The sequence below is a fragment of the Giraffa tippelskirchi genome, chromosome 12 (assembly GCF_054371585.1).
Source record: "Giraffa tippelskirchi isolate mGirTip1 chromosome 12, T2T-mGirTip1v1.2.pri, whole genome shotgun sequence".
Classification (NCBI taxonomy): Eukaryota; Metazoa; Chordata; class Mammalia; order Artiodactyla; family Giraffidae; genus Giraffa; species Giraffa tippelskirchi.
In genome coordinates, this window is record NC_137286.1 from 73,315,242 (window position 1) to 73,387,330 (window position 72,089).

The 72,089-nt window shown below is 36.7% G+C and overlaps 1 protein-coding gene across 1 annotated transcript; it reads left to right on the forward strand.

Moving 5' to 3' along the window:
- Positions 1–48,433: 48,433 nt before the first annotated feature.
- PCDH20 (protocadherin 20) lies at positions 48,434–54,534 on the forward strand. Its single transcript, XM_081550316.1, has 3 exons — positions 48,434–48,499; positions 49,509–52,529; positions 54,329–54,534. Exons 1-2 carry the CDS (start codon positions 48,449–48,451, stop codon positions 52,230–52,232), a joined length of 2,775 nt encoding a protein of 924 aa, XP_081406442.1. The 5' UTR covers positions 48,434–48,448; the 3' UTR covers positions 52,233–52,529; positions 54,329–54,534.
- Positions 54,535–72,089: the final 17,555 nt, after the last annotated feature.

Sequence of the window (72,089 nt, forward strand, 5' to 3'; positions counted from 1 at the left end):
GCTACCAATTCATGTATATTTATTCACAGATATACAGATATTATTATAGGAATTAACCTTGTTGTAAACTCTATGGCAATGGTTATGTATAAATTTAATACAATAGATGTTTAACAGGATGATCAATGAATCAGGAGACAAGTATATATTTCTTCAATAAAGTAAATCTATATTAACCTAAAGTTTCATAACAAAAGAATGGTCTTCCTTTAAGTAAATTATAGTATTATTCTTAGTAATTATAAGGAAAAAAGATCCCAAATTTTAATGGCATTTGATGTATGTCTTTCATAGCATGTGGTTTCTTAATGAAATAATGATTATACCAGTGTAATATGTCAATAATTTTACTTATTTTTAATATATATATTTTTTATTTTATTCATTTATTCCTTTTTTGGCTGCACTGGGTCTTCATTGCTGTGCATAGTCTTCCTCTAGTTTGTCAAGCAGGGGGGACTCTCTAGTGGGGTTCATGGGCTTCTCATTGTGGTGGCTTCGGTTTTTGCAGAGTGTGGGGTCAAGGGCATGTAGGTTTCAGTAACTGCAAGTTGTGGACTCAGTATTTGCGTATGTGGGCCCCAGAGAATGCAGGTTCAGAAGCTTCTGAGCAGGGGTTTAGTTGCTCCTCAGCATGTAGAATCCTCCCAGACCAGAGATCGAACTTGTGTCTCCTGAATTGGCAGGCAGATTCTTAACCTCTGGAACACAATAGAAGTACTTTTACTTGTTAATTTTTTTTAGCACTTCTTAATATTTTATTACTTTTTAATCCCTCCTCATTTTAAATGCCTTTTCTTTTTTAAATTAATTTATTTATTTTAATTGGAGGCTAATTACTTTACAATATTGTGGGGGTTTTTGCCATACATTCACATGAATCAGCCATGGGTGTACATTTGTTCCCCATCCTGAACCCCCCTCCCACCTCCCTCCCCATCCCATCCCTCAGAGTCATCTCAGTGCGCCAGCCCTGAGCACACTGTCTCATGCATGGAACCTGGACTGGCGATCTGTTTCACATATGATAATATACTTGTTTCAATGCTATTTTCTCAAATTATCCCACTCTCACCTTCCTTTCCTTCTACTGTATTGGTGTTTTTTCTTTCTGACTTACTTCACTCTGTATAATAGGCTCCAGTTTCATCCACCTCATTAGAACTAATTCAAAGGCATTCTTTTTAACGGCTGAGTAATATTCCATTGTGTATCTGTACCACAGCTTTCTTATCCATTCGTCTGCTGATGGGTATATAGGTTGCTTCCATGTCCTGGCTATTATAAGTTCAGTTCAGTTCAGTTCAGTTCAGTCGCTCAGTCGTGTCCGACTCTTTGCGACTCCATGAATCGCAGCACGCCAGGCCTCTCTGTCCATCACCAACTCCCGGAGTCCACCCAAACCCATGTCCATCGAGTCGGTGATGCCATCCAACCATCTCATCCTCTGTCGTCCTCTTCTCCTCCCGCCCCCAATCCTACCATCATTAGGGTCTTCTCCAATGAGTCAACCCTTCGCTTGAGGTGTCCAAAGTATTGGAGTTTCAGCTTCAACATCAGACCTTCAAATGAACACCCAGGATTGATCTCTTTAAGGATGGATTGATTGGATCTCCTTGCAGTCCAAGGGACTCTCAAGAGTCTTCTCCAACACCACAGTTCAAAAGCATCAATTCTTCGGCGCTCAGCTTTCTTCACTGTCCAACTCTCACATCCATACATGACCACTGGAAAAACCATAGCCTTGACTAGACGTACTTTTGTTGGCAAAGTAATGTCTCTGCTTTTAAATATGCTATCTAGGTTGGCCATAACCTTCCTTCCAAGGAGTAAGGCTATTATAAACAATGCTGCAATGAACATTGGGGTACATGTGTCTCTTTCAATTCCGCTTTCCCCAGTGTGTATGCCCAGCAGTGGGATTGCTGGGTCATATGGCAGTTCTATTTCCAGTTTTTTGAGGAATCTCCACACTGTTCTCCATAGTGGCTGTACTAGTTTGCATTTCCACCAACAGTGTAAGAGGGTTCCCTTTTCTCCACACCCTCTCCAGCATTTATTGTTTGTAGAATTTTGGATAGCAGCCATTCGGATTGGCATGAGATGGTACCTAATTGTGGTTTTGATTTGCATTTCTCTGATAATGAGTGATGTTGAGCATCTTTTTGTGTGTTTGTTAGTCATCTGTATGTCTTCTTTGGAGAAATGTTTGTTTAGTTCTTAAAGCAGTGCTAAGGGGCAGGTTCATAGCAATACAGATTTACCTCAAAAAACAAGAAACAAGTAAAATAAATAACCTAACTCTACACCTAAAGTAACTAGAAAAAGAAGAAATGAAGAACTCCAGGGTTAATAGGAACAAAATCTTAAAAATTAGGGCAGAAATAAATGAAAAAGAAACAAGAGAGACCATAGCAAAAATCAACAAAGCTAAAAGCTGGGTCTTTAAGAAGATAAATAAAATTGACAAACATTAGCCAGGCTCATCAGGAAACAAAGGGAGAAGAATCAAATCAACAAAATTAGAAATGAAAATGAAGAAATCACAACAGACAACACAGAAATACAAAGGAGCATAAGAGACTACTACCAGCAACTATATGCCAATAAAATGGACAACTTGGAAGAAACGGGCAAATTCTTAGAAAAGTATAACTTTCCAAAACTGAACCAGGAAGAAATAGAAAATCTTAACAGACCCATCACAAGCATGGAAATCAAAACTGTAATCAGAAATCTTCCAGCAAACAAAAGCCCAGGACCAGATGGCTTCACAGCTGAATTCTACCAAAAATTTAGAGAAGAGCTAGCACCTATCCTACTCAAACTCTTCTAGAAAATTGCAGAAGAAGGTAAACTTCCAAACTCATTCTATGAGGCCACCATCACCCTAATACCAAAACCTGACAAAGATGCCACAAAAAAAGAAACTACAGGCCAATATCACTGATGAACATAGATGCAAAATTCCTTAACAAAATTCTAGCAAATAGAATCCAACAACATATTAAAAAGATCATACATCATGACCAAGTGGGCATTATCCCAGGGATGCAAGGATTCTTCAATATCCAGAAATCAATCAATGTAATACACCACGTTAACAAATTGAAAGATAAAAACTATATGATTATCTCAATAGATGCAGAGAAAGCCTTTGACAAAATTCAACATCTATTTCTGATAAAAACCCTCCAAAAATCAGGCATAGAATGAACATACCTCAATATAATAAAAACTATATGTGACAAACCCACAGCAAACAATACCCTCAATGGTGAAAAATTGATAGCATTTCCCCTAAAATCAGGAACAAGACAAGGGTGCCCACTCTCACCACTACTATTCAACATAGTTTTGAAAGTTTAGGCCACAACAATCAGAGAAGAAAAAGAAATAAAAGGAATCCAGATTGGAAAAGAAGAAGTAAAACTCTCACTGTTTGCAGATGACATCATCCTCTACATAGAAAACGCTAAAGAGTCCACCAGAAAATTACTAGAGCTAATCAATGACTATAGTAAAGTTGCAGGATATAAAATTAACACACAGAAATCCCTTGCATTCCTATACACTAACAATGAGAAAGCAGAAAGAGAAATTAAGGAAACAATTCTATTCACCATTGCAACGAAAAGAATAAAATACTTAGGAATATATCTACCTAAAGAAACAAAAGACCTATAATTAGAAAACTATAAAACACTGATGAAAGAAATCAAAGAGGACACAAATAAAGGAAAAATATACCATGTTCATGGATAGGAAGAATCAATATAGTGAAAATTAATATACTCCCCAAAGCAATCTACAGATTCAGTGCAATCCCTATCAAGCTACCAATGGTATTTTTCACAGAACTAGAACAAATAATTTCACAATTTGTATGGAAAGACAAAAAACCTCGAATAGCCAAAGCAACCTTGAGAAAGAAGAATGAAGCTGGAGGAATCAACCTGCCTGACTTCTGGCTATACTACAAAACTATGGTCATCAAGAAGGTATGGTACTGGCACAAAGACAGAAACATAGATCAATGGAACAAAATAGAAAGCCCAGAGATAAGTCCACGCACCTATGGACACCTTAACTTTGACAAAGGAGGCAAGAATATGCAATGGAGAAAAGACAATCTCTTTAACAAGTGGTGCTGGGAAAACTGGACAACTACTTGTAAAAGAGTGAAACTAGAGGACTTTCTAACACCATACACAAAAATAAACTCAAAATGGATTAAAGATCTAAACATAAGACCAGAAGGTGTAAAACTCCTAGAGGGAAACATAGGCAAAATCCTCTCCAACATAAATCACAGCAGGATCCTCTATGACCCACCTCCCAGAGTAATGGAAATAAAAGCAAAAATAAACAAATGGGACCTAATTAAACTTAAAAGTTTTTGCACAATGAAGGAAACTATAAGCAAGGTGAAAAGACAGCTTTCAGAATGGGGGAAGTAATAGCAAATGAAGCAACTGACAAAGAATTAATCTCAAAAATATAGAAACAACTCCTGGAGCTCAATCCCAGAAAAATAAGCAACCCAACAAAAAAATGGGCCAAAGAACTAAGTATATTTCTTAAAGGATTAAGGGTAAGAGTTAACATAGCAAAAATATAGCTAACAAAATATGAGGATGGAAACTGAAAGAGAATTGTCTGTAGTGTGTTCAAGTTTTCTTATGTTTCAAAAAAAAAGTCAGTTAACAGTGGTATATGTTCTTTATTTAAAATTATGGTGTTATCTACCACCACTAAAAGCTAAACATGCTTACCTCTAAGAAGTGGTAAAAGTATGAGGAGGGAATGGGGCAAGAGACTTTTACTCCTCATTTTCCATCCCAAAGAGTGATCTGTTTTTCACCAGACATGTGCCCAAGATTGAAATTGCAAGGTTATATGACAGCTCTATGTTTTAGTTTTTTAAGGAACCTTCATTCTGTTCTCCATAGGGGTTGTACAAATTTACATTCCAGATCAGGAGGGTCCCCTTGTTTTCACACCCTCTCTAGCATTTATTGTTTGTGGATTTTTTTATGATAGCCACTGTGATTGGTATGAGATGACATCTCATTGTAGTTTTGATTTGCATTCTATAATAATTAGGGATGTTGAACATATTTCATGTGCATCTTGGCTATCTGTATATATTCTTTGGAGAAATCTTAATGTTAATTTAAACAAAATTTCAAATTGACGCCTCAGTGAATTAATATGCATCTTCAAATCATTAGTTGTAGAAGGGAGAAAAATAAAGAAAATAACCTCCAATTTCACTGTTTAGTCAATCGTTGATTATTAATCTAGTGTGTAGTATCCAATGGGTCTCATCCTATAGTATTTCAGAATAATTATTTGTGAAATACTGGCAGTTCTAACATACAAGCAGGTTGTACTATAAAGTTCATTTGTAAGTCACAGAATATAAAGGTCAGAAAAGATCTTAGAGAACATTTTAGTTCCATTAGAGCCTCATTATTTGTAGAGGACCATTATTTGCATAAATCCTTCTGGAACACCCTTATCACTGACAGATGGTCATTCATCCTATGATAAAAACGTCAAGTCCAGTAATTGAAAGGCAGCTCATTTTGCTTTTAGACAGATTATTTATTAAATTTTACTTCTGTTAAACTGTTTCCCTATACTCATGCATTCCTGCTACAAGAATTTATTTAATGCCAGATATGTAAGATACATCAAAATCACAGAATTTACTGTATAATAGAAAAGACATAGAATAACCAAGAAATAACACAAATGTAAATTAAGATGAGTGCAGAGAAAAATAAAAAACAAGAAGTCACTGTTAATTCTTGGCTGGGAAGCAATCTAGGATCTCACAAAAAAACACATTGAGAAAATACTATTGCAAAAACTGAGATAGTGGGGGAGTTAAACAGAGGTTGGGGTGGGGATGGGATTAGGGGTGGAGGATGTCCAGAGTAGGTAAGGGAAGGAAAGATTGCTTCTTTTCAGACATCAGAGTGAGGAAAATGGGGAGTGTACATCCTGAATAGGATGGAGATTTTTGTATTTAAGAAACTGAAAAGAGGGACAAGGCTGTATATTGTCACCCTGCTTATTTGACTTATATGCCAACTACATCATATGAAATGCCAGGCTGGATGAAGCCCAAGCTGGAATCAAGATTGCTGAGACAAATATCAATAACCTCAGATATGCAGATGGCACCACTCTAATGGCAGAAAGTGAAGAGGAACTAAAGGGCCTCTGGATGAAAGTAAAAGAGAAGAACAAAGAGCTGGCTTAAAACTCAACATTCAAAAGATGAGGATCATGGCATCTGGTCCCATCACTTCATGACAAATAGATGGGGAAACAATGAAACAGTGACAGACTTTATTTTCTTGAGATCCAAAATCACTGCACATGGTGACTGTAGTCACAAAATTAAAAGACACTTACTCCTTGGAAGAAAAGCTATGAGAAATCTAGAAAGCATATTAAAAAGCAGAGACATTACTTTGCCAACAAAAATCCATCTAGTCAAAGCTATGGTTTTTCCAGTAGTCATGTATGGATGTGAGAGTTTGACCATAAAGAAATCCAGAAAGATTGTACTGAAGAATTTATTTTCAGGGCAGCAATGGAGAAACAGATATAGAGAATAGACTTATGGACATGGGGAGAGGGGAGAAGAGGGTGAGATGTATAGAGAAAGTAACATGGAAACTTACATTACCGTATTACCACTAGACAGCCAGTGAGAATTTGCTGTATGTCTCAGGGAACTCAAACTGGGGCTCTGTATCAACCTAGAAAGGTAGGATAGGGAGGGAGATGGGAGGGAGGTTCAAGAGGAAGGGGACATATGTATACCTATGGCTGATTCATGTTGAGGTTTGACAGGTGGTCAGACTCTTTACGACTCTTTGGACTGTAGCCCACCTGGCTCCTTTGTTCATGGGATATTCCAGGCAAGAATACTGGAGTGGATTGTCATTTCCTTCTCCAGGGGAACTTCCAGACCCAGGGATTGAACCCAGGTCTCCTGTGCTGTGGGCAATCTCCTGCATTTCAGGCGGATTCTTTACCGACTGAGCCACCAGGGAACTTGAGGTTTGACAGAAAGCAACAAAATTCTGTAAAGCCATTACCCTTTGATTAAAAAATAAATACATTAAAAAATAAAAGAAAGAAAGAAAACTGAGTGACAAAGAATTGTTGCTTTTGAATTGTGGTGTTGAAGAAGACTGTTGAGAGTCCCTTGGACTGCAAGGAGACCAGATCATTCAATCCCAAAGGAAATCAGTTCTGAATATTCACAGGAAGGACTGATGTTGAAGCTGAAACTCCAATACTTTGGCCACTTGATGTGAAAAACTGACTCAGAAAAGACCCTGATGAGAAAGATTGAACGCAGGAGAAGGGGACGACAGAGGATCAGATGGTTGGATGGCATCACCGAAGGGGTTTATAAAAACAAAATTGTAATATACATCCTGTGCAAACTAGATGCAAAATACAATACAAAAATGCAAAACCAATTTGACTATTACTAGAACTTCTTTCCTGACTTTTAAGCATCTAAAGCATTTTAATTGATTATTGGAAGTTTTTCAAAAGAAATGATGTACCACTGATGACCATCACTCCCCAACACTTTCCCCACAACTATGGCAATTTTCTGCCAAACTGTTGTTGTAGTTTAGGAATGGTTTCCAGAAGACTGTCATTTCAAGCTCTCTTACTATGGCTGTTCTGGTATGTTATACAGCCATTGTGTGAGATTTGCCCCAGTTTCAGGTTACATTTCTGAGTGCACTAAAATTTCTGAGGCAGAGACAGAGGAGAACAGAGGTTCACAAAGACAATTTATTTGGGGGTGAAAATGCCAACAGGTGGCTTTTTTAAAGAGCACGCATGATTAGAAAAACTTCCTCCTGGAGTCTGGTAATAGGCTGATTTTAAATCCCAGTTTATGGTTCTGTAGACAGGTTTGCCTTACTCTGTAACTTCTTAGATTTGTTAGATAGATGTTGTAATAGGTTGGTTTAGGGAGGTTTAGGGAGGTTAATCTAGTATATTTTACTCCAAAAAAAATCATATCAAATTATTATTTTTTTAAATTTAGGTTTCATTTGGATTTGACTTCCCTTATATATTTAAGCATGACTGAGCACACTTTACAAAATTGACAAAAGGCTAATAACAAAAAAATAGAAATTCCTGATTTTTCCAGTCTAAAAACCATTTCCCACAAGCAAAAAATTTTAATTTTTCAAATTCTTTGAGTATTAACTCCGATTTTTAAAAATGATCTACTATGCTACTTTTCCTCAGATTGTTGATTTTGTGAATTATCTGTTGATATTTAATGATGCTAGATGACTATTTAGACTTCCAAGAGTCACTCTCTCTTTACTCATAAATACATATATGAGGACTTTTAATTACCATTTTTATTGTACTGAGATACTGTTGCCAAATAATATGCTTTCTATGATTTGAATAATCTGAAAATTGTTGAGATGATTTATGGACTATCACACATTTAATGTTTGTAATTGTGTTCAGTATGCTTAAAATAAAATGCATTCTATAATTGTTGGGTAAAATACTCTATGCAAGCCATTAGGTAAAGTCATTTAAACATTTCTTAGATTTTCTATCCATATTGAGTTTTGGGGTTTTTTGTTTGTTTGTTTGTTTTTTTTTTTTGCTAATTGCTAGTAGATGTGATTTACTTAAATAGAAGTATTTTGTATGTTACTCTCTTGGTCATGTCCAAGTCTTTTGCAACCCCGTGGACTACAGCCTACCAGGCTCCTTTGTCCGTGGAATTATTCAAGCAAGACTACTAGAGTGGGTAGTTGGTCCCTTCTCCAGGGGATCTTCCCAAACCAGAGATCAAATCTGTGCCTCCTCCATTGAAGGTGGATTCTTTACTGTCTGAGCCACCAGGGAAGAGGTAAAATAGTCCTTAAAAATATCTGTGAAAATGCAAAAGATCTTAATTTAGTTAAAACAATCTTAAGCAATAAGGACAAAACTAGAGATATTTTATTTCTTGAATTCAAACTATATTACAAAGCTATAGTAATCAAAATGTTATGGCATTGGCATTAAAAACAGGTACACAGATCAATGCGATAGAACAAAGATCCTAGAAATAAACTCATACAAATACATCAACTAATTTTCAACAGCAGCATTAAGAGTAGACAATAGAGTTAAAGATAGACTCTTCAATAAACAGTACTGGGAAAAACTGGATAGCTACATTCGAAAGAATTTGGATCTTTATCTCAACAATATACATAACAATTAACTCAAAGTAGATTAAAGATTAAATGTAAGACCTGAAACTAAAACTCTTGGAAAAAAACATAAGGAAAAACTTCTTGGCAATGAGTTTTGGATATGCATAACCAAACCAAAAGTACAGGCAAAAAAAAAAAAAAAAGCAAGTGGAACTATATCAAACTAAAAATCTTCTGCACAGAAAAATAAATAATCAACATAATAATCAACATAATAAAAACATCTTGCAGAAATGGAAAAAAAAATGTTCACTAACCACATATTCTGTAAGGTGCCAAAATTCAAACTATATAAATAACTCTTGTAACTCAATAGCAGAAAACAAACAAACAACAAAATTTAAAATGAATTAAGGACCTAAGTAAACAATTTAAATGATTTATTGGGCATAGTATTCTTGATTATGTACATTTCTTAAAATCAAAGTTCTCATTCTATTGTCTTCTGTAAAAATATATTACAGAACATAGTAATAGATATATAATAAAACATTCCATAGCATCTTTTATGTCTAATTTCTTATTCTGTATTTCCATATTTTCTCTCTGTATTCTTCAATAATTCTGCTCAATAAATCTCATTTAGTTGTATATAATCTACAGTTTTTAATTTCAGATTTTGTATTTTCCATTTTTAGAATTTCTATTTGGTTGTTTTCCAAATTGGTATTTTATTTTTAATAGTTTCTTGCTGTCTATAAATATTTTCAGAAGTTTTCCCATCTATTTAGATGTCTGATTATTTTATAGCCTATATTTGATAATTTCATTATCTCATGTTTTTGTACTATTGTATCTTTTATTTATTTTTTACTGGTTTTCATTCATTATGCCTCATTTTCTTTTACATATGGTTATTTTAATCTGTAGCTTAGACAATGTATAAAAATTAGTTTTTGGTATAATTTGTAGACTATAGCAGAACTTTTCCCAGAGAGGAATTTCAATCTTCATTTGGAATCTTTTGGACACTATATATCCTGGAGATACTGAGTCCATTTATATTATGTTAGGTTCCATGGACAATTCAGGTAACAGAAGACAACTATAATTATTGGTGAAGTTCTGATAAACCCAGTTATTTTTAACATGAAGCCAATCAATATCCCAGTTTAAAGTGGGAAATGTAAGACTATATCTTATGCAAAATCTGAGTTTTACTTCTTCCTTCCCTCTTGATGCTGCCAAAAATACAGCTCAGTTTCAGAGCTGTTTGCAGTATATTGTTAAGTGCTCAGGGTATAGGGAGCTTATGGTGTTAAGTTTAAATGTCTTTGTTCTTACCTTTTCCTAGAATTTGGATGGATTTATACTGATATTTGTTAGCACTTCTATAGTTTTTTCTGAATTTTTAAAAAGATAATGACTATATAGCTTATGATTTTTATACAAAGAGAAATGCAAAACACTGATGTCATGTAACTTCTGTTTGTTTTTGTTTTTCTTCTATCATATATTTTGTCAGTTTGTGTTGATGAAAATATATTGCTGCTTATTATCTAAAGTGAAATACAAGAATATCCTAATGTCAAGAAATGATGACAAAATTCACCAATTTTCTCATTTTTACACACAAAAAAGTCAAATTAGCCGGAATCAACAGTCACTATTAACTCAGTTCTAAAAGTAAACTAGTTCACAACTTGACTGCTAATATGAGAGAGACTGAATAGAAAATTGTGCCTAACCCTGTTATAGAGCAAATTCATATTTGCAAAAATAATTGTTAATATCCGTAAGTTTATAATCCTCTCCTCAAAGTAAATAATTGTTTTCCCTAGAAAAAAATGTAATACAAAGTATGGAAAACAAGATAACTTCACTGTTTTACCAAATAGGCATACTCAGATGGCCCTGAGTCTTGTCTCCTCTTCCCCTCCATTTCACCTACTGCCTAGGCAATCCCCTATAGTTTCAGATATTTAAAAGTACATTGTTATTCAGTGAGTTGGCAGTTAAAGGGAGATCAAAATATATACCTTAATTCTCACTTTTCAAAAATTCATATTTGCTAGTTAGGCAAAATTTGAGTTGTGAAGTCAACCTTTCATTTAAGTTTTGAACTTGCTACTGGTAAAACTATGTTTCTCATAATACAGAAATATTTCATTTTTATTTTAGAAGATTCATCCTGAATAGGAAATTTGCATACTTTACTTTGTCATAAAATAATTTTTTTATAGGACTTAACCTCTGAAACTTTTTCTTGCAGTATTATATACCCATTAGATATTTTCATGTCACAAAATTATAAATTTCTTTATATTCATTCTCATTTTTAATCACTGTTAAAAATGCAATCAAATCTCTCCCCATGCTATAATTTTCAGAAACAAAAGCCAATCACTCTTATAGTATAACTGAGACTTGCTTGTATTGTTATAGGGAGGAAATGCAAAACAGCAGTTTTAGATGTATAAAGGAAATACATTTACAATTTTCCAAATGAGTAAAGGATGTCACCCTAGTGCTCAATACTGGCACATCTACTTTTTCCCTTTTGTAATGAAAATAAACTCCAATACATTTAACGTGGCCAGTTCAATTCAGTTCAGTTGCTCAGTCGTGTCTGACTCTTTGTGACCCCATGAATCGCAGCACGCCAGGCTTCCCTGTCCATCACCAACTCCCGGAGTTTACCCAAACCCTTGTCCATCGAGTTAGTGATGTCATCCAAGCATCTCATCCTCTGTCGTCCCCTTCTCCCCCTGCCCCTAATCCTCCCCAGCATCAGGGTCTTTACCAATGAGTCAACTCTTCTCATGAGGTGGCCAAAGTATTGGAGTTTCAGCTTCAACATCAGTCCTTCCAATGAACACCCAGGACTGATCTCCTTTAGGATGGACTGCTTGGATCTCTGTGCAGTCCAAGGAACCCTCAAGAGTCTTTTGCAACACCACAGTTCAAAAGCATCAATTCTTCGGTGCTCAGCTTTCTTCACCTCCAACATCCATACATGACCACTGGAAAAACCACAGCCTTGACTAAACGAAACTTTGTTGGCAAAGTAATCTCTCTGCTTTTAAATATGCTTTCTAGGTTGGTCATAACCTTCCTTCCGAGGAGTAAGCGTCTTTTAATTTCATGGCTGCAATCACCATCAGCAGTGATTTGGAGCCCAAAAAAATAAAGTCTGACACTGTTTCTGCTGTTTCCCCATCTATTTCCCATGAAGTGATGGGACCAGATGCCCTGATCTTAGTTTTCATGAACGTTGAGCTTTAAGCCAATTTTTTGACTCTCCTCTTTCACTTTCATCAAGATACTCTTCAGTTCTTCCTCACTTTCTGCCATAAGGGTGGTGTCATCTGCATAGCTGAGGTTATTGATATTTCTCCCCGCAATCTTGATACCAGCTTGTGTTTCTTCCAGCCCAGCGTTTCTCATGATGTACTCGGCATATAAGTTAAATAAGCAGGATGACAATATACAGTCTTGACGTACTCCTTTTCCTATTTGGAACCAGTCTGTTGCTCCATGTCCAGTTCTAACTGTTGTTTCCTGACCTACATACAGGTTTCTCAAGAGACAGGTCAGATGGTCTGGTATTCCCATCTCTTTCAGAATTTTCCACAGTTTATTGTGATCCACACAGTCAAAGGCTTTGGCATAGTCAATAAAGCAGAAATAGATGTTTTCCTGGAACTCTCTTGCTTTTTTGATGATCCAGCGGATGTTGGCAATTTGATCTCTGGTTCCTCTGCCTTTTCTAAAACCAGCTTAAACACCAGGAAGTTCACGGTTCACGTATTGCTGAAGCCTGGCTTGGAGAATTTTAAGTATTACTTTACTAACATGTGAGATGAGTGCAATTATGCAGTAGTTTGAGCATTCTTTGGCATTGCTTTTCTTTGGGATTTGAATGAAAACTGACATTTTCCAGTCCTGTGGCCACTGCTGAGTTTTCCAGATTTGCTGGCATATTGAGTGCAGCACTTTCACAGCATTATCTTTCAGGATTTGAAATAGCTCAACTGGAATTCTATCACCTCCACTAGCTTTGTTTGTAGTGATGCTTTCTACGGCCCACTTGGCTTCACATTCCAGGATGTCTGGCTCTAGGTGAGTGATCACACCATCGTGATTATCTGGGTCGTGAAGATCTTTTTTGTACAGGTCTTCTGTGTATTCTTGCCACCTCTTCTTAATATCTTCTTCTTCTGTTAGGTCCATACCATTTCTGTCCTTTATCGAGCCCATCTTTGCATGAAATATTTCTTTGGTATCTCTAATTTTATACATTTAAAGTGTTAATGCAATAAATATTTCCAGAGAACAGTAAGCCATATTCAGCATAACAGTGTTTCGAACAATTCATATTATTTATGAGACAAAAATAAGAATTAAAATATCCTTAAGAGCAAAATGTACACATGAATTAAAAACACAGCTTCACAAATAAAATGATTAGAATGACAGAACATGACATGCTAGTATGTTACTCTAAATGACTCCAATATTTTTACAAATGGATATAAAAATTATATTAACATGCATGACAGAATTTACCGTCTTCATCATTTCTAAATGTTCAGTTCAGTAGTGTTACACACGGTCACACTGTTGTATAACCAATCCCTAGAACATTTTCATTTTGCAGAAATTCTATTTTCATTAAATAACTACCTATATCTCTCTCCTAGGTAAAATACATACAGATGAATAAAATGTTTAAAATAAGACACATTGACATTGGTTCTTACCACTCAGGATCTTTTTCTCCCTTCTTTTGTCTCAGCAGAACCTAATTTTAAATCAAGTAGTGTCTCCATTACCAATCCCAGGATGAATACAAACCCATAATAAAATCCACGTTCCCAGTGATTGTTTTAGGAACCCAGACTTCAGTCGATCAACATATAATTTTCTCTTGTTAATTATTTTTGCTATTTAAGAGTAAGCATTCATGCTGAGTTACTAAACAGAGTCTAAGGAAGAACTTATAATCTATAGTTGAGAAATCAGTTTTTTCTCTCTCTAATTAAACTCAAAGAAAGAAACAGACTGTCTTAATTGCTACTGGAAATCACATAATAAGAGACTAAGATAGACTTAATGTTTTTCTCAGTGTGACTAAACTTTAGACAGGCTTCTACTTGACTCATGGCCCCTGACTTCCCTTTTCTTAGAACATTTACTTCAGAATTTTTTTAATTGAAAATCTCTTCTCTGTCCTTTTGAAATGTAAATCTTTTTAAAAGATACTTGCTAATTTTATAAACCAGGTTTGTCATTTTCAAGGGTTTATGAGGCCATCTTTTTGAAATGTAATTATTCAGGATGCTGGATACCCACTTTTTGATTTCTGAGGTAGAGTAGAAGCCTAATTTCTAGGGTCATCTTGCTCCAATTGTAAAACTATCGATACTTCCTGCCATGGAAATATGAGAAAGTTCAGTTTCATTTAGGTACAGACAATTACCAGTTAACAAACTCAGAAGGTCTATGATACACTTCATTCTATCTCTTAAAAATCCTTCTTTTTTCGTCATAGTTGAGTTCAGACTGAGTTCTGATCTCTCTCTCCTCTATCACAATAGGTTCAAATAAAATCTTCTTACTTATTTAAGAGTGCCTACTGTAAATTTTGCTTTGATATAGTTTTGTGATCTGTTAGCCTGGGAACAAAGGTGTTGGTGTAGGGTAGAAAGCAAAGGCAAGAAAATAAAAAAAAAAGAATGAAACCAGAGCCCTGATGATACCATGTCTCTACTCTACCTTATTTGTAGGTTTCCTGTTATATGAGATAATAAATGTCATAAAAGTTGAAATCAGCTTGATTGAGGATTTTGTTATAGACACAGATTTATTCATGATAATCTTATATTTCAACATCATATAATAGATACTAAATTACTGTTGACCCATAATATATAATAAATGAAATTAGAAGTTGAAGTAATTCTTATTTTTACTTATTAAAGTTTGATGGGCTAAAGATTCAAGCTGTGAAAATTATATGGAAAATACTATATCAAAGTTTTGATATTTTTCCAGTAAGGATAGCATATATGAACTTTTGTGTATCCAAAATGGAAAGATCTAATTAATAAAATTTAAATATACTGATTTTATTGTGCTCAATATTTAAGGTAGTGTCCAAAGCCTGTTATCATGGAACAAATATTAATTAATTGAATAATCATTGCTATGCTGAATCCACCTACACTAATACAAGATAATTTTGCTTAAACCAAAATAATTGCTGAAAAAGAAAGTGTATTTTTAAAAGAAATTATATCTCAGCCTTTCAACGAGCATCAGCACCATTTTCCATGTATTAAATGAATGTCTTACTTGTCTACTTGCAAAAAGAAAAACTTACAAATTAGAAGTCACAGTAGAATCCAGATTCATTCACTGCTATTTTTTTCTTTCAGTGAAAAGGTATCAGACATACAGAATCACATAGGCAAATACAGGAAATGGCCTAGTGCCATGCAAAAGACTTATGCAAAACTATCAGCTTTAGGAGATCATTAGTAAATTGTTAAATTACTACATCTACTACTGCAAGAAAGTCAGCAAGAAACTTGGCAATGAAAAAACAGAAAACATACATACCTCTGCTTTTGTTGCCAACACGCAGCCCATTGCGTAGCGATTGGATGACCCAGGAAAATATCAGAACAGAGAATCCTTGCCTACCCCTTTCTCTCAGGTTTTGTGCTCCTCTGCATGTAACAGAATCTTCTTGAGAAAATCCAACTTTTGGAGGAAAAAAAGCCAATCTTAGCTATTGAGTGATATCACAGAGTCAACATGCACTTATTTTCACAAGGTTTAAATATTCATGAATCTCCAATAGCTGCAGGCAATGGGAAACTAAGCTGGCCAGGACAGACATGCTGTCCCTGTGTTAATGTGATAAGAAATAATATGAAAGACTTATGGTATTAAGCATTCTAACTGTATCATATTAGCAGTGTATCATAGACCTTACTTTTTTCGAGTACTGTACAGAAATCATTATTAAGACTTTCTTCCAAAGAAATATTGGAAAAAGAGCTAATGTGATAAAAGGTCTAAAATGCACTGTGATTTCAACTTTTTCTTTAAAGAAAAAAAAAAGTGTATCTTTAAATCTCTTCCCCAAATCAAAATGTCTGAAAATGTTTGGTTTGTACTACCCTCTGGAAATAATAAAATATTTTTCTTAGGAAACTTTTATTACTCCATATTCTTACTATCTTTTGCCAGAAATGGGAAAGTTGGTATTTGACATTTATCTGTGTGTGTATGTATATAACTTCATAAGTGTGAAGGCCTGTGTGGGGTGTGAGTGTATGGATATGTGTGTCCAGGCTTATAAAACGGGTGGAATTAGAATAGTATTAGAACTGAAAAGGGTCTATGAAGATATAAGATATTAACCTTCAAGTTTCCAAATGACTTGTGAAGAAATCTAGATGTCAGTATATGTATTGTAGAATTCTTATTCTTTGTCTTAGAAAAGTGGACAAATTTTAAAATAAAAAAATTATTAGTAAATCAATATTTAATAACCACATCATACTTATGTAAAATGACTTGTCCATAAAATTGTTTGTCTACCGTGTTTCAGCAATTATGATTTCTATTTACTTATTACATCTTGAAAGAATATAAATTATGCTTAATGAGAATTTGAAGGTGAAATTTTATATACACCTTTCATATTTAAAAAGACAGTATAATTTACTTATGTAATGGCCACTCTAGCAAATACATAGAAGTTAATATTCTTCATAGAGCCCAGCCTTGCTCTGTGTGATGACCTGGAAGGGTTGGGATGGGGAGAGGTGAGGGAAGATGAAGAAGGAGGGGATATGTGCATAATTATGGCTGATTCACATTGTTGCACAGCAGAAACTGATACGACATTGTAAAGCAATTTTCCTCAAATTAAGAAAAAAAAAAGAAATTGGTGTTCTCCACTGTTTTGTGTGTATCTTAGCTAAATCGAAAACATGCTTTGGCATCACTTATGATTTCATCTTCAATGTCAATCTTAGAATGTTGCTAGTAGTAAAACAGGTTTTTAAGTGAAAATTAATTAATGATTGATCATTGAAAACTGACATAGATGGTATAGTCTCCTGGAACTGAAGACTAAATCCAGTTTAATTTTTCACCAGTTTGCCTCGATATGTTATACACATAGATTGCAAGATGTTTAGTAAATTTCTAAATTAAATACTTCTAGGTTATATAGTTGATTTTTAAAGGTGAAATATTGTATTTTAAAGGGTGACTGTTAAGATAGTTTAGATACTTTTTTCTGCTTTTTTTTTTTTAAAGAGAATCTTAGGTTTGTACATCATTAAAACATTAAAATAGATTATATGCTCATATTCAGTGCTTTGCATTTATTAAGTATATTTTGTCAATATTGTATACAATGCATATCTTCATTATTTAATACTTGAAAATATTTTCTATGCTATTTGTACCTGAATCAAGTTCCCAATTAAGTAGTGAATAATGGATAGAACAAGAACAGTGAAAAGGAAATAGCCTCTCTGGCTGATTTGGAAGAAAGGTAGAAAGAGAGAAAATCAGGAAGAAAGAAAATAATATAAAAAAGGAAAGTAAAAAGGAAAAATAGGGAAAAGGAAGGAAAAAGGAAGAAAGAGAAAGAAAAAAAAAAGGCATGGAAATTGGAAGTTCTGATCCTTGTAATAAACATAGGAATTTGGAGGAGACATAAATATTCAGTTCATAACAAACACTGAGTGATTTGCTCAAAGTCAAACTGCTAGTTGGTGACAGAAGGAGAAGACCCTGACTTAGATATTCTGAAAACTGGTCTAATGTCACTTCCACTGCAGGATGACCCATAATTCCTGCTTTTCAAAGGGGTTAAAAAGAAAAGAAAGAAACAAATCATCAGGCTGCTGCTGCTGCTGCTGCTGCTAAGTCGCTTCAGTCGTGTCCGACTCTTACCGACCCCATAGACTGTAGCCTATCAGGCTTCTCCGTCCATGGGATTTTCCAGGCAAGAGTACTGGAGTGGAGTGGAGTGCCATTGCCTTCTCCGAAATCATCAGGGGAACCACTCAAATCCAATTTTTCTCAGGAATATGATTCAGCTTTATTCTATCAGTTTTTCTGTAAGGCATTGTCCCATAAATATTTCTCTAAAGCATTGCTCCTCAAATATTTCCATCTTCAGTTTCTCTAAGTATTCCATAAAAGTTTCCTTCTTTAATTTCCATCACACTATTCAACCACGTCCCCAGTATACTTCTTTTCACTGTCAAACATTTAGAAAATTATGCTCCATTAATGTTCTCCACAACTATATTGCTGAGTCTGGTTTTATTCTTCACACTCTTTGGAAGTTTCAGAGTATAAACACATATTCAGTTCAGCTCAGTTCAGTTGATCAGTAGTGTCCGAATCTTTGCGACCACATGAATTGCAGCACCCCAGGCCTCCCTGTCCATCACCAACTCCCAGAGTTTACCCAAACCCATGTCCATTGAGTTGGTGATGACATCCAACCATCTCATCCTCTGTCGTCCCCTTCTCCTCCTGCCCCCAATCTTTCCCAGCATCAGGGTCTTTTCCAATGAGTCAACACTTCCCATGAGGTGGCCAAAGTATTGGAGTTTCAGCTTCAACATCAGTCCTTCCAATGAACACCCAGGACTGATCTCCTTTAGGATGGACTGCTTGGATCTCCTTGCAGTCCAAGAGACTCTCAAGAGTCTTCTCCAACACCACAGTTCAAAAGCATCAATTCTTCGGTGCTCAGCTTCACCGTCCAACTCTCACATCCATACATGACCACTGGAAAAACCATAGCCTTGACTAGACGGACCTGTGTTGGCAAAGTAATCTCTCTGCTTTTAAATATGCTATCTAGGTTGGTCATAACCTTCCTTCCGAGGAGTAAGCGTCTTTTAATTTCATGGCTGCAATCATCATCAGCAGTGATTTTGGAGCCCCCCAAAATAAAGTCTGACACTGTTTCCACTGTTTCCCCATCTATTTCCCATGAAGTGATGGGACCAGATGCCCTGATCTTAGTTTTCTGAACGTTGAGCTTTAAGCCAACTTTTTCACTCTCCTTTTTGAATTTCATCAAGAGGCTCTTTAGTTTTTCTTCACTTTCTGCCATAAGGGTGGTGTCACCTGCATAGCTGAGGTTACTGATATTTCTCCTGGCAATCTTGATACTAGCTTGTGTTTCTTCCAGCCCAGAGTTTCTCATGATGTACTCAGCATATAAGTTAAATAAGCAGGATGACACTATACAGCCTTGACGTACTCCTTTTCCTATTTGGAACCAGTCTGTTGTTCCATGTCCAGTTCTAACTCTTGCTTCCTGACTTGCATACAGGTTTCTCAAGAGACAGGTCAGATGGTCTGGTATTCCCATCTCTTTAAGAAGTTTCCAGAGTTTATTGTGATCCACACAGTCAAAGGCTTTGGCACAGTCAATAAAGCAGAAATAGATGTTTTTCTGGACCTCTCTTGCTTTTTTGATGATTGAGCGATGTTGGCAATTTGATCTCTGGTTCCTCTGCCTTTTCTAAAACCAGCTGGAACATCTGGAAGTTCATGGTTCATGTGTTGCTGAAGCCTGGCTTGGAGAATTTTGAATATTACTTTACTAGCATGTGAGATGAGTGCAATTGTGCGGTGGTTTGAGCATTCTTTGGCATTGCTTTTCTTTGGGATTTGAATGAAAACTGACATTTTCCAGTCCTGTGGCCACTGCTGAGTTTTCCAGATTTGCTGGCATATTGAGTGCAGCACTTTTACAGCATTATCTTTCAGGATTTGAAATAGCTCAACTGGAATTCCATCACCTCCACTAGCTTTGTTTGTAGTGATGCTTTCTAAGGCCACTTGACTTCACATTCCAGGATGTCTGGCTCTAGGTGAGTGATCACACCATCATGATTATCTGGGCCGTGAAGATCTATTTTATACAGTTCTTCTGTGTATTCTTGCCACCTCTTCTTAATATCTTCTGCTTCTGTTAGGTCCATACTGTTTCTGTCCTTTATTGAGCCCATCTTTGCATGAAATGTTCCTTTGGTATCTCTAATTTTCTTGAAGAGATCTCTAGTCTTTCCCATTCTGTTATTTTTCTTTATTTCTTTGCACTGATCACTGAAGAAGGCTTTCTTATCTCTCCTTGCTATTCTTTGGAACTTTGCATTCAGATGGGAATATAGTTCCTTTTCTCCTTTGCTTTTTGCTTCTCTTCTTTTGCCAGCTATTTCTAAGGCCTCCTCAGACAGCCATTTTGCTTTTTTGCATTTCTTTTCCATGGGGAAGGTCTTGATCCATGTCTCCTGTACAATGTCACGAACCTCTGTCTATAGTTCATCAGGCACTCTGTCTATCAGGTCTAGTCCCTTAAATCTATTTCTCACTTCCACTGTCTAATCATAATGGATTTGATTTATGTCATACCTGAATGGTCTAGCGATTTTCCCTACTTTCTTCAATTTAAGTTGGAATTTGGCAATAAGGAGTTCATGATCTGAGCCACAGTCTGCTCCTGGTCTTGTTTTTGCTGCCCGTATAGAGCTTCTCCATCTTTGACTGTAAAGAACATAATCAATCTGATTTCGGTGTTGACCATCTGGTGATGTCCATGTGTAGAGTCTTCTCTTGTGTTGTTGGAAAAGGGTGTTTGCTATGACCAGTGCGTTCTCTTTGCAAAACTCTATTAGCCTTTGGCCTGCTTCATTCTGTACTCCAAGGCCAAATTTGCCTGTTACGCCAGGTGTTTCCTTACTTCCTACTTTTGCATTCCAGTCCCCTATAATGAAAAGGACATCTTTTTTGGGTGTTGGTTCTGAAAGGTCTTGTAGGTCGTCATAGAACCGTTCAAGTTCAACTTCTTCAGCGTTACTGGTCGGGGCATAGACTTGGATTACCGTGATATTGAATGGTTTGCCTTGGAAACGAATAGAGATCATTCTGTCATTTTTGAGATTGCATCCAAGTACTGCATTTCAGACTCTTTTGTTGACCATGATGGCTACTCCATTTCTTCTAAGGGATTCTTGCCCACAGTAGTAGATACAATGGTCATCTGAGTTAAATTCACCCATTCCAGTCCATCTTAGTTCGCTGATTCCTAGAATGTCGATGTTTACTCTTGCCATCTCCTGTTTGACCACCTCCAATTTGCCTTGATTCATGGATCTAACATTCCAGGTTGCTATGCAATATTGCTCTTTACAGCATCGGGCTTTGCTTCTATCACCAGTCCCATTCATAGCTGGGTATTGTTTTTGCTTTGGCTCCATCCCATCATTCTTTCTGGAGTTATTTCTCCTCTGATCTCCAGTAGCATATTGGGCTGCCGACCCGGGGAGTTCATCTTTCTCTGTCCTATCTTTTTGTCTTTTCATACTGTTCATGGGGTTCTCAAGGCAAGAATACTGAAGTACAATCACACATTAGGGATGGCAAATAATATTCCTATTTGAAGTTATACATCATCCAAGTGACAGGAGATTTTATGAATATTACTTAATTTATCTGCGTAAGGTGATTTAAGGATTATTTACATTTTAGAGGAGAAAACTCATTGATCTACGACATAACTCATTCATTATTGTTCAAAGTTTAACTATACAAATCATCGCTGCCTATCACAGTCACCTTATAAATTCCTTCAAAACCTTCTTACTTTCAAGTTACATTAAATATTTTTCTAAGAACTTATTGATTTAGTTGATTTTTCATTCTAACACACCAAATTTTCTCTAAGTGCTACATCTAATAATCTCTTTTTAAATTTTGATTCTGATTAATTTCCACCAGATTATTTTCTGCCTTTGGGCATTATCAACTCTCCATCTATTCTGGTACAGAGTAGAATTTAAGAGTGTGATTTGCAGTCAGAGAAAGCAGAGTTTGAACCTTATCTCTAACACTAGATATGTGCAGCATTAAGTAAATTCAACTATTTGCTGTTTCATTTATTTCATTTGTAAAATTAGCAATATAACATAACATTTCATGAGCCTGTTGGTGGGGGGCGAGGGGGAGATGTCATTGTGATGTGAAAGAAAGGACGTAAGAACTTAGTAAATACTTTACTAAAGTTACCCTTCATTTCCACTGAAATGTCTGCTCCCTTTGTCTTATCTTTCTGGCTTTAAAGCTATACCTCTCTGATTTCTTTTTCTCAGTCTCTTATGGTTGTCCTTTAGCTATTAGAATCCAGATTCCTGCTTTTGACTCCTCTTATCCCTTTGACTACTATCCCTAGATGACTTTAAAATGCCCATGGTTTCACTTGCCATGGCTAAGTTGATTTTTAAAAATTTTTTAATTAATTTATTTTTTATTGAAAGATAATTGCTTTATAGAATTTTGCTGTTTTCTGTCAAACCTCGACATAAATCAGCCATAGGTATACATATATTCCCTCCCTTTTGAACCTCCCTCGCATCTCCCTCCCCATCCCACCCCTCTAAGTTGATACAGAGCCCCTGTTTGAGTTTCCTGAGCAATACTCCAAATTCCCATTGGCTATCTATTTTACATATGGTAATGTAAGTGTCCATATTACTCTTTCCATTTATCTCACCTTCTCCTCCCCTCTCCTCATGTCCATAAGTCTATACATTTCTAATTCTCACCTCTGTCCAGAAATTAGCCTGTATGTCTAAATACTCTTATAATGATTTCTCAAATAAGGAATATTAAATACGGTTTCAACAGATAACTTGTCACTTTCCCCCCAAAAAATATGCCCCCAGTTGTCAAAAATAGAAATCATGGTCATGCAGAAATTTTCTCAATTCCTTTCCAATCGCCATTGTTATGTATTAAATGGAAGACTCAACTCATCTTAGTTTTCTTTTCTACTATTAATCCATCCCTATCATTCTACCTCATGGCCTCAAAATATCACCCTAGTGAGCAATTTGTCTTTTCTGAAGTGTTTTGCTTTACTGTTCCTGGGCATCTGTAAACATTCTGTTTGTGCTACATTTTTTTTTCTGTCTAATAAATTCCTTTGTAATATTCTTAACTTTTAAATTCTCTTTTTTATTTTCCTCCATAAATTCTCTAGGATTTAAAGGATTTCTTTTATGTGCTTCTATTACCACTTTGCAAGTGACTTTCACATGGCATGGCATTATAATCATTTTGTTATTCATTTGCTTTCAGAAAAGAAGCTGCATATTATTCATTTTTATATACAAGTAGATTTCAAAAATCTTTAATACCAAGAAATTGAATATTAATTTATCCCCCAGTTTTTTTTTTCATTTGCGAAGAAAATAATTCACTCTCATTCAAAATTTCTTATAATATAGTCTTCAGGGGAAAAAATGGCAAAACATTGAGAGTCACTTTATGAAAGTACATATTTGCTATAACTACTTGTTAATGCCTACGTTATATAATGCTTGATACAAAAGCAATACATCACCTTAAAAATTCTGAATAAAAGCGGTAAATTAACTCACACTCAACTTAAGAGCTAGACAAAGCAACTATTCATGAATCTCTATTCCTCCCCTATGCCATTCGCTGCCCTTCTCTCAGATATAACTGTTAGTCTGAATTATATGTTCACAATTCCTTTTTTTTTCTAAACTCTATGGCTCTTTTACATACATTAGTACCTTTAAACGGCGCTAAGTTTCGTTCTCAAGTAGAGGGGTCAACTGATCTAGTGCCAGCAGACCAGCAGTATATGAGAATCCCTACGTGTTCACACACACTTGGTTTTATTAGACTTGCTAATTTTCACCAATTTATCAAGTATAAACATGCCTCAATAAATAAAGTCTTGATTTTAATTTATCTGATTGCTAATGAGCTTTATTCTATTTCTTTTTTCTTCCTTTGATTAAACCAAGAACCAATACATCCTGCCTGTTGCTTCTTACCATCCAATGTGACGTCTCAACAAAGGATTAGGGTTTTGATACAGTGTGATGAGATTAGTTTGGCCAAATAATTTCAAAGGCTATGAAAATTTAAGAATCAATTGTCCTTTAATTAGTGCAATATAAGGAAAAAGGAGTAGATTTGTAAGACAAAGTGATTCTGTTTTTAACTGTTGTCCACTTAAATCATAAAAGGTGTTGTGTAGACTCAGAATTAAAATTTCTGAGATTCAGAATTTTAATGTAAGTAATGAAAGTTAGAGTCTACCTGATTCAACGTATTTTTAAATAAATTATAAAATTGCAGCACATAAGAAAATCAAATGACCTGATAAAGGTCAAAGTCATGGTTAGAGATAATCAGAGCTAAAATATATCTTTTTCCTTTTAAGGATTCTATGCCCTCCTGTAGGATCTATGTCAGTCCAAACTGAGAATAGTTTATGACAGTCTCAGATGAAGAAGAATATAAATTTGTGAGCAGGTAAAGTTCAATTTGAAAAGAAAAGTTTAGTATGATGGAAGTTCAACATTCTAGATCTATTTTGTTTATTTTTCAATAAAACATTGTAAAAATTGTTATTTATTTATTTAGGTTGTGCTGGGTCTTCATTGCTTTGTGCAGGCTTTCTCTAGTTGTGGGCAGTAGGGGTTACTCTTCGTTGTGGTGCAAGGACTTACTGTGGTGGCTTCTTTTGTTGCGGAGCACAGGCTCTAACTAAGCACATGGGCTTCAATAGTTGCGGTACGCTGGCTCAGTATTTGTGGTACATGGGTTTAGTTGGTCTGCCACTTGTGGAATCTTTCTGGACCAGAGATTGAACTCTTGTCCTGTGCATTAGCAGGTGGATTCCTAGGACTGCACCACCAGGGAAGTACTAGATCTCTTTTAACTATTGTTACATATTCATTGCAGACTGATAAACTTATAAAGTCTTCTTATTGTAGAGCATAACTTTGCAACAATAATAATAATTTCTCTGGAGTAATACAGCAGATATTAGAATAAATATTAAGAAAAAGTAGAACTCTAGAGCTGCTGTTGAAAATTGCCTTGTTATAGTTATAATACAGTTTTTCATTAAAAAGCCATGTTATACAACTGGTTCACATCATAATCTCAAAGGTCCCACAAGAAGGAAGTATTTCTTCGAGATGACTAAAATGGCATTGTAACATATGGAATAAGAATGTGAGAAGCCAATCAAGCCTTCTAAAGTCACAGCTAAATTCATCATAATATCAAATTAATCAATGCACAATTCATTATGTATCTCTGTAAGTTCACTTGTTCTTTGTTTCAAAACTTCTGTTGTTTATTCTGTGAAATTCAAGGCTTTTGTGGTAAGCATCTTCATGTTTAATTGTAAACTGATCAGAATATTCAAAATTAAAAATTTATCAGAACTATAGTTCAATGAAAAGTAAAAGATAAATATGTAGCATTACAAGATAACAGATAACAGTAAATAGACTTAATTAGTCCTACTTAGACATTAGTTAGATATTTAGTAGCGTGACCTTTGCTTCTCTAAGCCTAGTTTCCTCATATATGGAATAAGAGTTTTATAACATTAATTGGATTCTAAGGAATCTTACTAGGCTAAACATGTATAAATCTAATAGGTAATGCTAACTTTACAAATTGTACAAGCAAATCAAATCGAGTTTACCTCAATTAATTCTATTTTATATTCTTAATTGGTTTTATTTAACTCTTTTTTTTTATTTTATAAATTTATTTATTTTAGTTGGGGGCTAATTACTTTACAATATTGTAATAGTTTTTGCCATACATTGACATGAATCAGCCATGGGTTTACATGTGTTCCCCTTCCTGGACCCCCCACCCACCTCCCTCCCCATCCCATCCCTCTGGGTCATCCCATTGCCCCGGCCCTGAGCCCTTGTCTCATGCATCGAACATGGAATGGTGTTCTGTTTCACATATGATAATATACATGTTTCAATGCTATTCTCCCAGAACGTCCCACCCTCACCTTCTCCCTCAGAGTCCATAAAATTGTTCCATGCATCTGTGTCTCATATTCTGTCTCGCATATAGGGTTATCGTTACCATCTTTCAAATTCCATATATATGCATTAGTATACTGTATTGTTGTTTTTCTTTCTGGCTTACTTCACTCTGTATAATGGGCTCCAGTTTCATCCATCTCAGTAGAACCGATTCAAATGTCAATGTTATTTAACTCTTAATATATGACACTACATTGTTACTAATGACCTCAATAATTTTTTCTCACAGTGTAATAACGTAATTGATTATAATGAGTTAAAACCTAATGCAAATCAAAAGAAAGACACTAATCTAGAGGCACACAAAAAACAGAAGCTTCAATATCCTAATTTATTTCACTGTTGCATATGATTTTTTATAACAGGTCCATACAAATTTGTAACCTTATGAATGTCTAAAATCCCTTTGGCAGTAAAATGTTTTTCTTTTTCCCAGTAAGCACGGTTTGAAATAAGTCTAATACACCAGAAAGCATTTATATCCACTCACAGAAGAAATCCAGCATCTTCAGACTTTATGCTCCTCATCTTATTTGTTATTGAGCAGACAATAACACGAAAATCTGAAATCCAATGTACATTTTAGTTTTTTTTGTTTTCTCTGACTGGACTAATGGTATATATAGGAAAAGCAAACTTTATAGCTTGTGGATTATTTACATTTATATTTTGCATAGTGTATGTAAATTATAATATAGAAAATCTGAAATCCACTTGCTACTTACTTAGAACACAAGACAAAAAATTGGTTCATGCTTAGAGTGACTCAAGCACTTTTATTTAATAGGCCAACAAAAAAAAATGTCTATAGCTCTAGATTATAGGTAGAATGACCTGAATATTTTGTCCTCCCTCTTGACTATAACCTCATAAAATAACTGATATAGTGTGACACTTAAGAATTTGAAGAGAATGAGCAATTGAGATGTACTCTTTTAAAAAGTCAGGTAAACTAAACAGACACTGGAATAGTCAGTTATTGATGTCAGTTGTAAATATCATATATATTTATATCTTAATTATGTATATATGATATATACATGCTATTTCCTGAAACATAGCGAATATATTTTCAGGAAATAGTATGTTATTGAGCACATTCCTCATGGATGTGTATTAGATGAGAGCAAAGTTGTAATTTTTCAATAAGTCATTTTTTAATAGTTTTGAATCCAATCGATATTTGGAATAAGTAATTCAAAGATCAATTAATAAGATTATAATTTAATTTAGAATGAGAAATAAGATTATCTTATTAAATACTAACAATAATATAGTTGTTAGTATGATCGCAAAGAGTCGGACACGACTGAGCGACTGAACTGAACTGAACTGATGATTGACTTTGGAGCCAGCTTGTCTAGATTTGAATTTCAGTTCCACTCAGTTCAGTTCAGCCGCTCAGTTGTGTCCAATTCTTTGCAACCCCATGGACTGCAGCACGCCAGGCCTCCCTGTCCATCACAAACTCCCGGAGTTTACTCAAACTCATGTCCATTGAATTGGTGATGCCATCCAACCATCTCATCCTCTGTCGTCCCCTTCTCCTCCCACCTTCAATCTTTCCCAACATCAGGGTCTTTTCAAATGAATCAGTTCTTCGCATCAGTTCCACTACTTACTAGCTATTTGACCTTGGACAAGCTACTTAAACTTTGTGCTGAAATTATTCTGTGCTCAAACCTGACTCCTCTTTCCTTCTTTTCTTTTTTTCCCAATATTCGCCTGTTTTATTCAGCATAGAATCAGGAAAAGGGACAGTTGCTCATCTAATCCCCGTATGCAAGGGATCATTTAATATGTCTTCACAAGAGCAGCCCTCTCAATACTCCATATTGGTTTTTAAAATATGTCTTCTTCTTCTTCTTTTTTTTTAAATTAGTTTACTTATCTATGTTTTAACTGGAAAGAAATGTGATGAGTTTTGGCCAATGAAGTATTTCCAGAAAAGATGTCTGTACAGTTGGGCCAAGATCGGTATGAGTGGTCCATATTTTATTCTTCCCATTATAGTGGCCCTGAAAGCTAAGAGATGGGGCAGAGAAATCACAAACTGTGCAATCTTCATCAAACTGGTGCCATAAGTGAGAGTATATGGAGACCAACAATGAACCTGTGATTATATTACAGCAAGAAAAATAAAATAAACCTTGGTTGTGTTAAGCTGAGAGTTGGAATTTATTACTGCAGATGACCTTGCCTAATATGGCTTGTATACTCACTGTGTCTCAGTTTTCTCATCTATAATTGTGATAATAACAGTATCTATTTTTATGGTAGCTAGCAAGACTTTATTGAAGTAAGAGATCAATACAGTTTTAATTCCTATTAAAACTAGCAGCATAAACATCTCCTCACTTAATAGATTTTAAATTATAGAACATTCTACCTATTATAAAGCCCAGATTTAACTAGAAGTGAGTTATATCTGCAATGTCTACCACCACAAATTTAAAAAAAAAAAAAAAGCAAGGTCTCAAATTCTGATCTAATATTAAAATATCAATATTTCTACTAATGGGAAACAATGGAAACAGTGATAGACCTTATTTTCTTGGGTTCAAAAATCACTGCAGATGGTGACTGCAGCCGTGAAATTAAAAGACGCTTGCTCCTTGGAAGAAAAGCCATGACCAACCTAGACAGCAGATTAAAAAGCAGAGACATTACTTTCCCAACAAAAGACCGTCTAGTCAAAGCTGTGGTTTTTCCAGGAGTCATGTGTAGATGTGAGAGCTGGACCATAAAGAAAGCTGAGTGATGAAGAATTGACGCTTTTGAACTGTGGTGTTGGAGAAGACTCTTGAGGTTCCCTTGGACTTCAAGGAGATCCAACCAGTCCATCCTAAAGGAGATCAGTCCTGAATATTCATTGGAAGTACTGATGCTGAAGCTGAAGCTTCAATATTTTGGCCACATGATTCAAGGAACTGACTTATTGGAAAAGACCCTGATGCTGGGAAAGATTGAAGGTGGGAGGAAAAGGGGACGACAGAGAATGAGATGGTTGGGTGGCATCACCCGCTCGATGGACATGAGTTTGAGCAAGTGCCAGGAATAGGTGATGGACAGGGAAACCTGTGTGCTGCAATCTATGGGGTCGCAAAAAGTCAGACACGACTGAGTGACTGAACTGAACTGTTTTCTACTAAAATATGCAATATTTTTGTCATATGAAACATTTGCATGTGGACAAATATTCCAGCTGCTGACTTACTAATAACACCATTCACCTTTAGAAACAACAATTTTTTCTCCTATTATACAAAATAAAATACTAGCAAGGTAAGAAAAAGAAGTGGGGGACGGTAGAGAGAAACAATAGTGAAAAATACAAAATATTACTGCCTGATTCTCCTGTAATGCTCTGATTTATAGCTTTATCTATCAAGCTCTAGAACTGAAAACTACATGAATTTATTTTTGACCCTAGGAGTGAAATAAAAATTTTCTTTTTGCTTCAGAAATTTAAGCTGTTTACAGACATTCTTTTTACTTAATCCATATGACATCAGAGAAAGGTATTGTTTCCTGTATTTTGCAGCTAAGAAAAATATATCATAGACCACAGGAAAAATATAAGAAAGTCACTCCTTACCCAAAGATATTTTCTTTCTGTGGGGAAAGCAATTCTAAGATCTTCATTTCCATTCAGTTTCTTATTTATTGCTCTCTCTCATGGTTTAGAGTAGAGCCAAAAATGAAAAGAACTATTACTGAGAGCATAAAGAAGAAAACATTTTCCCTGGAGGAGCAAAGTATTTTTATATTATTTTTATTTTGCTGAACTCTACTGAAGAGTGTAATGACCAAGAAAAGAACCAAGTGGATTAGAAGCTTTTGCAAGACCAACAGTCTCTAGATCCTAGATGTCTCTTCCATCCAGCAGAGACAAAACTGAGAACATAAAATTTTCAATATATTTACTTTGGAGAAAAAAAGAGTATCATATTTCTTCAATAAAGTTAATCACATTGCATTTTAATTTTGGTTAATAAATATTAATTGCTTTGTTTATGCTCAATTAAGATAATTATATAATACATATTATAGTCAAAAAGCATTTATGTTAATACACATTATTATATCCATTTAAAAAAAATAAATGCAGACTTGAAAAATACCACATAAGTAGACAGAGTCTCCTCTACCTAGAAATTTATTATCTATGTTGCTATTGAAACTTAAAGATATTTTAGCACATTTTAAAATTAACTAAAATCAAAGATATTAATGCTTTTAGTCACTTAATAATTATTAATTGTACTTTTACTATCTTCCCAGTCTGTGCTAACTATTATCCATAAAAAGCTTGCTATCTAGTTGGAGAAATGCAAGTCAAGATAGAGCAAAACGTTAAGAAACCTACTTAACATTTGACAGACAAATCAGTTCTCCTACCACTTATGAATAGTGAACTTTATAAAGCAATAAGAAAAACTATGAATTGCCTCCCCAAAATAAAAAAAAAGAAAAAACACTTGAAAGAAATTTTCCATTTTCCAAGACTATTACTCGTCCAATAAAAACAATGATAAATGTTACTTGGGCCTATTGTATTGGAAATAAATAAACAACATAATCTACTAATGATGTCAAAGTAAAGAAATGAGTGCCCTCATATATTGCAAATACTACTGTGAATTACTAAAATCATTCTTGGCATATATTTATTAATCTTCTTCTTCTTCATTGACTGTACTAAACCTTTGACTATGTAGACCACAGCAATCTGTGGAAAATTCTTAAAGAGATGAGAATACAAGACTACCTTACTTGCCTTCTGAAAAATCTGTATGCAGGTCAAGAAGCAACAGTTATAACTGGACATGGAACAATGGACTGGCTCAAAATTGGGAAAGAAGATGTCAAGGCTGTATATTGTCACCCTGCTTATCTAAATTAGATGCAGAGTACATCATGTGGAATGCTGGGATGGATGAAGCACAGGGGAATCAAGATTGCTGAGAGAAGTATCAGTATCCTCAGATATTCAAATGACACCATCCTTATGGCAGAAAACAAAGAGGAATTAAAGAACCTCTTGATGAAAATGAAAGAGGAGAGTGAAAAAGCTGGCTTAAAACTCAACATTCAAAAAACTAAGATCATGGCATGCGGTCCCATCACTTCATGGCAAAAAGATGGAGAAACAATGGAAACAGTGACAGACTTGATTTTCTTGGGCTCCAAAATCACTGCAGATGGTGACTCAGCCAGGAAATTAAAGGACCCTTGCTCCTTGGAAGAAAAGCAGTGACAAACCTAGACAACAAATGAAAAAGCCAAGACATTACTTTGCCTACAAAGGTCTGTATAGCCAAAGCTATGGTTTTTCCAGTAGTCATGTACTGATGTGAGTGCTGGACAATAAAAAAAGACTGAGAGCTGAATAAATGATGCGTTGAATTGTGGTGCTGGAGAAGACTCTTGGGAATCCCTTGGATAGCAAAGAGATCATTAGATCAAACCAGTCAATCCTAAAGGGAATCAACCCTGAATATTCATTGGAAGGGCTGATGCTGAAGCTGAAACTCCAATACTTTGGCCACCTGGTGTGAAGAACTGACTCATTGGGAAAGACCCTGATGCAGGGAAAGATTGAAGGTAGGAGGAGAAGGAGTCTACAGAGGATGAGATGGTTGGATGGCATCACTGACTCCATAGACATGAGTTTGAGCAAATTCTAGGAAATGGTGAAGGACAGGGAAGCGTGGCTTGCTGCAGTCCATGAGGTTGCAGAGTCAGACACGACTAAGCTACTGAACAAAACAACATTATACTTGCATTTAGACTGATATATTTCATGGGCTTCCCTGGTGCTTCAGTGGTAAAGAATCCACCTGCAATGCAGAAGATGCTGGTTTGATTCCTGGGTCAGGATGATCCCCTGGAGAATGAAATGGCAACTCCCTCCAATATTCTTGCCTGGGAAATCCCATGGACAGAGGAGCCTGACTGGCTACAGTCCATGGAGTTGCAAAATGTCAGACATAACTTAATGACTAAATAACAGCATATTATATTCCATACTAGGAAATATTAAATTTTTACATCCCATTTTTTAAAAGATGTTTTTTTAAATGTGGAACATTTTTAAAGCCTCTGTTGAATTTGTTACAATATTGCTTCTGTTTCATGTTTTGACTTTTTGGCCATGAGGCATGTGGGATGTTAGTTCCACAACCAGGGATTGAGCAGTATGAAAAGGCCAGAGGAGAAGGGGAGGAGAGAGGATGAGGCAGTTGGATGGCCTCACTGACTCGATGGACATGAGTTTGAATGAGTTCTGGGAGTTGGTGATGGACAGGTTTGCTTGGTGTGCTTCACCCCATGGGGTCACAAAGTGTCCGGCACGACTGAGCTGAACCCCTGCATTGGAAGTGTGGAATCTTAACCACTGGACCACCAGGGATGTCTCCTAAACCCCATTTTAAATACATATTCAATGCTTAATAACTTCTACTAAATAATCGTGAAAGTTTACAAAGATGTGGATAAAGGAAGCTTCACCGAAAACATGTATATATGAAACATTGAAATACTTAAAATGTTTATATCAACCAGAAAAAAATTGTGTGAGTGAATTCTGTCCTGTCCAAAAATTACACAGGAAATGAAATTATACAATATACTCATAAAGCATTATAAAATATAAATAAAATGATTTGAAAATTCTAATAGCAATCTGCACTTCCAGGTCAAGAAGCAACTGTTCGAACTGGACATGGAACAGCATGCGGTTCCAAATTGGAAAAGGAGAATGTCAAGGCTGTATATTGTCACCCTGTTTATTTTACTTATATGCAGGGTACATCATGTGAAATGCAGGGCTGGATGAAGCACAAGCTGGAATAAAGATTGCCAGGAGAAATATCAATAACCTCAGATATGCAGATGACACCATCCTTATGGCAAAAAGTGAAGAGGAATTAAAGAACCTCTTGATGAAAGTGAAAGAAGAGAGTGAAAAACACAGCTTAGAACTCAACTTTCCAAAAACTAAGATCATGGCATCTGGTCCATCACTTCATGACAAATAGATGGGGAAACAATGGAAACAGTGACAGACTTGATTTTCTTGGGCTCCAAAGTCACTGCAGATGAGTACTGCAGCCATGAAATTAAAAGATGCTTGCTCCTTGGAAAAAAAGCTATGATCAACCAAGACAGCATATTTAAAAGCAGAGACATTATGTTGTCAACAAAGGTCCATTAGTCAAAGCTATGGTTTTTCCAGTAGTTAGGTATGGATGTGAGAATTGGACTATAAAGAAAGCTGAGCAAAGAAAAATTGATGCTTTTGAACTGTGGTGTTGGATAAGACTCTTGAGAGTCCCTTCGACTGCAAGGAGATCCAACCAGTCCATCCTAAAGGAAATCAATCCTGAATATTCATTGGAAGGACTGATGCTGAAGCTGAAGCTCCAATACTTTGGCCACCTGATGCAAAGAACTGACTCATTTGAAAAGACCTGGATTCTGAGAAAGATTGAAAGCAGGAGGAGAAGGGAATGACAGATGATGAGATGGTTGGATAGCATCACTGACTTGATGGACATGAGTTTGAGCGAGCTCTGGGAGTTGATGATGGACAGGGAAGCCTGTCGTGCTGCAGTCCATGGGGTTGCAAGGAGTCGGACACAACTGAGTGACTGAACTGAACTGAACTGAATTCAGTAAAACCAATAGGAATAAAAGTTGATATAGATAAAAATGCCAAAAAGATGGAATAAATTAACCCACATACACTGGACTGTGAAGTATAAGCATGTTGTGAAAAACTTAGTAGACAATATAGGAATTTTTAATTAAAGAAAAATGTATTTCCAAAAAGCAATAATTATGCAGTATGCTGGAAATAAAAACAGCTATGGGGTTTAATTTGAGTGCAAGTAAATGATGAGAAGGAGAAAGAAAAAGAGAATTAAAAAGAAAATACTAATATTATTACATTTTTCGAGCTAGCATTTATTGAACCTTACTTTGTGCCAAGATCGTCCTAGAAATTATTTAAATGCACTCTCTAATTTACATCCTTAACACTAGTAGGTTTGTTGTTGTTTAGTCCAACTCTTTTGTGATGCATTGGACTATAACCTACCACGTTCCTCTGTCCATTAGATTTCCCACACAAGAATACTGGAGTGGGTTGCCATTTCCTTCTCCTGGGGATCTTCTTGACCCAGGGATTGAACCCATGTCTCTGGCATTTGCAGGCAGCTTCCTTACCACTGAGCCAGCCACTTAGTAGATAAGTACCCTTAATTCTGTTTTACAAGATAAATTAAAAGAGAGTTCTAGAAGCACTCTGACTCATTTTGTATCTCAGCAAGTTACTGAGCCTTTTTGTCTCATATTAAAATAACGAGAGTGCAATATTTAGTTCATATGATTATTATGAAGAGTAAATGATTTAAAATGGGCACTGTCCTTGTGACAGTGCCTGGCAAATGGTAAGTAACAAAAAATTGAAAGCATTTTTATTAATGGAAATATTGAGTCTTCAAATTTCTAATAAAACTCAAGGTAGTACCATTAGTAACTTGTAGAATGGGAAATTGAAGCCAGATCTTGAGCAACACCAAGTTGCTTAGTCATGTCCGACTCTTTGCAGCCCCATGGACTGCAGCACTCCACACTTCCCTGTCCTTCACTATCTCCCAAGTTTGCTCAAACTCATGTCATTAAATCAATGATGCCATCCAACCATCTCATCTTCTATCACCCCATTCTCCTCCTGCCTTCAATCTTTCCTAGCATCAGAGTCTTTTCCAGTGAATCATCTCTTCACATCAGGTGGAGGCCAAAGTATTGGAACTTCAGTTTCAGCATCTGTCCTTCCAATGAAAATCCATGCTTAGTTTCCTTTAGGATTGACTAGCTTGATCTTCTCGTTGTTCAAGGGACTCTCAAGAGCCTTCTCCAGGACCACAGTTTGAAAGCATTAGTTCTTCAGTGCTCACCTTCTTTATGGTCCAACTCTTATATCCATACATGACTACTAGAAATACCATAGCTTTGACTATACAGACCTTTGTCAGCAAAGTGATGTCTTTGCTTTGTAATGCACTGTCTATGTTTGTCATAACTTTTCTTAAAGGAGCAAGGGTCTTTTAATCTCCTGGCTTCAGTTATCATCTGCAGTGATTTTGGAGCCCAAAAAAAAATAGAGTCTGTCACTGTTTCCATTTTTTCCTGTCTCACCACAATGACAAGGCTAATAGACAAAATGTCCTATTGTTCATACAAACAAGCTACAGTACATTCAGGGAAATAGTGTCTGGATTAAGGTAATAAATGAAAGTCTCAGCAGTTAGGAAAAACACCTTCTTCCCTGATTTAATACACTATCAGAGCAGAAGTTTGAAAGTGCTCTTTGCTGAAGAGAACGGTTCCTGGTCATCAGTGTTCTCCATACCCTGAGAAAGATATCTGTGCTTTTAAAGAAAACAAGTGTTCATCAGTCAGAGACACATGGAAGACAAACAGCTGTGGGTATTGCATTTCCATGGACAGGACTGTCCTAGGCTCAAGCTGTTGTGCATAAACATGATTAATTTTGTAATTTTATTCTCACAGTTCTTCTTTTGCCTCCCACTTAGATTTGTCTTGAGAAAAGAATTCACTGACCATGCTACAGTATATAAAAGTCTTTGCAACAGTTATATTTTTATAACTCATTGATTTTATGTAACAGTCTTGCAAATATGGTTACTTTAAGTTGGACTTACCTTTCATTATCTAAACCACAGTATTTTAAGAGTGAAAGAGGGCACTATCAATGCCCTGAGGCAATAGGCTAAAACAGACTGTTTGGGGGGAAACTGGGACATGAAGTCAGATTAGTCAATTTGAGTTAATCTTGATATTTTATGATATGATATACTGGTTGGATGGCATCACTGACTTGATGAACATGACTTCGAGTAAACTCCAGGAGTAAGTGATGGACAGGGAAACCTGGCGTGCTGCAGTCTATCGGATCACAAAGAGTCAGACACGACTGAGCAACTGAACTGATATTTTAAAATACTCTCTCTCTTCTTCTTTCCCAACTTAGATTTTTCAGCCTGTATGACTATATAGCCTAGCACAGTCAGGAAAACAGTGCTTGAATTAAGGTAATGTGTGAAATGCTTTAAATTACAGTTATATGCTCTTGGGTCACATAATGCTTTAAGCTGTAATTTTCCCATTTTTAAATTGGAAATTATTATTCCTATCTGATAGTGTTGTTGTGAGAGTCATATTGAACATATACATACATGTGTATGTATGTATGTACATAACCATATATGTGTGTGCGTATACATACAAGCACAGTTATATATGTATATGTCTTAGTCCTGTGAAGGCTCAAAAGCTAGTAGCTGTTATTATTATGTCACCACTCTAATCAACTCTCAGAGGACTCTTGAAAGGTAGGTACCTGATTTTTCAAGCAATAGTGTTCTGTAATGCTATGTGATTTCTTCAAACTTTTACCTCTGCTCTAATCCAGGAGTAGTTAGCCCTCTATGTGTTAAAATGATGAAAACAAAGCTCTGCACCTCAGTTCTGCCTTTCTCCAAAAGATGGCAACAGTAGTTATTGGCTTCATAATGTACATGGACTGCCTTTTATTTGTGAATATAAGTATGGATATTTCTGTTTTATGCTAGAAGCATTGTCATATGTTAGATTTCTTGATCTAAAACAGACCATTTTTAAAAAAGAGTAAGTATTCATAGAAGGGAATTTTCCCCCAGGAGAAAGGCATACTCAGGTCCAGGTAAATTCTCCTTATGTGGTTGTTCATTTGCTCAGTCATGTCTGACTCTTTGCAATCCCATAGATTGCCACACACCAGGCTTTCCTGTCCTTCACTATCTCCCAGAGTTTGCTCAAACCCATGTTCATTGAGTCAATTATACCATCCAGCCATCTCATCCTCTGTTGACCACTTCTCCTCCTGCCTTCAATCTTTCCCAGCATTAGGGTCTTTCCAATGAGTCAGCTGTTCCCATCAGAGGGCCAAAGTATTGGAGCTTTAGCAACAGTCCTTCCAATGAATATTCAGGACTGACATCCTTTAGGATTGACTGGCTTGATCTCCTTGCTGTCCAAAGGACTCTCAAGAGTCTTCTCCAGGACCACAGGTTGAAAGCATCAATTCTTTAGTGCTCAGCCTTCTTTATGGTCCACCTCTCACATCTGTACATGACTACTGGAATAACTGTAGTTTGGGCTATATGGGCCTTTGTTGGCAAAGTGATGTTTCTGCTTTTTAATCTGCTGTCTAGGTTTATCATAGCTTTTCTTCCAAGGAGCAATTGTCTTTTAATTTCATGGCTGCAGTCTCTGTCCATAGTGATTTTGGAGCACAAGAAAATAAAGTTTGTCACTGTTTACATTTATTTCCCCATTTATGAAGTGATAGGACTAGATGCCATGATCTTCCTCTTTTGAATGCTGAGTTGTTTTTTTGTTTTTTTTTTTATGGAAGGATAATTGCTTTTACAGAATTTTGTTGTTTTCTGTCAAACCTCAACATGAATCAGTCATAGGTATACATATATTCCCTCCCTTTAGAACTTACTTCCCATCTCCCTCCTCATCCCACCCCTTTATGTTGATACAGAGCCCCTGTTTGAGTTTCCTTAGCTGTACAGCAAATTCCCATTGGCTATTTTACATAGGGTAATGCAAGTTTTCATGTTACTCTTTCCATATATCTCACCCTCTCCTCCTCTCTCCCTATGTCCATAAGTCTATTATCTATGTCTGTTTCTCCATTGCTGCCCTGTAAATAAATTCTTCAGTACCATTTTTCGAGATTCCGTACATATGCATTAGAATACAATACTTATCTTTCTCTTTCTGACTTACTTCTCTCTGTATAATAGGTTCTAGGCTCATCCATCTTACTAGAACTGACTCAAATGCATTCCTTTTTATGGCTGAGTAATATTCCATTGTGTATATGTACCACAACTTCTTTATCCACTCATCTGTCGATGGACATCTAGATTGCTTCCATGTTCTAGCTATTGCAAATAGTGCTGCAATGAACAATGGGATACATGTGTCTTTTTCAGTTTTGGTTTCCTCAGGGTATATGTCTAGGAGTGCGATTGCTGGGTCATATGGTTTTAAGCCAACTTTTTCACTCTCTTCTCTCACCTTCATCAAGAGACTCTTCAGTTCCTCTTCACTTTCTGCCATTAGGGTGGTATCATCTGCATATCTGAGGTTATTGATATTTCTCTCTACAATCTTGATCCCACCTTGTGCTTCATTCAGCCTGGGATTTGGCATGATGTAATCTGCATATAAGTTAAATAAGCAGGGTGACAACAAACAGCCTTGACATACTCCTTTCCCAATTTGGAACCAGTCTGTTGTTCCATGTTCGGTTCTAACTGTTCCTTCTTGACTTGCATACAGGTTTCTCAGGAGGCAGGTAAGGTGATCTGGTATTCCCATCTCTTTAAGAATTTTCTACAGATTGTTGTGATCCACACAGTGAAAGTATTTAGCATAGTCGATGAAGCAGAACTTCTCCTAATGGCAGAAAATGTCTGTGTTTGTAGAACAGGGCTAATAGAAATGAGTGAAAGAATCATAAGGAAGGGGCTCCCCAGTGAGTGACTGGAAGGAAACAAAAGACCTTTGGAGGAAACTGGATTAAAAAATGAGAAGACAAAATTCAGCAAAGATAAAATAAGTTAGTGATAAAAGGTAGAAAATACATTTCAGTTTCAGGCTTCCCAGATGGCACAGTGGTCAAGAATCCACCTGTCAATATAGGATACAAAGGAGAAGCAAATGGAGTCCCTGTGTTGGGAAGAAGTTCTGGGGTAGGAAACGTCAATCCACTTCAGTGTTTTTGCCTGGAAGACTCCATGAACAGAGGAGCCTGGCAGGCTACAGTCCATGGGGTTGGTTGTGGCTGAGCACTCATGCACATTTCAGTCTCACAGAATTAGGGAAAGTGGAAAATGAATGTGTAAAGTCAGGAAAAGTAGACCATAATCATGTAACAGCAACACAAAATACAACTCTAGTTCCTTCTATGTTGTTTCTGCCATCATTCTGTGTCTGGTAATTTGTAAGGAATATATTGTTTACTTCCCAAAACCTATTGGAGGCGAAATATAAAGGTGGTTCAAGATTTGTGATATTTTTTATATTAATGGTATATGATAAGTGAAAACCTGTCTTTTTGCAAAAACTGTCACTGCTGCTTCGATTATGGTACTAAGGAGGTTACCTGTAGCCTGTGCTGTAACACAGTGATGTTGATTCAAAGGACCCATATCTAGTCTAGAAGAGCTTCTTTTAGTTATTACATACATATTTGTCGATGGCACCTGGAATCAATCTTGATCCAGAAATCCCACAGAAATGCTAAAATATTCACACTCACAGGTATCAAGGGTACCTGAGATTTCTTAGCTTTGTGACTAGTGGATGTTGTGTGGAAGACGTCTTTTAAGATCATTACTGAATAGTCTAACAAGCTCTAGCAGGACTTTAGTAGACTCAGGGCTTTTGAAAAAGAGGTTTTGGAATATGGAAGTAGCACTAACTGTGTTTTAATGCTTTTTTTTCCCCCAATAAAGAATATCATATATATGCACATTTATAATGAGGAAAATTGCTTCTACAGAGAATATATGTCATGCTTATGATGCATTTAGAGAATTCTTAATCCTTTTATTTAGAGGCTTCCCAGGTGGTGCAGTGGTAAAGAATCTGCTTGCCAGTGCACAGGATGCAGGAGACCTGGGTTCGATCCCTGAATGGGGAAGTTCCCCTGGAGAAGGAAATGGCAACCCACTCCAGTATGCTTGCCTAGAGAACCCCATGGATAGAGAACCTGGTGGGCTACAGTCGATGGGGTTGTAAAGAGTCAGCCACGACTGAAGCAACTGAGTATGAGTATAATAAAAAATGCTTCTCAAGTGAATTTCTCAATTTCTAGCATTCCTTCTTATTCTGTCTATATAAGTGTTAAATTGCTCAAAGTCTAAATTATGGGTAATAAAAATATTATTCCAGTCATTTTTAACTTATTTGCATTTCTTTGAGTTATTTTAAATCCTAAAAGATCATATAAATATTTAAAATAAAGTTGGTAATGCAATTTTGTCACTAAAAGCCAGTTACTGTTAGTGATGTTCTACTTAAATCTAATTAATGAAGAAGTTATTTATCCATAAAGAGGAGCAATCCACAAAAAAACTATAATTATTATTATTGATTCTAAATAAAGTTGATACCCACTTGATCAGGTTTAAATATTATTTATGATTAAAAATTGGTGGGCCTTTAAGATGTTTATGTATATATATTTTTTTCTCAAGAAGCATACTACTTTCTATAAATAAATATTTTGCTGCCATATAATTCCAAACCATTAATGAAAGTTTATTTACAAAATCTTTCTTTTCTTGATACTCTAAATAAGGAAATAAAAGTTTTGTTATTTCATAAGTTGGACTTATATACATTTTTATTGAAGTTCATAATTGCACAATTTTTTCACAAGTTTGTTATTTTCAGAGTGATTCTATTGCTGTCAAATTCTGCTCATTGTTTATAACACTCACATATTCAATATTCAACATATGTGCTTACCTTAGTGAATATTAGATTAATATCAACACACAGAAAGAAGATTTATGAAATTAAAATAAAGCACCAAACTTTTCTTATTTAATTCTAACTTGGTCTAATTCCTGGCTTTGTGACCTCAAGCAACCTAATACCCTCTGAGAATTTCAGATTTCTTATCTTAAAAATGGAATTATTAACTTTCAGTTTTCTTGTGAAGACTAATGTTCACCATTCACCTGTAAAGCTTAGGTGCTCAATGATTGGTACCTGTTAGCAGTAAATGAAATTGAGGTAGCAACTGTACCTTCTTCCTACAAAGATACCCAGGAGGAAGCCAGTGGTCGTGGGGATACTACTATGAACATGTTGACTTTTTACATCATTGACAGAGACTTTGATTAACCCTACACCACTAATTCAGTGTATGCCAAGATCAGAATAGTCATGCAGTTTTTAGCAATCCCACCTTAAATGCAAAGACTTAGATAAAAAAGAGATTTTGGAAAGCCAGGCAAAAGATCTGTCAATCTGTGTAAAATATTACACTAGGACAAGTTTTCATCAAGCTTTTCCCAATGTAACACTTCAGTCTGTGAGAGTGAAGAAAAGGTACCTGAAGGATATAGGGCACAGGATCAGTGTCCTAAAATGAAATTTCACACGATTTCTCTCCTTCAATAGATTTGTTTTGTCCCTGACCTAATTTCTATGCTAATTTATAGTGTTTAAAATTGCTTCATTCTCCACAAAACCCATACGTCTCCCTTCTTTCAACTCTCCCAGGGGCTGACTCTAGGGAGCAAGGCTGGATGATACATATACATCACCAATAAACTGCATTTGGTTAACTGTTCATTATTCAGCAACTGCTGATCCACTTTGTGGATTTTCCATGCCCTTCATTTAGTCCTCTCCTCAATCCTGCTACCTTTCTTTTGATGATTTCACTGCTCATTATCACCTCTACCAGAAGTGAGAAGGAAGAATGTGAAATTTAAATGAATCGAAAATGACTTTGAAATTTATTTTGAGGATACGGAGAGAAAGTTGAAAATGTGAGCTAAAATTAGGCCTGGAGTTTTCTGATGACTTCATCCAGCTATACTTATCCCTTTTAAAGTGCTGCTAATGGAGTTCTGGAAATAAAAAGACAGTTCATTTCTATCACATTCCTTCCCCTTGGAATACAGGAAAAAAGAAGAGATATGTGAAACCTATTTATACAAAGTTTTCTAAAACAAAAAGGAAAGTACTATTCAGAATAGACCAATGCTTAACAAAAGTCACATTTATAAGTTGCACAGCACAGTGGTAAATGTCTTAGAATACAATTTTATATTACAGTAAATTAGCTTATGTGCACCCTTTTCATACAAATAATGCAAGATAAATACATTTATTTCTTAACTACCCAGTTTTCTTAGCAGAAGAACCAATGTGCTTACTTTATTATTATTATTTAGTCGGTAAGTCCACGTCTGACTCTTGTGACTCCGTTGACTGTAACCCACTGGGCTCCTCTGTCCATGGAATTCTCCAGGCAAGAACACTGCCATTCTTGGAGTGGGTAGCCATTTCCTTCTCTAGGGAATCTTCCCGACCCAGGAATCGAACCTGGGTCTCCTGCACTGCTGCTGCTGCTGCTAAGTCGTTTCAGTCGTGTCCGACTCTGTGTGACCCCATAGATGGCAGCCCACCGGGCTCCGCCGTCGTTGGGATTCTCCAGGCAAGAATACTGGAGTGAGTTGCCATTTCCTTCTCCAATGCATGAAAGTGAAAAGTGAAAGTGAAGTCGCTCAGTGGTGTCAGACTCTTTGCGACCCCAAGGACTGCAGCCTACCAGGCTCCTCCGTCGACGGGATTTTCCAGGCAAGAGTACTGGAGTGGGTTACCTTCTCAGCTCCTGCACTGCAAGCAGATTCTTTACCGACTGAGCTACGAGAGAAGCTATTCTTGTTTATTGAAAAAGTTTGTAAATTTGTAAAATTAATAACATATAAAACAAAGTAACCAGTACTTATGGCAATGTTTAACAGCAGGGTTTGGGAAATAATAGTAAAACAAAAATGCTCATTTAATAAGCTATCCTCTGATATTGGGGAGATAATCTTGAGGCCAAAATCTATTACTATTTTAAGAAATAGTGTTTTGAGGATTCTCATTAGGTAGGGACCATCTCTCTTGCTCTCAACCAATATATAAAATGAGGGCTAACTAGGAGATTCATAAAGTTATTCAGACCCTCTCAAGTATACACATACTTTCAAGTATACACATACACATCATTAAAAAAAAAGAAAACATTCATGATATATGTTGTTTACAAGTTGTGAGAATATCTAAGCTAGCTAAACACTGAGAAGTTCGTGTCTGTGTGTATATGTGTGTGTGTGTGTGTGTGTGTGTGCACTCAGTCGTGTCTGACTGTTTGAAACCCCATGACAGGCTGCAGCCCATCAGACTCCTCTGTCCTTGGAGTTTTTCCAGCCAAGAGTACTGGAGTGGGTTGCCATTTCCAACTCCAGGGATCTTCCCAACCCAGGGACTGAACCTATATCTCTTGCATCTCCTGCATTGGCTGGTAGATTCTTTATTCTTTACCAAACACCACCTGGGAAGCACATGTATGTGTTTAGGAACCAATATTTGACTAAAGAGGTTTTTACTTCAAAAAAGTCTCAAATAGCAGATCTATGCCTATAATAATGTTTTTCTCATTGTTGGTGAGTGATAAATGCTTGTTGACTCAGTCCCAAAGATCGAACCCATGTCTCCTGCGTTAGCAGGAAGATGCTTTACTACTGAGCTACCACGCAAGAATGCTGGAGTGGGTGAGCATACCCTTCTCTAAGGGATCTTCCAGACCTGGAGATTGAACCCAGGTCTTCCGTATTGCAGAGAGATTCTTTACCATATATTTACAATGATTATATAATATATTTACATATTATTAAATGTCCCATATATAATATAATATTCACATTTATTCTATATCTACATAAACATTATACCTATATACAACATATTTTAAGACATCTAAAGTGACTGCTAAAATCATATATTAACAAGCAAAAAATAAAATAATCCTTTTTTTTTCCTTTTTTATTGAAGTATAGTTGATTTACAATGTGTTAGTTTCTGATATATATATATATATATATATATATACATATATATATGTATTCTTTTGCATATTTTTTCCATATTGATTTATTACAGGAGATTGGATATAGTTCCCTGTCCTATACAATAGGACCTTGTTGTTTATACATTCTCTACATAATAGCTTGCATCTGCTAGTCCCAAACTCCCAATCCAACCCTTCCTAGAACTCCCTACTCCTTGGGAACCCCAAGTCTGTTCTCTATGTCTGTGAGTCCGTTTCTGTTTGGTAAGTGAGTTCATTTCTGTTGCATTTTAGATTCCACATATAAGTGATATCATTTGGTATCTGTCTTTCTGGGTTACTTTACTTAGCATGGTAATCTCTAGGTCCAAAGGACATAACTTCATTACATTTTATGGCTGAGTAATATTCTTCATCTTCTTTATTCAGTCATCTGTCAATGGATATTTAGGTTGTTTCCTTGTCTTCACTGCTGTGAACAGTGCTGCTATAAATATAAGGGTGCATGTGTCTTTCCAAATCATAGTTTGTCTGGATATATGCCCAAAATTGGGATTGCTGGATCACATAGCAACTCTGTTTTTAGTTTTTTGAAACCTCCATATAGTTCTTCACAGTAATTGTACTAATTTGCATTCCCACCAGAGTGGAGGTGGGTTCCATTTTCTTCATACATATTATTTCTTAATTGTAGATTTTTTTTTTAATAATGACCATCCTGAATAGTGTGAGTTGCTACCTCATTGTAGTCTTTGTTTACATAAAGCAGTCTTCAAATAAGGTCATATGCTTAATTTGTATTTATTTATAATCTTGAACAACCAGAATGTTTGTAAAAAAAATGTATGGTTCAAAATAAGTTTAACTGTCTGTATATGCATTAATCACATAAAATGTTATGGATAGCATACTGTCATTTAAATACTTTAAATGATATTATCAGAGTTAACTGAAAAATATAAACAAAAACTACCTGGAAAAATAATACTTCACAATTTTAGAAGTTTTAGGGTATGTTTGCTAAATGTACAAAGTTTGATAGACACTTGCAAGGTCACAGCAAATAAAGAAATAAAACCTCAAGGAGAGAATGCTTTCAATAAATGAAAATTATTATTAACCTTCTGTATTATATTGTAATAAAATAAAGATCAAACTAACCTATGTATCATTATGCAATTTCTATCAAAGACATATATTTGGTAAGCTATTTCCTCATACATGCTTATGTACTGTGTATGGGTATTTTTATAGGAAATTGAAGCAGAGAGATCTGATGGCTTGCCTAAAGTCACACAGTAACTTCATAACAACCTAGAGAAGGGTATCCAAATCCCCTGGTTCAGCTCAGTGCCATCTATTGCAGCAAGTTGTTTTCCTTGTCTGTAGAAAAAATAAGCTTGGGAGGCTTATAATCTAGCTCTTCTTCTAGATCGATTTTTACAGAACACCTGGGAAGCAGGCCCAGAGCAAATGAGACATCTGAGAAGTTCATAAGTATTATTTTCAAGGGGCTAATAGCATAGAAGCTCTCTAAGTCATCCTTAGAAAGAAACATGTGACACCAGATGGCAGGTCACAGAGCTGGCTCATAAGGAAGAGGAGTTTCGGGACACTTTCACAGTGCCAAGGAAGAAGATACAAGAGAATAAAAAAAAGGCATTTGTTCTTTTCTTTTTATTTCTAAGCTCATTTACAGTTTAAACCTGCATGAAATCTCTACTTAGGCCTTCAAAGGGGAAAGATAATAGGTAGCTCAGTTAACAGTTTGGAATGTGTCATGTAAGATACTACCCCAAATTGTGCTGGCCTTGATGACAAACTTCCATGCAGGAACTTTGCAATAACCACAGCAACTTAAAGTAAAGGAGGTTATTGCTGTCCCAAACATTATCTCCAGAAAGTTTAATTTCTGTGTTTTGACTTATAATTTATGTGATCATGCTTTATAGAAACACTAGAGAAAATTATTGCTGATTGTAGTGTCCTTCTAGACAAAGCATAAACTAAAGAAAACAGATCCCAAATGTTCACCAAAATAGAAGGTGAGTGATCTTAACCTGTTGGAGAGGGGATGAGCTGTAAGGGAATATAGAGTCTACCACTGCTGCTATCTGTACAGATATAGAATTAATTCAGATTTTGTGTCTAAGCTGTATGTATCGTGACTATTGACAGATTGCCTAATTCTGGCCATGTGCCCCAAACTTCCAGAGGTTGTGAGCATTGTGTGAAGACATAAAATAAACACATTTCAGAAACAGCTTTCTACTGATTTTTGCAGTTGGATATGTTTCAACTGCAGATCCTTAAGTAATTATTTACCAATCTTGCGGTAAATGGGAGGTGGGAGGGGGGTTCAGGATGGGAAACACACGTAAACCCATGGCTGATTCATGTCAATGTATGGCAAAAACCACTACAATATTGTAAAGTAATTAGCCCCCAACTAGGAAAAAAAAAAAAAAGTTCAGCTGCAGGGCAGAACAAGCAGCTGAAGAAGCACGGAGAGGCAAAGAATACTTGCCTGACTGTTTGGTTTACCAGCTGTGTGATGGCCTTACACCTACATGTGCAGGTTCGTGTGTGTTTACCACTTCATTAGCATTACAATTTCACTTCAAAGAGCTTAAAGGAGCTAATTTTATAAGCCAGATTTGTATTATAAGAAGTTTTGTTTGTGAAATCCATGTATAGCCCCATTAGTGCAATAAGAAGCTGTTACACCAGGTTTTCTGATATAGTGTGGCATCAATATTTAGGACTTTTGTGTCTCTAGAATTAGTAGGGATGAGGACAAAATAGGAAGTGTCAGGATCAAAATAATTAGCTCTGCTAAGCAATTTATATTCTATTTAGCATATAGTAGAAGAAAAAAAAATAAAGTGGAGCCTATGGAAAACATAGGATGTCAGATCTTTCTCCAACCCAAGAGAAAGACTTTTCTATTCCAGGCTCAGTGGTTAGTTACTTAGCAGGAGGGCTTTATGTTTAAGATAGTACACGGGATATATGGAAACCTAGTGATGAAGTGAAATGTCTACTCAGGGAAAGGCCAATGGTCTTTCCCATTAGGCACCCTGCAGATCAAAGAGTGTTTCACAGACTTAATACACTGCGGTTTCTCACTAGCCCTGATTTTATAAACTTAGAATTTTGTCATATGTCTATTTAGTGTCAGAGTCAGAGGGGCTATCCAACCATTTTGCACCACTCTTCCAGTATTCCTTTCCCAGTAAGCATTCCGAGAAAAAAAAAAAAAGTAATAACCTGAAAAGTAGCCTTTATTTCTAAAAAACCTAGGATTCAGTAAATAAAAGGAAGAAAGATAGTGATAAGTCGTGCCCGACTCTTGCGACCCTATAGACTGTAGCCTGCCAGTCTCCTTCGTCCACAGGATTCTCCAGGCAACAATACTGGTGTGGGTTGCAATTTTCTTCTCCAGGGGATCTTCCCAACCCAGGAATCGAACCCAGGTCTCCAGCATTGCAGGCAGATTCTTTACCAACTGAGCTATGCGGGAAGCCCCAGGCTTCAGTAAGTGCCTTGAAAAAAAAAAAAAAAAAATCCACCTCTTTTCCTTAGAGAACTATGGTAAAAATTGCTTGCAGGCAGAACCACTTGTGCTACCAAGCTATAGTTTCTACTCTCCCCTTTGGCTCTTTACCTTAGCCAGAAGCCGCGACTCTCTTAAAGAACACAAGGCAGACACCCAGGGACGCTTGAGCCTACGACAAGGAAATTGCCAGAAGCTTTGCCACCACCAACAGCGAAGCTTCAAAATTAAAGCATATCGAAATCTTCACTGAGTTCATATATTTGCTTCTCAGCTTCAGATCGCCTTACAAAGAGCTTGAAATCCCTTCCCTCCGCAGAGAAACTGGGGTTTCTTCCTCCTTGCAAACATTGCTGAATCCAAGTCTTCGATGAACTGGTGGCAAAGCTGGCATTTGGGGATCGCGCCTGTGGTTGCTCTGTATATGCGACTTGCTATTCGGATATAAATGCATACTTATTCTCCATTCGGATATGAATGCATACTTATTTACTCTCTATGCTCTATTCGGATATGAATGCAGACTTATTTATGTAATCGAATTCTCCCTCTCGCATTTTCAACCTGTGAACTTGAGTCCTGACTGGTGCTGCGAGGAGAGAGGCCGGTGGGCACGCGCCCGGAGCCGGACCAGGTGGAGCCTAGCCGCCGTCTTCCGAGGCAAGTCCCCGCTCCGGCTCCTCAGGCCGGGTCTGGATGTCCCCACGTCCGGAGCAGGAAATCGCCACCGTGCCCCGGCGCCCCCACGCCTTTCTGGCCTCCTGGAGCTGCTGTCCTTGATTGACAAGCCGGGGACTATTGGCTGAAGTTCCCCCCGCGATTTGCATGCCCAGAGAGGGAGTGTCCTCTGCCGCCCTCCTGCGCGAGCGCGCAGCCCGCAGCCTCCCGGGGAACGCGCGGCGGCGGGGATGCGTGCGGCTCGCGGGCCTGGGCAGTGAGCTGGAGTCGGGAGACCTGGCGCCCGCGCCCGGATATGGGGAGTCTCAGTCGTCCCAGCAGCAGCGCCAGCCACGGAAACCTGCCGGTAAGCGTTAAGTCCAGGAGTCCCGCGGCCCTGACAGGATGCAGCACCATGGTGTGGTTCCTACCCCTTGATGTTTTTCAAACGTTTGCCTTATTCCAAACTTCAAGGGAAGGTTGAGGGGAGGGAAAGGGAGTTTGGGATAATGTCTCTTCATTTTAGCAAGGAATAGGCAAATCCTTGGGTAATGAGAAGTTTCTGAAGCAGGAATGTAAGGAGATGAGGTGAAGGGGCTTGGGGTGTGCTCAAATGGCTTTAAAATAGAGGGGTTTCCTGAGGCCAGCATCTGGCTTTGACTGTCTTCTGCAACTGACGAATTGTTTTTGCATTTCATTTCCCGCATTTGCCTCTCTTTCCCTAGGGAGGGGGATTAGTGAGAGCTTATCATGGGGTGGAAATTCAGATCTTTTCGATTTGATTTTAGGTACGTGTTAAAACGAAGATCAGTTCTTCAGACCTAAAGCGTTTGTTTAGTGGAGTAGGGAGCCCGAGGGGCTAGAGTTTCTATGTTTTTATTATTGTTGTTGTTGTTATCGGTCTCATAGCAAGGGATGTAAGACATTTCGCGTTCCTGGGACCTTAGCTGTAGAAACATTTCAGTGGGAAAAAATAAAGAGCCCACTTCTCGGTCCTCTCCACTACCAGCCCCCTCCCCTCCCCGCGACCTACCCTGGTGATTTCCCTGCCTCGCGGTGCAGCCCCTCCACCATCCTTCCCGGGGTGCACGATGGTTTGGGATTCCGAACATTTACTGAGTGAGGGTGATGGGGAACCGGGCGAGAGCTGGGGTGGGGATGCGGCGCGGAAAGTAAACAGAAAATAAGTTTTGGAGACAGCGCGGCCGCGCAGATCCCTCCCTTGCAGCAAGTTTCCTCTTAACCCTGTTTTGACTGGAGCCTTTGCCTTTGAGAATGGGGATGGAGCCGGAAGGAGCCCGGGGCAGACGTTCTGACTCCAGGCTCTGTGATTCCGCGTGTATGTAACTAGCCTTCTTTCCCCCTCCCCCATTCAGCATCTGCTTCTGTTTTTCCTCTTCGTGGGACCGTTCAACTGCCTGGCGAGTTACAGCCGGGCCACGGAGATTCTGTACAGCCTGAACGAGGGGCTGCCGGCGGGGGTGCTCATCGGCAGTCTGGCGGAGGACCTGCGGCTGCTGCCCAGCGCAGGGGGGCAGGACCTGCAGTCGCAGTCGCCTCAGCTCAGCGTCGCCGAGCGGAGCCCTCCTCTCTCCTTCAGCCTGGCCTCCCAGGGGCTGAGTGGCCAGTACGTGACCCTAGACAATCGCTCGGGGGAGCTGCACACTTCTGCCCAGGAGATCGACCGGGAGGCCTTGTGTCTTGAAGGAGGCAGAGGGACTGCCTGGGCGGGCAGCGTTTCTATCTCCTCTTCGCCTTCTGCTGACTCTTGTCTTTTGCTTCTGGATGTCCTCGTCCTGCCTCAGGAATACTTTAGGTTTGTGAAGGTAAAAATCGCTATCCGGGACATCAATGACAATGCCCCGCGGTTCCCTGTTTCTCAAATATCAGTTTGGGTCCCAGAAAATGCACCTGTCAACACCCGGCTGGCCATAGAGCATCCTGCCGTGGACCCCGATATGGGCACTAATGGTGTTCAGACCTATCGCTTGCTAGATTACCATCGTATGTTCACCCTGGACGTGGAGGAGAATGAGAATGGGGAGCGCACCCCCTACCTAATTGTCATGGGGCTGTTGGACAGAGAGACCCAGGACCAGTATGTGAGCATCATCATAGCTGAGGATGGTGGGTCTCCACCACTTTTAGGCAGTGCCACCCTCACCATTGGCATAAGTGACATTAATGACAATTGCCCGCTGTTCACAGACTCACAAATCAACATCACTGTGTATGGGAATGCTACTGTGGGCACACCAATTGCAGCTGTTCATGCTGTGGACACAGACTTGGGAAACAATGCTCAGATCACCTACTCTTACAGTCAGAAAGTTCCACAAGCATCCAAGGATTTATTCCATTTGAATGAAAACACCGGGGTCATTAAACTTTTCAGTAAGATTGGAGGAAGTGTTCTGCAAACACACAAGCTCACCATCCTTGCTAATGGGCCAGGCTGCATCCCTGCTGTGATCACTGCCCTGGTGACTATTATCAAAGTCATTTTCAGGCCACCTGAAATCATCCCTCGTTATATAGCGAATGAGATAGATGGTATTGTTTACCTGAAAGAATTGGAACCTGTTAACACTCCAATTGCATTCTTTACCATAAGAGATCCAGAAGGTAAATACAAGGTGAACTGCTATCTGGATGGTGAAGGACCATTTAGGTTATTGCCCTACAAACCATACAGTAATGAGTATCTTTTAGAAACGACAAAACCTATGGATTATGAGCTACAGCAGTTCTATGAAATAGCTGTAGTAGCTTGGAACTCTGAGGGATTTCAAGTCAAAAAAATGATTAAAGTGCAACTTTTAGATGACAATGATAATGCTCCTGTTTTCCTTCAACCCTTGGTAGAACTAACCATTGAAGAAAATAATGCACCCAATGCCTTTTTGACTAAGCTAGATGCTACAGACGCTGACAGTGGAGAGAGGGGCCAAGTTTCATATTTTCTGGGACCTGATGCTCCATCATATTTTTCCTTAGACAGTGTCACAGGAATTCTGACAGTTTCTACTCAGTTGGATCGAGAGGAGAAAGAAAAGTATAGGTACACTGTCAGAGCTGTTGACTCTGGGAAGCCACCCCAAGAATCAGTAGCCACTGTGGTTATCACAGTGTTGGATAAAAATGACAACAGCCCTAGGTTCATCAACAAGGACTTCAGCTTCTTTGTGCCAGAAAATTTTCCAGGATACGGTGAAATTGGAGTAATTAGTGTCACAGATGCTGATACTGGGCAAAATGGATGGGTCGCTCTCTCCGTGGTGAACCAGAGTGATATTTTTGTCATAGACACCGGAAAGGACATGCTGAGAGCTAAAGTCTCTCTGGACAGAGAGCAGCAAAGCTCCTACACTTTGTGGGTCGAAGCCGTCGATGGGGGTGCTCCTCCCCTCTCCTCTACTGCAAAAATCACAATTCTCCTTCTAGACATCAACGACAACCCGCCTCTCGTTTTATTTCCTCAGTCCAACATGTCTTACTTGTTGGTGTTGCCTTCTACTCTCCCTGGCTCACTAGTTACAGAGGTCTATGCAGTTGACAAAGACACAGGCATGAATGCTGTCATCGCCTATAGCATCATAGGAAGAAGAGGGCCTAGGCCTGAATCCTTTAGAATTGACCCTAAAACTGGCAACATTACTTTGGAGGAGGCATTGCTGCAGACAGATTATGGGCTCCATCGATTACTGGTGAAAGTGAGTGATCATGGTTATCCAGAACCTCTCCATTCCACAGTCATGGTGAATCTGTTTGTCAATGACACTGTCAGTAATGAGAGCTACATTGAGAATCTTTTAAGAAAGGAACCAGAAATTAACGTAGAGGAGAAAGAACCGCAGATTTCAATAGAACCAACTCATAGGAGAGCTGAATCTGTGTCTTGTATGCCCACCTTAGTAGCTCTGTCTGTAATAAGCTTGAGTTCTATCACATTCTTAACAGGGATGGGCATATACATCTGTTTAAGGAGACAGAAAAAACACCATAGGGAGGATGAAAATTTGGAAGTACAAATTCCATTAAAAGGAAAAATTGACTTGCATATGAGAGAGAGGAAACCAGTGGATATTTCTAATATTTAATTTTTTTGCTGTGGAATAGCAGAGATATTTCAACTGACTTTTGGGGATTTCTCACCACCAAAACAAGAGTGTGGATAGCAGTTCCAATCAATGAAGGACATCTAATTTATAACTTGTACTATATTGTAAATAGCTGCTTACAGGTTTTTAAATTCAAAATCAGAGGTTATAATATGTGTACAGAAATTTTTAAATGAAATTGGTACTAACAGCTATGGAGCTGTTATTTAGAAAATCTTGAACATGATTTGCAGCTTTCATACACCAAGAAGATGATTGTTAAAACCTAGGAGTAAGGTAAGAAAATGGTACATTGCATTTTTTGTCTAAAAAGTCCTTTAACCACAAGAGGGCTTCGACTGCTCCTTTGCAGGGAACTATTTTAAGGTATTGTACATGAAATTAATGAAAGAGTCTATTTTAAATATATTGTTTCTAACATTAAACAAAGATGAGATTAAATGGGATTTCACCCCAATTAAATATTTGATTAAAAAGAAAATAAATGCATTTGTAAACAGAATGTTTATTACCTCACAAGTGCATCATGCATAATTTGAAAGAGAAGGCATCTTTAATTTGAAAAAGAAGGCATCTGTGGAGAAGCACAGCTCTTTTTTAGCAAAGATAAATCTTTTGTCATGTGTTAAAGATCTGATGTGCTGAAGAATAATTCACTTTCTGCGTACTCTGGTGGTTTTCTGCTTTTCCACTGCATTTACTATTATTACAGGGAATTCTTTCTTACAGAAAATGTAACTAGAAGTTATGTCCAAGAAAAACAACCAGAAACAAAGATATGTTTCAATCCTTAGTTGCTTAATAGGTGTTCATGACATTTTGATGCTTTCACAACTCATCAGTAGTACTTTATACTTGGCCTTTGTGTTAGATCTTATATGCTTAAATTCATGTGTTACATAAAAAAAAAGAAATCTTATTAAAATTATTCTAGAAGCTAGTGGGCACTATTTGTTGTTTTAGCAGGACCTTGTCTATGAAAGTTATACTTATCGTTTTGTTGTTGTTTAGGTTTGTTGGCTACCATTTCTGGCTTCCTTTCTTTGGCTTTGGATTTGTTCCAAGAGTTTATTTGTAAGCCCAGCAGCAGACCTCTTTGATAATTTAGCTTTTACTGAATGCTTTGCAGTGAAGCAAGCTGGTTTATCTGTGATTGATCACCCTCACTTCATTGTGTGAGCTGGAAATTTTATTTTATATGAGAGCTATAGCAAAATTATCTATGTAAACAGAGAATTTGTTAGCTTAAACTGGATCATTCTACTTTTTGGCATCATGTGTCTGTACTGTACCAAAAGTGTTTATATATCTGCAAATTAAAGGCATATATTTTCATAATTTTCTCATTTTTTACTGTTTTATATTTGAACATGGGTTTGTTGTTTTACTGAAGTGCCCATTAATGGCATTCATATGCTTTTAAAGATAAAATGTGAATAAATTGTAAATATTATGTTATGCTAAAGTTTACATTATACTAATTTATTACTTAAATAAACATTGGGTAAATCGTTAAATGTAAGTACAGTTATAGACATATATATATGTATATATATGTATATATATATGTATATATATATATATATATATATATAAAATAGACAAAGACTATGGCTATGTACTTGATAGTTCATATGAAAATTTATACCCATGCATGTGTACATGCATATTTATTTACTATGACTTAGAATCAATTATGAACACTCATTTTAATTGAAAATCCTCTATTAACTCTGTTATAAACTTCAATTTTAAAATAAAAACACTTTGCAAAAAAAAAGAATTGAATACAAAAACTTAAGATCTTTTGAATATGTATTAACTCATTTTCTTATTTTCAATTTGACAATTTAAATAAGATAATAAGATATGAAACAATAAAAGGGAAATACATGTTTATTGGAAATTCCTTTTGTTTTAGAGCCAACTGAGCTAAGAAACTAAGATCATTTAGCTCCCCAAACTTTTCATTCATAATTGATATAGCCCTCCAAACTTCATTTGTAATTAATATAGAGCAATGGAGGAAACTGTTCTCCACCAGTTATTTTTATATCTATTTCTCTTTTTTACAGGAAGGAAGTACATGTGAAACAAGTAGCACCATTAAAAGAAAAAAAAATGCAGTCCTCCACAATCACAATGATTTAATTATCAGTATAAATAACAAAATACTTTATTCACTTCTGAATTTGAAGAGATTCATGTGTTTGGGGATACAGATTTCATCTCTAGCATTAAAAAATGTCTTTAATATTAATAAAAGGACATATTTCAATAACTTCTTGTGCCAGGATTTCCTTTACAAAAACATCTCATTCACATTAAAAACATTTATAACAAGGGAAGTTAAAGTAAATTAAACTCAAAGATAAAAGCCCCTTTTTACTAACACCTTGTGCTATAATGGTTGCCAAAATGTATGCTAATCATGTCAATGTTGCTAGTTGAGCTGGCACAAAAATAAATGTTCCATTCATTAAAAGCCCTAATATCCATTTAACAGTTTGAGAACCAGTGAGTCTTCTTTGCCCAATTTAATGAAGAAGAGATTGCTCTGATCTTTGCACTGCCAGATCCATTCTTATACTACAGAGAAAACTGTTCATTAATTTGGATTGGGAAATTTAAAGCAACAAAGCAATTTCAGCTACAAGGGAGGAAACAATTTGCATTACTTGACTATTTAGATGCCTTGACCCTATTAAAAAAAATTTTTTTTCTTGGCAGTTATGCTTCTATCAATGGTAGTTAAAAGGAATAGGAAAAAGAAATTCTTTTAAAACAATTGTGTAGAATACATGTATTAAAAATAAAATTCAAAGCCTTTGTCTTTTTGGGTGCTCTGCATTCGTTTTATGTAGACACCAGGCATGATCTTGCCTATGAAGTAGCATCGCTGAAGCAATATTGTGTGTGCTAAGTTGTTTCAGTCATGTCCAACTCTGTGTGACCCCATGGACTGTAGCCAGACTCCTCTGTCCGTGGGATTTCTCAGGCATGAATACTGGATTGGGTAGCCCGGTTCTTTCTCCAGGGGATATTCTCAGCCTGGGGATGGAACCCACATCTCTCATGTCTCCTGTGCTGGCAGGCATGTTCTGTACTACTAGCACCACCTGGGAAGCAATACTAGGGAAGGTGTAGAAAGTGGACTTGACTGCAATAATACCTGTCTTGAGGATCCTCATTGCACTCTTAGAACATCTCAATTGACATTTGCAAAAAGAGGGAAAATACAATCCTCTCCTGAGCTTATGGAGTCTCCAGTTCTAATCTACCTCAGCCCAGAGAACTAGAGTGCTGATCTGTGGCAGAAAAAGAAGAAAGTAATGAAAGGACAGTGTTGAGCATATGGAGCTCATCAACTCATTGGACAGTCTCAGCTCACAGAGACAAGGAACACAGATACCTGAACACTGTCCTCACTCTGAGGAAGATTTGCTCACTGTAAGAAAGCAGTCAGTGCTACCAAATACCATTTTGCTGATTTGTGCAATCTCTGCCCAGCAATGTGCCTTTAGAATGTGAGTAGTCAACAAATATTGAAAGGAAAGGATTGACAGTTATGCAAATAGATTCAAAAAAGAAAAAAAAATCAATCAGTTAAAAATAAACGTAATGCCTGGGCAAAATACCCACTGAAATTTTTTTCTAGTTATTTATAGTTCTGATAAGACAAGTTCATGAATATTTTACAGATGATATATATGTGAACACCTACAGTCTATAATCATTTTTTATTTATTTATTTTTTTAATAATCATTTTTTAAATGTCAGTTATCATTTGTAATTGTTCTTAAAATACTAGTACCTTTTCCTCTTATAAAGTTCTAAACTGGAAATGTATTCCATTAAGGATATAAAACAAAACAGAATGAACTTTAAGTCTTAGCCCACTGGTGTCAAGAAGTAGGAAGACTGCAATGGCTAAAAAAATAATCAGTCATTCATATCAAACATATTTATTTTGGTACTCTAAATATCATGGGCTTAACTGAGAATGAGACAGAGTCCCTTGATGACTTTATATAATGGTGTGAAAGGCTAATAAGAAAACCTTCAATCTGAAAACAAAAGCATTGTGTGGGATAAATGCCTGTTTCCAGGATATCAAGTGAACAGGATCTAACTCAATCTTGGGAAGTCTCTGAGAAAGCTTCCCAAAGGAGGCTCTTTCTTTTTTAAAAAAATTATTTATTTATCTATTTTTTTACTTTACAATATTGTATTGGTTTTACCGTACATTGACATGAATCCGAGTGGACACTCTCAGGAAGATGATGTCTAATCTGAGTATTAAAATGAGAAGTTAGCCAGGGGAAAGTGGGCAGAAGAGAGAAGGGTATTTTGAGGAAGAAGAAATAATGAGCAAGGCACACATGTCCTAGTGAGCACATCATGACTTTTTGTTGGTGTTGTGCAGCCGCTAAGTCATGCCCAAGTCTTTGCAACCTCATGAACTGCAATATGCCAGGCTTCCCCTACCTTCACTATCTCCCAGAATTTGCTCAAATTCATGTCCACTGAGTCAATGATATCATCCAACCATCTCATCCTCTGTCGCCCGCTCCTCCTCTTGCCCTCAATCTTTCCCAGCATCAGGGTCTTTCCAATGCATCAGCTCTTCACATCAGGTGGCCAAAGTATTGGAGCTTCAGCATCAGCATCATTCCTTCCAAAGAATATTCAGAGTTGATTTCCTTCAGGATTGATCTCCTTCCTTTCCAAGGGACTCTCAAGAGTCTTTTCCAGCACCACAGTTTGAAAGCATCAATTCTTCTGTGCTCAGCTTTCTTTATAGTCCAACTCTCACATCCATACATTACTACTGGAAAAATCATAGTTTTGACTAAATGGACCTTTGTTGGCAAAGTGATGTCTCTACTTTTTAATACACTCTCTAGGTTTGTCACAGCTATTCTTCCAAGGAGAAGCATTTTTTTTTTTTAATTTTGTGGCTGCAGTCACCATCTGCATTGATTTTGGAGACCAAGAAAATGAAATATGACACTGTTTCCACATTTTCCCCATCTATTTGCCATAGGATGATAAGACCTGATGCCATGATCTTCATTTTTTGAATGTTGTGTTTTAAGCCAGCTTTTTAACTCTCCTCTCTCGCCTTTGAAAGTTCCTCTTCACTTTCTCCCATTAAAGTGTTATCATTTGCACATCTGAGGTTGTTGATATTTTTCCTGGCAATCGTGCTTCCACCTTGTGATTCATTCAGTCCATCATTTCACATGATATACACTGCATATAAGTTAAATAAACAGGGTGACAATATACAGCCTTGACGTACTCTTTCCCCATTTTGAACCAGTCTGTTGTTCCATGTCAGGTTTTAACTGTTGCTTCTTGCCTTTCTTTGGGATTGGAATGAAAACTGATCTTTTCCAGTCTTGTGGCCACTGCTGAGTTTTTCAAATTTGCTGGCGTAATGAGGCAGCATTTTAACAGCATCGTCTTTAAGGATTTGAAATAGATCAGCTGGAATTCTATCACCTCCACTAGATTTGTTCATAATAATGCTTCCTAAGGCCCACTTAACTTCACGCTCCAGGATGTCTACCTCTAGGTGAGTGACCACACCATCGTGGTTATCTGGGTCATTAAGAACTGGTCATACAGTTCTTCTGTGTATCACTGCCATCTTTTCTTAACCTCTCCTGCTTCTGTTAGGTCCTTGCAGTTTTTATTCTTTATTGTGGCCATCTTTGCAAGAAATTCCCTTAGTATCTCCAATTTTCTTAAAAAAATCTCTAGTCTTTCCCATTCTAGTGTATTCCTCTATTTCTTTGAATTGTTCACTTGAAAAGGCTTTCTTATCTCTCCTTGCTCTTCTTTGGAACTCTGCATTCAGTTGAGAAAACTTTCCCTTTAGACTTTGCCTTTTTCTTCTCTTCCTTTCTCAGCTATTTATGAGCCCTCCTCAGACAACTGCTTTGCCTTCTTGCATTTCCTTTTCTTGATCATGGTTTTAGTCACCACCTCCTGTACACAGTGGTATGAACTTCTGTCAAAAATTCTTCAGGCACTCTGTCTATCAATTCTAGCCCCTTGAATCAATTTGTTACCTCCACTGTATAATCATAAGGGATTTGATTTAGGTCATATCTGATGGCATAGTGGTTTTCCCTACTTTCTTCAATTTGAGCCTGAATTTTGCAGTAGGGAGCTGAATAAGGAGCTTAATTTTGCAATAATGGTTTGAGCCACAGTCAGCTCTAGTTCTCGTTTTTGCTGACTGTATCAAGCTTCTTCATCTTCAGCTGCAAGGAATATAATCCATCTGATTTTGGTATTGACCATCTACTGATATCTTGGTGTAGAGCTGTCTCTTGGGTTGTTGGAAGAGAGTGTTTGCTATGACCAGTGCATTCTATTGGCAAACTTCTGTTAGCCTTTGCCCTGCTTCATTTTGTACTCCAAGGCCAAATTTGCTCATTATTCTAGGTATCTCTTGATTTCCTACTTTTGCATTCCAGTCCCCTGTGATGGAAAGGACATCTTTTTAGTTCTAGGAGGTCTTGTAGATCTTCATAGAATTGTTCAACTTTTCAGCTTCTTTGGCATTAGTGGTTGGGGCATAGACTTAGATTGCTGTGATGTTGAATGATTTGCCTTGGAAACGAACAGAGATCACTCTGTCATTTTTGAGACTGCAACGAAGTTACTGCATTTCAGACTCTTTTGTTGACTACGAGGGCTATTCCATTCCTTCTAAAGGATTCTGGCCCAGAGTAGTAGATATAATGGTCATCTGAATTAAATTCACCCATTCCAGTCCATTTTAGTTCACTGATTCCTAAAATGTCAATGTTTACTCTTGCCATCTCCTGTTTGACCACATCCAATTTACCTCGATTCATGGACTTAAAATTCCAGGCTCCTATGCAATATTGTTCTTTCTAGCATCAGAATTTACTTTCACCAACAGATACAACCACAGCTGGGTGTTGTTTCCGCTTTGGCTCAGCCTCTTCATTCTTTCTGTACCTATTTCTCCACTCTTTCCCAGAAGTATATTGGACATCCACCGACCTGGGCGGGGGGGGGGGGGGGAGGTAGTCATCTTTCAGTTTTAAATCTTTTTGCCTTTTCTTGCTGTTCATGGGGTTCTCAAGGCAAAAATACTGAAGTGTTTGCCGTTCTCTTCTTCAGCGGCCATGTTTTTGTCAGACCCTAACTATCAGCGACTAAAGAGGAACAAATATTACTGTTCTCAGCTTAAGGGATGAAGAGAATAAAAGATATTATTAACAATGAATTTAGAAATGTATGTGTACTGCAAATGATAAAGAGACTTGTGTCATATCTGGAGGTTGATATTTTACCCTAGGTGTAATGGGAAATTTAAGGATTTGACCATGGAATGTGTGCTTTTAAAAGATCACATTGCCCATGTGTGGAGTTTGTATTGAAGAAGATTTTAGAAACTGGCTAGAAGGAGTAGTGACAAGTGAAAGACGGGACCTTAAACTAAGCAACATAAAAAGGATATGCAACATAGTAGATAGTAATGTATAGCTGATAAAGAAACTTGTGGTACTAATAAGAATTAATCCACATGTAATATATAATAAAGTTCATAATTTTCATAATTTACTTTCAAGCCTATTTTACAAATTTGAAAAGTATAGAGAACTTGTTTACTAAACACTAAATCAACAATGAAAGCACAGTAGCCCTAACCCCCATTCTAATGTTGGGTCTTGTGATACAGATGGAATTATAAAGAAACTAATTCACTAAGTTTATTTCATACTTATGATTGTCAATTCTATTCAATTGTACAAACAGTACTGTGTGCCCATGTGGTAGATATTCCAAATGAGGTTGACCTCATCAAGAATATTTTATGCAAGGTATTTGCAATATTGTGCTTGTAGTTGCTTTAAAAATCTCCACTTAGGGACTTCCCTGGTGGTCCAGTGGTTGAGAATCCTCCTGCCAATGCAGGAGACATGGGTTCAATCCATGGTCCGAGAAGATCCCACATGCCACAGGGCAACTAAGTCGGTGTACCACAACTACTGAACCCATGCCCCCTAGAGCCTGTACTTCACTACAAGAGAAGCCACCACAATAGAAGCTCATACACTGCAACCAGAGAGTAGCCCCCCCTCACCACAACTAGAGAAAGCTCATGTGCAGTAACAAAGACCCAGCACAGCCAAAAATAAAAATACATAAAAATTTGTCTCCACATGCATAAGAATCAAGTTGGAAATTTAAGAAAAAGGCACTAAAATGTCAAGTGGACAATGTAAGATGTAATTATAATTTCAAGTGCTGTGTGAGAATTAAAAAAAAAAAAAAGATATATCTGTTGCAGGCAATTCTAAATAAGATCCAGGAAATACAAGCAGGTGAAAGAGGTAATTGGGGTCAGAAGTATAGATCTTCAAGTTTAACATCACTTTTGGATGAAAGAAGTCATTTAATATATTTTATGCTTCAGTTTATTTTGTATAACTGAAGAATATAGTAGTATCTAGTACCCACTGGTGGAAATTTCAAACCCAGTCTAAATAAATACATAAAATAGATGAAAACAAAACAAAACAAAATAGTATTGTATGCAGTCCTAGCTTCAAGAAAAGTCATATTTTCTCTCCAAATTTGCCCCTCTTATGGCTTATCTGTGTGAAAATTATTAACTTATTCTACTTCACAGTGTAATTTTGAAAATAAAATAAATTAAATTATGCAAAATATTTCACACAAATGAAATGTTCCTCAAATATTAGCTATTATTATTGCTATCTGTATTAAAATGTGTGCTATAAGGTTGTCTTAGCAGTTTTTCACTCGTTCTTCTTTCTATTCATTCAATTCTTATTTTTATTACACAGAAAAATAGTCTATAAATTTGATAGTGTTTTAGATTAAAGACCTATTTGTTCAATATACTCTAATATGTTCATTCTCATTATCCATTTCATAGGCCCACCGACTTTGTTTTCCACAATGACTTCTTATGTCCTTTTTCATTTGGAAATCTCATGAGCGCCAGAAATATGACATAAGTTGTCAGAACATGGAATGTTACATGATAATTTGGCCCAACTGCATCATTTTACAGTTGAAGAAACAAAGACAGAATATCAAGAAAAATTTTGACAATTGAGGGGATTAGAAAACAACAATCATGAATGTAAAAAAAAATACAAAATCTTACTGAAAACAGCAGTTACTTTTCCTTCAAATATTTCCTTAAAACACACACTTTTACATTTTCTAGAAAGTTAACCAAAGTGTGATACCTAAAAAGACAATATGCAAATTATTAAAAAATTCTCTGAGATAAAACTGCATTTAAAAATTAGGTCAATTAAAACTAATTATTAAAATGAATTAATAAGAATTGTATATCTTTCCTACATACACTGTAGAAAAAAATAGAATTTAAAACATAAAGTTACTTTCCTGGTGGCTCAGCTGGTAAAGAATTCATCTGCAATGTAGGAGACCTGGGTTCGATCCCTGGTTGGAAAGATTTCCTGGAGAAGGAAATGGCAACCCACTCCAGTGTGCTTCCCTAGGAAATTCCATGGACAGAGGAGCCTGGTGAGCTACAGTCCATGGGGTCATGAAAGAGTCAGATATGACTTAGGACTAAATAACAACAATCAAAATGCCTCAAAAAGAGAAAAATAGTAACAAATTATAAAATTATTTATTTGATGAATATAACAATTGCAAGAAAATAGTAGGGAAACAAACTTGAGGAGATGAGAGAATAAGTGAGAATAATCAAGAAAAATTGGGTGAGCCTTACAGAAAAATGGAATGAAGAAACTTGATTTATAAGATGGGAATAAATATTCACTTATGCAAAATGTATATATGCACACACACACACACACACACACACACACACACACACACATATATATGTAATGTAGAAAAGATAGCTTCAAGTGTGGTTATAAGAGATACTGTTAATTTGAAAATGAAGATGACCAGGCTTGTACACAGTAAGGTAAATGAAGGTAAACCCAGAAAGACTAAATGCAGAACTCACTAAATCACAAACTTGACAACCTCAAAAGAAGTTTGGATTATTGTCCTTCTCTTTACAGTTTTGGGTACAATATCCTAACACATCACCAAAGATAAAAACTATTATCAACTATTTATTTACTTAATATATTCACTATTAGCCAGTACCTCTGATAAACAAGACGTTGTGCTAGGCACAAGGGTAAATTTCCTTCTGTCCTCAAAAAAGCCCTTTCTCCAGTTTGAGGAAACTAATGTAAACCACACAGAATAATGAATGACTATGTCCTCCCTCTATCTACTTTCCACTTGTGCTTCTTGCGCCTCTACCAGAGGGAGACAAGGATCAGAATGGCAGATGAAATAAACTACATACTGGGAGCTAATAAGGAGAATTTCAAAATTATTAGAAGAATGAAATCTTTGCAATGTTCATAAATAAACAAATAGGAACTGGGTACTTTCTATGGATAGAATGGGTGAATTTAAAGACATTTATAACATATTTTTTAATCATTTTGAAAATTGGAATTTTCTATAACTCCAAATACAATTTTCACTTAAAAGATTTAACAAGTAAAAGCAATGGGCGCTGTGAACAAGCTATTCCCTTCAGAAAAATCATACATTCACATTTCAGGATAATTGACATGTAAATATGATATTCATTGACTACATATATACATATGTACCTTGTAGTAACTGCCTCTATATTTCAAAGATAGCTGATTTCTGTTTTGCAAACATACTTTATATCATTTCAAATTCATAGTTTTGAGCTAATAAGCTTTCTTAAGGTACTTCCTTGGCAATGTGAGGTTTTGACTTAATGGAGTGTAAAATGTACTTTGGGAATTGTTATGTAAATCTTTCAAATAATAACATGCAACAGTATTTTTTAAGGTTATGAGATCTGGTATAATACACAATGGAAGGATATTTTAACATTAATATAAAAAAAATTACCCCACATATATTCTGAATCCTCCATCTCACTATGAAGAAAAAATATACTCCAGAGAAGTTAATTCTAGAAGATTCATAGAAAAAAAGGTTTTGTACTTTAGCGAAATGGACAAATAATATTTTTTTTAATTTAAAAAATTAAATTGTTTTTTTCTCCTTTTGAAAACCTCACCTACCCAATTTTCTTCCTCACCTCACTGTCTTATTAAACTGGGAAACTAGTTTCCTTCACATTTTTGTAGTTAAATTATAAAATCCCAGAAATTTTCAATCAGATGAATGAGAACAATGCTAATTATAAAGTAGGTGCAAAGGTCACTATTGGTTTATATTGGGACAAATTTCCATTTATGATTTTTTCAATTATGATTTCAACTGTAAAATGTTGCATTTGATTTACAGATTTTTATGTAAGTAGCAGCGGTTAATATTCACTGCAAGGAGAAAAGTTACAATAACAGGTATTTAGTTTATCCTTAAAATACTAATGTTGAATTATCTAAGTATTCAAGTTTAGCCAAGCCAACTATCCTGTACATATTTGATTTCCTTGTCTATGCCTACAAAGGATTTTTCCTACAAAAAGCAACATAGAACATATAATTTTCCCAATCTCATTTACACGTGTATTTAGTAATTGAATCAGATTTCTGTGAAGAGTAACTGAGTATAAGTTGCTTATAAGATTCTTTGAAATGAGAGATTTAATGTAACTTCAGTAAATCAAATTGATCCCTTTTTTGTGCTTTATGCTTGACTCAGGACATGCTGCTTGATGTGCCATGACAAATCAACATCGAACCATTTGATGGGGAATATCAACTCGCACAATTAGAGATGATTTCTAAAAGACCTTACTAGTGAATGTATATATCAAGAAAGAAAGGTAAAATATCTATGAAAATTTACAAAACGTCTGTCTCATGGAGTCAGGAGGAATCTTAAAACATCAATGCTTTTTCCCCCTTTGAGTTTCTCTGATTTTTCTTACTCTATCATCCTACTGATCTCTAACCAGAAAAGTTCAATATTATCAGAATCTAGTGATTAATCTGTCTATGGTATCAAGATTGCTGGGAAAAATAACAACAAACTCAGATATGCCAATGATACCACTCTAATGGCAGAAAGCAAAGAGGAACTAAAGAGCCTCTTGATAAGGGTGAGAGAGGAGAGAGAAAAATCTGGCTTAAAACTCAACATTAAGAAAACTAAGATCATGGCATCCAGTCCCATCACTTCATGACAAACAGTAGTGGGAAATGTGGGAGCAGCGACTAATTTTCTCTTCCCGGGTCCCAAAATAACTGCAGATGGTGACTGCAGTCATGAAATTAGACGTTTGCTTCTTGGAAGGAAGTCTATGACAATCTAGATAAAGTACTGAAAAGCAAAGGTATCACTTTGCCAACAAAGGTACATATAGTCAAAGCTATGGACTTTCCAGTGGTCATGTAAGGATATGAGAGGTGGCATATAAAGAAGTCTGAGTGCTGAAGAATTTATACTTTCAAACTGTGCCAGAGAAGACTCTTGAGAGTCCCTTGGACAACAAGGAGATCAGACCAGTCAATCCTAAAGGAAATAAACCCTGAATATTCATTGGAAGGGCTGGTGATGAAGCTCCAATATTTTGCCCACCTGATGTGAAAAGCCAACTCAATGAAAAGACCCTGACGCTGGGAAAGATTGAAGGCAAAAGGAGAAGAGAATGGAAGAGGATGAGATGGTCTGGTAGCCATCCTCGATTCAATGGGCAAGAACTTGGGCAAACTCTGGGAGATAGTGAGGGATACGGATGCCTGGCATGCTACAGTCCATGGGGTCACAAAGAGTTGGACATGACTTGATGACTGAACAACAATGGTAGGCAGAATGTCCCCCCAAAGTTATACATACCTTCATGCAAGGAATCTATGAACACATTATATTATGTGGCAAAAAGGATCTTGCAAATGTAATTGATGTTATGGACCTTAAAACAGAGACATATCCAGCCTGACAGTCAGCGAGGAATGAACTTGTAAGTGGGTTCATTCACAAAGCTTCCAGAAAGCAATACAGACCTATTGATACCTTGATTTCTCCATTTCAAAACACCAAGCAGGGAACCAGCTGAGTTACTCTGTACCTTGACTTCTGACTGCAAGAACTTAATAAATGGGTTTATTTTAAACTTCTAATTTTATGACAGTTTGTTAAAGCAATGATAAAATACTATCACAGTATCCTGAAAAATACTTTACACATCTATTAAAGGTGGAGTTTAGTTGACTTATTATAATAAAATATTTGTTTTATTTTGGGTAACTTCCCCAATACTTTAATTTTTCTTTACAAAGCATGTGGGCTAAGTATACATTTAATGATAATTTGCTAAATGAACTAAAAAATAAATCCATAGAATAATATATATATGAAAAAAATCTATATGAAAATACATATTATAGAAAACATTTTACACTGGTAAAATTATATTATTTTGCAATAACAGTCAAATGTTTTGGATTCATATCAGAACTCCTGTGACTGAAAAGCTAAAATACGATCATTTTTCCCTCATTTTGCAAAAAGACATGTTTCTTTCTCAAATATGTACATATCTCTTTCACTTTGTATGTCAATCATTTTCAATAAGTATAGGGTTTTGTACAAGTTCTAATCAAAGGAAAAAAAAATAAGGATACTGATTCAAATAAATTCAAAATAAAGGAAATAAAGCATATTCCAAGAATGATTTTTTCATGTATTTAATAAAGAATTGGGGTAGAGAGATAGGAGATTGTAAGTGATCATTTAGAACACACTTCAGAAAGAAATTGGGATCATCACTCATGGAGCTAGATATCTCACTTCTAAATGTTGTTGCATGTAAGCTACATTTTCACAAAAAGAGCATGTCTTTCCCATTATTTGTCTAATCACTCACTATGTTGCAGATAATTTCTATTCAGGTTATTCACCTATGAAACACATTAGGATATGAAGAAGCTACAAAACTGGCATTTCACATAGAAGTAATAAGTCTGGCTCCCTCTTATCTTCCTAGAGGCTTAGTGGTAGATTAAACATATGCCTGGGGCTTCCCAGGTGATGCTAGTGGTAAGGAACCTGGGGGCTCAATCCCTGGGTCAGGAAGATCCCCTAGAGGAGAACTTGGCAACCTACTCCAGTATTCTTCCCTGGAGACTCCCATGGGCAGAGCAGACTGGTGGGCTACAGTCCATACCATCCCAACGAGTCAGATACAAACATAATGTATTTCCCCAAAACCTTTAAAATCAGCATTTCCAGTGCACATTCTAGAAGTCCTTCTCATATTTGGGTTGGGATGGGAGTTTTTTCAAAGTTGTGAGAGAAACGTACGCCATTGAAGAGTCTCTTATCTATTTTTAGGTGGTTCTTATTGATGTGGAACATGGTGCCTCCCCTATCCCTGATGGGCGGGGTAACTGCCGATCAGAAAAGGACAGGCAGCTAGCTGCAGAGCCTTTATGTGCCTGGTAAGGTGGCATGTGTTGTCGCCTTGTTATATTCACTAGGTGGCATACAGTTCAACAGCAGAAGCTGTAGCAATTTCTAGTTGCTTGTTGGACAAGAAGAATCTAGGGCCTATGCCTGATCCATTAACCTAGAATCTGTGTTTAATAAAATTCTTAGTTGATTTGCCTGTACTTTGAAGATTGATAAAAAGTATGTTGGATCATTGACTATTGAGTTTGTCGACATGTTGAAATAATTTAGGGACTTAAAAAATAACAACTGATCCCTTAATTTAATTGGTACAGGGCATATGGGCTTCTCTGGTGGCTCAGTGGTAAAGAATGCTCCTGCCAATGCGGAAGATGCAGGGGACTCACATTTGATCACTGGGTCAGGAACATTCCCCGGAGGAGGAAACGGTAACTGACTCCAGTATTCTTGCCTGGAGAATTCTATGGACAGAGGAATCTGGCAAGTTACAGTCCATGGGATCACAAAAAGTCGGACATGATTGAGCAAGTAACACTTTTACTTTCATAGGGTGAGAGTTAGGATTTTTTAAAAAGTTCCCTAGCAGTTGTTTAATGTGCAGTAAAGTTTGAAAATCACTAAGTTAGGGTCTCATTATTCTATAATTTAACGTCCAGCGTATTTATTTTAGTTCAGTTCAGTCACTCAGTCGTGTCCAACTCTTTGCGACCCCATGGACTGCAGCACACCAGGCCTCTCTGTCCATCACCAACTCCTAGAGTTTACTCAAACTCATGTCCATTGAGTCGGTGATGCCATCCAACCATCTCATCCTCTGTTGTCGCCTTCTCCTCCCACCTTCAATCTTTCCCAGCATCAGGGTCTTTTCAAATGAGTCAGTTCTTCGCATCAGGTGGCCGAAGTATTGGAGTTTCAGCTTCAACATCAGTCCTTCCAATAAATATTCAGGACTTATTTCCTTTAGGATAGACTTGTTGGATCTCCTTGCAGTTCAAGGGACTCTCAAGAGTCTTCCCCAAAACCACAGTTCAAAAGCAGTGTATTAGGGATTTATTTTATTGCAGTCAACCCCTCCCAACCTGCTACAAAGTATGACACTATTTCCAATACTTCCTAAAGACTAAACTCATAAATTAGCATGAATCAGATCTTTTTCATTACCATTGTCATCAGAACGTTATCATTATCATCAAAAACAACAAAATAACTAGGATAATAACTAGCATGTCTGTTTCTACCTTTTAGAAAATTTAATCTAGGAAAATTCCTGGGCTATAAGCCTGATGAGCAATGTAACTTTTTTTTTTAAGTGTAGTTCTAGAACCTAGGAAAATATTTTGTACATAATAGAGCATTCATAAAAAGTATCTGTGAAATGAATGAATGTGTGAATGGCAGGTATTCCTAATACATAGATTAGTATATTTACGTACTTCAGGGCTTCCCAGGTGGAGACACAAGAGATGTGGGTTCGATGAGTTGGGAAGATCCCCTAGAGTAGGAAATGACAATCCCCTCCAGTATCCTTGCCTGAAAAGTTCTATAAGCAGAGAAGCCTGGCAGGCTACAGTCCATGGGGTCTTGAAGAGTTGGACACAACTAAGCGACAGAATACACATATACTTTAGGAGAAAAAAAAGAAAACACCATATTTTGACTTTAAAAGGCAATATAAGAAACTATACTCAATATTTTATAATAATATATAGGAGAAATTATTTATTTATCTATTAACTGAATCACTTTGCTTTACAACTGAAACTAGTAAGGCATTGTAAATCAACTCTAATTCAATTTAAAAATACATAAATAAAAGAACTTAAAAAGACAATGTGGCAGTCTTGAAACAGAGCCTGGGAGTTGTGGTTTGAGAAAGATTTGCAGTTAGAACAGCTATGATCTTCCCCATCATCTTACATACCCTCAGTGTTCTGGTTCATGCTTGGGAGGGAAGAATAGGGAAATGGGTAGCAGAAATATCATGTATTGGCCATTGAGACAAGAGATGTAATTATTTAGGAGGTTCTCTTTTCTAGGGGCTATAAAAACTATTTCAATTATCAATATGAGGTACCTAGTAAGACAAAATAACAGCAGAAAAGGACAGAAAAGTATATTCTAGATGTGAAAGTCTGAAGTAAACAAAAATGAAATTATTAGCAATTTCTATTGTTAGGAATGAAGGATATGCTGATGAGAATTTCAATACTTACCCTTCCATTTTATGTGATTGAAAAGAAACAGAGAAATCCTACCTAGCTTGATTAGAAGTGAAACAAAACTGGCAAACCTGGAGAAGGAAATGGCAATCCACTCCATATTCTTGCCTGGAGAATTCCATGGACAGAGGAGCCTGGCAGGCTATAGTCCACAGGATCGCAAGAGTCGGACACTACTCAGAGACTAAACCACAACCACCACCAAAACTGGCAAAATCCAACAAGGTAAAGGAAACATGTATTTAAACCCTTCATCTTCCGACTACCGGTTTTAAAAACTAGGGAAAACTTCATGAATATCCAACCACCTTTTCTCCAAATGCACCCAGGGTTTGACCTGGGTTTGTTATGGGTCTAGAAATAATGCATGTAATGTGATCTCACTCTGTCTTGAATATGGGAGTCAATAATTCAAATATTATTTCCCATCTCAGTTCCTGTTTGCCTGCTCATCTTATTTAAAGAATGACACATCAAAGGCTTAGGTATCTTCAGGTATCTTTTATATCTTCAAGATCTAGCACTAAATGCTTGTTCAATGGACAAATAATAAAGGTGGTTAGTATTATTTAAGGCTTCGATTGCTTTGAATGGGGGTTAGGGGAAAAACAAATGAAGATCCAAAAATTGACTCTTAAATTAATTTATTAAAATTCTCATTAAGCTTCCAGTATGTAGAATGTACATATTTTCAAATGTGCAACTGGAAGTATTTTTTGCCACACAGAGTTTATCTAAGGGCACTGAATAAAACTGCAATTTAATGGGATAAATGTCTTAATAGAGGATGAATAAGGCTAAGGGAATCAATTCAAGCATTTGGTTTACAGTATTTTTCTATGCAGCTGGTTTCAATTCCAAAATTATTAATAGTCTCAAGGCTGAGGACATTTCATTGAGTGTTCACATGTATTGTTACAGCAGAACAAGCAGGAAAGGCAGGCTGAAAGATTTGAGGATTTGGGGCTATAGGCATCACCCATCTGTTCCTTAGTTTTTCTTCCTTTTCTCTGCCTCCTGCTTTGTAATTATATCCAAATGGCTTTCTCATTTGTTTTTCTGGCCCTTCCATCTGAGACATGATGAAAGTAGCATATGCCATCTTCATCTGACTCCTTTCTTTCTAATTTATACTGTTAACCTATTGTTTTGATAAAGATGTAGGATTTCTCAATTCTGTCTTACACCTGACTTTATCTTTGAGTTAGATATACATGGATATCTTTTATGATTAGAAATTCAGTCACAAGATAGTAAATGTGCTAACTAACTCTCTTTACCAACCAAGCCATGAATGGACCCAGAAGACAGCAATAAATGTATCTTACTTTGCAAAAATATACACACAAAATTCTCTTCCAATGGAATTGCACTATCATATTGACAGTTACTGGAGAAGGCAATGGCAACCCACTCCAGTACTCTTGCCTGGGAAATCCCATGGAGGGAGGAGCCTGGTAGGCTGCAGTCCATGGGGTCGTGAAGAGTCAGACACGACTGAGCGACTTCACTTTCACTTTTCACTTTCATACATTAGAGAAGGAAATGGCCACCCACTCCAGTGTTCTTGCCTGGAGAATCCCAGGGACGGGGGAGCCTGGTAGGCTGCCGTCTATGGGGTCGCACAGAGTCGGACACTATTGAAGCAACTTAGCAGCAGCAGCAGCATTGACAGTTACAAAAATACATAAGTTCAAGGGGTCTATTCTGCTGGAAAATTAATACAACTAGATTGCTGGTGAAAGGGAAAGCTGGGATATTTTTTCTTAGGGCTAATTATTGGCTGGTATATAGCGACTTCACTTTCCCTTTTCCCTTTCATGCACTGGAGAAGGAAATGGCAACCCACTCCAGTATTCTTGCCTGGAGAATCCTGTGGACGGAGGAGCCTGGTGAGCTGCTGTCCATAGGGTCGCACAGAGTCAGATACGACTGAAGTGACTTAGCATGTATGATATGTATACATTTATAACTATGCATTATTCTTTTCCTTGCATTCCAGCTCCTAAAACTACAAACAAAATAGTTTCCACAAGCATACTTATTGTAGATTTTAATAGCAATGGGAAAAACTTTACATTTACATTAATACATAGTTGCCTAAATAAATTGGTTAAATGAATTATGATATAAACATAGTAAAGATCATATGTTTGAATTATCACAAATGCCACGAAATTTTTTGTTTCCCTGTATTATCCCTCTAGTTACTAGATTTACCTTGGTTTTCTCACATATTAATTTACTGCATGTCTGACAAAGGCTCACCATTTATCTATATCAGTTTCTTAACCTGATATGTATATGGATAGAAATATGGATAAAAAATAGAAAATAGAACGGGACAGAGTAGTAGGGGACATATATCAGGAAATTTACATCCATCCATGGGAGATTAGTCATAAAATGAATACACACTTTGTGATCCAGGATGATCTTAGTTCAGCACTTTTGGTGGTGATCTTGATTTCTCTGTAGTAAGAGCCTGTTTGGGGATCAGAGTAACTCAGAAGCCAAAAGAAAAAAGGAAGGCAGAAAGAAAGAAAGAAATGGATGGAAAGAATGGGAAGGGAAAAAATGAAACAGAAAACTGATGGTATCTTTTAAATCTTCCCATCCATTTGTGCTTGAAAAGAGCCTCTGGAGATTTTCCATTGTTTGAACAATAAATTCACTCTGCTGTTTTTGTTCCTCCAAACTATTTTGAAATGTCATCCTGGTAATTTTATTCTTTAAAGTCTTGACTTCATTGGAACAACTGATTGTAGTTCTCTGTACATATCTATGTCACTGCATTTTGCAAATGCTGATCCTTCCCTCCCTCATCATCATTAAGTCTTAGCTCAAGGGTCCTTTCTTCTGGAAGCCTGCCCTTGAGGGCTTATCTTCTTCTGCTCCCAGAGCACATAATTATACCATAGCAACAAACTAGAAATTCTTGTGTATTTTAATTATTCTTATGCATAATTTATTAACAAAATATAAATTCCTCAATGAAAAGATATTTTTTTAAGGAAAAAAGAAAAAATGGAGAATTGTTTCCCAATCAGATCAGAGATACATCAGAGATCTATCATTCAACACTTGGCTTTTTAGGTCAATCTAGCCAGTTACGAACAACAAGTGAGATTTTAAATCTTTCAGAGTTCCCTTTTGTACTTTTGA

What these genes read in the sequence shown, in the direction of transcription:
- PCDH20 (XM_081550316.1), top strand. Translation starts at nt 48,449, where the DNA reads ATGGGGAGTCTCAGTCGTCCCAGCAGCAGCGCCAGCCACGGAAACCTG. An exon ending in CCAGCCACGGAAACCTGCCG is followed by an intron (nt 48,500 to 49,508) that starts GTAAGCGTTAAG and finishes TCCCCCATTCAG; the next exon opens with CATCTGCTTCTGTTTTTCCT.